The sequence below is a fragment of the Danio aesculapii genome, chromosome 4, assembly GCF_903798145.1.
Source record: "Danio aesculapii chromosome 4, fDanAes4.1, whole genome shotgun sequence".
In the NCBI taxonomy this organism is placed as follows: Eukaryota; Metazoa; Chordata; class Actinopteri; order Cypriniformes; family Danionidae; genus Danio; species Danio aesculapii.
In genome coordinates, this window is record NC_079438.1 from 57,406,481 (window position 1) to 57,478,569 (window position 72,089).

Sequence of the window (72,089 nt, forward strand, 5' to 3'; positions counted from 1 at the left end):
TAGAATAGGGTGGAATGGATGGAATGGAATAGATAGGATAGAATAGGATGGGATGGAATGGAATGGGATGGGATAAAATAGATAGGATGGGATGGAATAGGGTGGAATTGAATAGAATGGAATAAGATGGAATGGAATGGAATATAATAGAATAGATTGGAATATAATAGAATATAGTGGAGTGGAACAGAATGGAATAGAATAGGATGGAATGGAAAGGATGGAAGGAACAGATAGGATGGAATGGAATGGGATTGAATGGATGGAATAGATAAGATGGAAAAAGATGGAATGGACAGGATGGAATGGAATAGACAGGATGGAATGGAATGGAATGGAATGGAATGGATGGAATAGAATAGGGTGGAATGGATGAAATAGAATAGGGTGGAATGGATGGAATGGAATAGATAGGATGGAATGGACTAAAATGGAATGTAATGAAATAGAATAGGGTGGAATAGAATGGAATGGAATAAATGGAATGGAATGAATGGAAGAGAATGGGACAGAATGGAACAAAATATATATTAAAAAAGTCTTCAGATTTTCACCAGATGGCTTGAATAACTCTGTTCGGAAAGACTTGATCATTTTAGAGTGGTTGGGATGATTTGCTTGGGCAGTGCATGAAATATAATATACAAATTGTGACTTTAACTATACATTGACTCGCTGTAGCTTCATCAGTGGAAGTGTTCTTCTGTGTCACTTCATATCTGTCTCTCCTCCGCTTTCTGCTATAGGAATAGAGAGGAAAAGAGTGGGTGAGCCACTAAAAAATGAGGAGATTTCTACAGAAAAGCCTCATTCTGCCTACCACTGACAATATGGCAAGAGAAAGCCACTCTCCATGGGCAGCAGCTCAGTATTGCAGATTCTGCCCACCTAAAACAAAGACCAAACACTCTGAATACATTTATTCTTCAGCATGTTTAAACACTTATGGTTTGTTGTTTAAGTCAGAAGCAGATATGATCATATCAATGACCTCAAATGATCCACAAAAATATGTTCTGCTTTATATTTAACAAACAAGTTTGTGAAGGCAGAGCAGTCCTCCAGTACACGGTGACATTAACATGCTGTGCAGAAAGTGACTATTTGTCCATTAATTAGTCCATAATTAACACAGCACAAATGTCTTCATTCAGGTGCCATATGGACTCTGCAGACTCGGCCTGAATGAATAATTCAGGAGGAATACAAATAAAGGTCTCTAAGTGCAGACACTGATGCTGACTCTTATTTATTTACAATTATTCACTTTTTAAAATTAATTTGATAATTAATTAATTAATTAATTTATTTATTTATTTATTTATTAAATATAAATATTTACACAATTATTTATTTATTTATTTATTATTGCATTTATTTATTTATTAATGCATTTATTTATTTATGCATTCATTTATTTATTTATTAATGCATTTATTTATTTATTAATGCATTTATTTATTTATGGATTTATTTATGGATTTTTTAATGCATTTATTTATGGATTTATTTATTTATTTATATATTTTTATTTATTTGTTTATTTATTTATTTATTTATTTATTTATTTATTTATTTATATATTATTGATTTATTTATGGATTTATTTATTTATTTTTATGCATTCATTTATTTATGCTTTTATGTATGTATGTATGTATGTAATAATTAATTAATTAATTAAATAAATAATTTATAGATTTATTTATGTATGTACAGTATGTATGTATGTATGCATGTAATAATTAATTCATTTATAGATTTATGTATGTATGTATGTATGTATGCATGTATGCATGTATGTATTTATTTATTTATGCATTTATTTATTTATTATTTATGTATGTATGCATTTATTTATTTATTTATTTATGAATTTATGTATGCTTGTATGTATTTATTTATTTATGCATTTATTTATTTATTTTATATTTACTTACTCATTTATTTATTTGTGTATGTATGCATTTATTTTATTTACTTACTATTTATGTATGTAGGTGTGCATGAATGCATTTATTTATGTATTAATTAATTTATTTGCTTATGTATGTATTTGTATGTATTTATTTATTTATTTATTTGTTCATTCATTCATTAACCAACATCTGCACATCTTTTAAAGAAAAATTAGAAAGCGTAATACATTAATTTATTCTTTATCCTATATTATCATTTTATACAGTTGCTACTGAAAAGACAGGAGATGCTTTATTATTTAATTTTTCATCACATTTAGTCTTTTTTATTCTTGTGTTTAACAACACTTTTAATTGATCGTGTATTTGTTTGATCTGTTTCTCCTTCTGTATTTCTGAATGATCGTTTTGGGCAATGATTGACCTGCAGGCGTCATCAGCTCTCATGTCTGCAGTCTGTTGACTCTGATCAGGTGTTTTCTACCTGTTTCTGTCAGTGAAGGGTTAACTGTGTCTCTGTGACTGCATTAATCTTTCAGTACTGTGGTCATCTATATGTCAGCTCCTCTTACTGTCAGCAGGAAACTGAGCAGCTTGAAGTCTCAGCATCATTACAGAGGGTGACACACACACACACACACACACACACACACCATTAGCTGTAATATTCAAGAACAGCCCGTTTATTTCTGCCAGCATTTACTCACTCAAGCACGGTCAGTATGAGAGTGTGCTTGAATGTGAGAGTGTATGGGTGTTTCCCATTACTGGGTTGCAGCTGGAAGGGCATCCGCTGCGTAAAACATATGCTGGAATAGTTGGCGGTTCATTCCACTGTGGCGACCCCTGATAAATAAGAGACTAAGCCGAAGGAAAATGAATGAAGTTTATAACAGTCTCTAAATCACATAAAGGACACACTATGTGACATTAAAACAGAGCTGAAGTCAGTGCACACTTATTTATTCGTTTAATAATGTTGCTTCATTTATGGAGCGCATCTCGTTGGCCTTTTAATCAGCTTATGATATGCAAATGAGATGAATCTTTGAGATTATGATGGAGTCAAAGACGGCTGTCTGAATATCACAGCTTCAAAATGATCTCAATCCGAAGAGAGAGGCATCAAATCTTTTAATAACAAGTGTAATTGCATATAATTATGACTAATATGCACAATCGCAGAGGTATCGGGTTCAAAAATAGAAGGATTTTCAGTGCCTTATGCATATTTAAAGCTGAATAATTGCAAAGGGCATCATTGTTCTGCTCCTTACACCATTTCAGGCAATTTGTTTCTTACATACCCACATAGACAAAATACTATAGTAATTTAGAGTGTTTTTAAATTATACTATAGTATATAGTGTATTATACTATAGTATTTAAAACACTTTGCTAAGGAAGCGCATTAGCATTAACTAGTGAACTGATAAACTGGCAAATACTGTAGTACACTTAGAGTAAACTGTGGAAAATCATATGGTTAGTTTTGATTTCTGCTTAATACCACAGCAGCATTCAATTTAATTCAGTTCATCTTTATTTCTATAGTGCTTTTACAGTGTAGATTGTGTCCAAGCAGCTTCAGAAGTTCTACCAGAAAGACCAGTGAGATAATTATGATATTGAATTACATTTACTGATGAGTATTATTTGATTAGAGTATCATTTAACAAAACATAGGATTTCTTTGGTGGTAGCGCCGTACGAGTGTGTATGGGTGTTTCCCAGTACTGGGTTGCAGCTGGAAGGGCATCCGCTGCGTAATACATATGCTGGAATAGTTGGCGGTTCATTCCACTGTGGCGACCCCTGATAAATAAGAGACTAAGCCGAAGGAAAATGAATTGTTTGGAAGCTTTTAGATCCAGCTACGACTGCCAAGGATGAAGGCAAGGGTGGAGCATTCCCTCCTGGACAGGGCCAACCTGGTGGTGGTGGTAAGGAGGATGGTGGGTGAACGTCTGCATCGGTACCTGCAACCGAATGAATGAAATGAATGAATGGACAGGTTATGTATTCCTTGTGTCTCGTGGCTATTGGTTGGAAATGATTGTGGTGAGTGGCGTGATATTAGGTCTTTCTGTTAAAAGTACCACTAAAAGCTACATTTCTAGTAGATGTAAACTGTGTCAGTCCAGTTGTAGTTCAGTTCAGTGAGGTTTAAGTTTCACTGCTGAAAGTCCAAACACTGAAGCGCAAATCCTCCGATGCGCAGCTACAAGTCCCAAACTAAGCAAGTCAGTGGCGACAGTGGAGGAACAAAAACTTCACCAATTGGCGAAAGTGAAGGAAAACACCTCGAGAGAAACAGGCTCAGTTGGGCACGACCATTTCTCCTCTGACCAAACTTCTTGTGCAGAGCTGCAGTCTAGGCGAAGTAGGCTGGAGAGAGCTGGACGTCCATCGTGGAGAAGCTGCAGGTGTGAGTAGGTCACCGGCGGGTGATCAGGCTGACCCACAGGATCAATACAGAGACTTGTCTGTCACTGGGGTCTTTCAGGAAAACTCCTCCATGACCACCACAGCAGCTGCTCTGGATACGGCCTGGTCCAGGATTATGGATATGTTGGCATCATCTCTTTACAGGTTAAATGTTAATAAATGACATTACATTATCGTAAATTGTTTCCTATTGTGTTTATTTATTTAATCTTTTCATTTGGAGGCTGTTATAAACACAAAATACTGAATAGTTTTTTCACTGTCTGCTTTATATTTGTCTACTTTTGTTTTTTCCATTTCAGTGATCTTTATAAAGGTCAAGTCAGAGGTTACAAAAAATACTGTAGTAATTTATAGTAAATACTACAGTGTTTTCAAACCATACTATTATAAAGTACTTAATCTGTTTGGTGATTCTATAGTTGCTACACTATCAGAAATAAAGGTATAAGAGCTGTTACTGGGGAAGGAACTTTTTAAACAGTCCATATTGGTACCTCAAAGGTACATTTTAGGTGTATTTTGGCTGATATGCACTTTTGAGGTACCACTGTGGACTCTTTATGTACAAATATGAACCTTTTGAAAAGGTACTGCCCCAGTGACAGCTCTTGTACCTTTGTTTGGTCAGTATCATAAACTATGGGGTGTTGTACTACAACACACTGCAGTTTAAGTTTAAAGTGTACTACAGTATTTGTCAGTTTATCATGTTATTAAAGCAACAGCAGCATTAAATAACAGTACGTTCATCATATTATTGTAAATAATTGTTTTTTAGTTTTAGTTTTTTCATTTGGAGGCTGTTATAAACTCAAAATACTGAATAGTTTTTCATTGTCTGCTTTGTATTTGTCTACTTTTGTTTTTTCAGTGGTCTTTATAATTGTCAAGTCAGAGGTTACAAAAAATACTGTAGTAATTTATAGTAAATACTACAGTGTTTTCAAACCATACTATTATAAAGTACTTAATCAGTTTGACGATTCTGTAGTTGCTACACTCTCAGAAATAAAGGTATGAGAGCTGTTACTGGGGAAGTAACTTTTCAAACGGTAAACATTTGTTCCTGAAGGGTCCATGTTGGTACCTCAAAGGTAAATTTAGGTATATTTGGGTACTGATATGCACTTTTGAGGTACCACTATGGACTCTTTATGTACAAATATGAACCTTTTGAAAAGGTACTGCCCCAGTGACAGCTCTCGTACCTTTATTTGGTGAGTAACATAAACTATGGGGTGTTATACTACAACACACTGCAGTTTAAGATTAAAGTGTATCAGTTTATCATGTTATTAAAGCAACAGCAGAATTAAATAACAGTACGTTTATCATATTATTGTAAATATTTGTTTTGTTTTTTCATTTGGAGACTGCTTTAAACTCAAAATACTGAATAGTTTGTCCATTGTCTGCTTTGTTTTGGCTCCTTTTGTTTTTACTTCACTACTTTTTTCCATTTCAGTGGTCTTTATAAAGGGAACAACAATAGACAAGTGTCGGAGATCACCGAGGTCAAGTCAGAGGTTACAGGTTTAATAGAACCTCATTGACACACTTCTGTTTCGAAAGAGCAAGACTTTCTGCTTGCATTTAGTGTGTGTTTGTGTGTGTGAGTGCAGTGAGTTGTAAGCCGAGTAGTTTTTGCAGCAGGTTTCTGGCAAGCCTGATTCTTCCAAGCACACAGAACAATGACTCTGTTTATATTCTTACAAATTTGATAGTGTCCAGGAATGCTTTAACACTCCACACACCACCAAATGTTATGGAACCTTTACAGAATCAGTTTTAACAGTTTGTTTTTGTAGAAATACAGAGGATAATGTGTTTTATTAAAGAAAGACCACATACAGTGACAGAAAATACATGAAAAGGGGAGTTTTTACACACAGAAAACATATTAAATGCAAGTAAAGAGTGTCTATTTGACTACCACACACATACACATACTCAAACACTATGATTTTGGTATCTATCTTTTTGTCCTCCCTCTTTTTAAATGATAACAACAACAGTATATAATAATAATAATAATAACAATAATAATAATATTAATAATAATAAACAGCTAAACTTGGACTTGTCATGGCATCTCTGGCAATTTGATGTGCATTTTTGATCCTCATTTGCAAGTAAAATCTGCTAAATGAAAAATAATACATAATTAAATGCATGATAGCCATTATTTTGATCATAAATATACAGGCAGACAGGTAGGTAGGTGGGTAGGCAGATAGGTAGATAGATAGATAGATAGATAGATAGATAGATAGATAGATAGATAGATAGATAGATAGATAGATAGATAGATGGATGGATGGATGGATGGATGGATGGATGGATGGATGGATGGATGGATGGATGGATATTTTATACTTATTTGCAAGTTATTTTGAATAAATAAATAAATAAATGCTTGATATCAATTATTTTCGCTCACAAAAATACGTCAAAGTATACTAACAGGATCCAGATAGATAGAATGTTCATACTTTTTTTGCAAGCTATTGTTAATAATTAATTAATTAAATAAATAAATACTAGATTTCGCAGTAATGGGTTGCGGCTGGAAGGGCATCCACTGCGTAAAAACGGCTGGATAAGTTGGCGGTTCATTCCGCTGTGGCGACCCCAGATTAATAAAGGGACTAAGCCGAAAAGAAAATGAATGAATGAATACTTGATATCAATTATTTTTATTCACAAAAATAGACTGCATCAAATTATAAACACAGGATCTAGATAGATAGATAGATAGATAGATAGATAGATAGATAGATAGATAGATAGATAGATAGATAGATAGATAGATAGATAGATAGATAGATATTTAATCTACAAATACATATATTTATAATCTTTTTAAAATATATTTGACGCTTTGGCGGGAACCTCCACCCCTGCCCACCCACTCTGGAACAATGGCATTCCCCCTGAACCATTTCCGGCCGCCCCTCCCTTTCCGCCGATGCAAATTCCGAATCCTACTATGGCCAAACCCATCCTCTTGAATATTAATTAGCCACTCTTTGAGGCGCTGGCGAGCAGACGTACGTCTGTCAACCAATAAAAACAGCGCTTCGTGATCGCGTCATTAATATTCATGAGTCAAGCCCTCGATGTAGTAGGATTGGTAGAAGCGCGAGCCGCGTTACGTGCTGACGCCAGATGTATATGAGCGCACGCGGCGGGATCTTATTCCCTTTTAGCGCCATCAGAGCGGGAGTCTCACCGTTTCACCGCCGCCTCACAGACATCCACACATCGGGCTCTCGGTAAGAGCACACCCCGCACAAACACTCTATAAATCTCCGGTTATTCGTTACAATCGATAAAGCGGGTTTTTAAAATGAGATTTAACGGTCATCGAGCGTGATGTGTAGCTGGCGAGCTAATCGTTCAGTTAGCAGCCATTGAGACAGACTCCTCCATGATGGAGATGAAAATGGCTGTTCGCCTTTTAAATATCGACTAAATTTGTGCTAATCCGTTAGATGAGCTAATTATACTGCGTTTTTTAATGTTTGATCGGGTGTTTGAGACGAGATTTGATTGTTTGAAATGTTGTCTTTGACGTATTTCCTTGTGTTGGGAGGATGATGGTGATGATAGTTGGTCTGATCTGGCGGGTAAGTTTTTTTGGGTAGGGAGGGAGGGGGGTTTGTCTGATCACGTTGTCGGAAAAATGCAAATATAACCGGTTTGTTTGACCATTTTGCCTGTTTTAGTGATAAAGTGATGCGGATGTGTCAATGTAGCACGTGTTCAAGCATGATTTGGGGTGTAAATCACAAATAAGTTAAATGTTAAATTATTCTTTACTTTTTACTCTAATAATTTAAATATGAAGTATTGGTTTGGTTAATATACTAGTGTTCTCCTAGTTATGACTACTTGATTAGCATTGGTTATTATTAGGATGGTGTTTTGCTAGCTGTTTTAGCCGGTGGGTCTGTGGAGGAAACACGTGGTGATGTGGCCTGGTGGGAAGTGACCACTGCACTGACCCGTGGATCAAATCCAGCATCATTAACCTAGTTTCGTACTTAAACAACTGTTTTAAATGGTAATTTGCGACATGGTTAGTCTGATGCCTTGTTATTCGTCACATCAGTATGAGATTGTGCTGGTGGGTTGCCAGATTATCTACTATTGCGTATAATGTGCAAAAGTTAGTCAGCGGGATTTGCATATTTAATGCTTTCTAGTTAATGGCGTATTTATGCTTGATCTTTGAATATCTACAATGCATGCATTCTGAAATTTTTATATATAAATTATATATTTAATGCATGCAGAAGTGTATCTAAACTATATTAATATTAATCTGCAAAAGTATACATGTCAAATATTATTACTCAGTTTTATTTAGTGGTCATAAAGGCACTTTTCACAGAAATGGGTAGTTATTTTAGAGTTAAATGATAAACTAATTGTCAGTTTGTAGTTTGCATGGATAAGCAACTATTGCTTCCTATTTAGCATGGGTTAGTGGCCAGATAATTTAACAGAATTTTTAGATCTGTGATATTTTAGATGTAGGAGATCTTGCACGTCTAGTTTACGTTGTAGGATTGACATTGCTTTAGTCTTCATATAAATAGTCATAACTGACTGGTGGTTCATGGCACTGTTGGCTATAAGGTTTGTGGGTTTTACAAAGTGCACTGAACCTTTGTTCCTGACGACTGAGATTTTATACGGTTTAAAGGCTTGCCGGCAGCTTTCACTGCTGAAGAATGGTTATCAGAGTCTGGTGGAAATGTGCCAGGAACTTTGTCCTGGTATTGTGACGTCTTGTTTGGGAAATAAGATCCATTGCTGCCATGGTGTGGGAAATGTATGCGTGTTTGTTTGGGCTTGGTAAAAAAGTGAAATATTGCGAATGTACATGGGTCATCATGCATTTGCTTGCAATAGATAATTGATTTAATGTAATGCCATCGCATCAAATTTCTTAAACATCATATAGTGCTGGTGTGTACTGACAGGCTTCAGCTGTCTGATCTGCTTGGCGCAGGAAGAGATTAACCTTCAGATTTGTCAAGAAAGGTGTCAGGCCTTCATGATTGATCATCTTCAGAGTCTGGCCATCAGCTCTTGAATGAATGTGCTCAGTATTCCAGGTCTGATTGTGGTCGCCTGAGGCTCGTTTTGATCCGTCTCTGCTTCACAATCAAATTTGGAGGTGTTGTGCTTGTATGCAGGTCGGGCCTCTGCAAATGAATGCAGGCTAATGCAGAGCTGGAGATACGGGGTTCACACCTTTGATGTCTGTAGCTAATCTATCCCATAAACCCTAGGGGTTTGTTTTCTGCCTTTTTTCTAACACCAGTATGGCTGCGCGCATGTTTCAATAAGTTTGCATCAGTTGTCAAGACTTTAACCAGTTAGCTAAAAGATAATCGCTCAATTTTTCACTTTTTAGATTCAGATTCCACCATTTATGTGATTTATTGAAGAAAATGAGCAATTCTAAAACCATTTTAAAGATATAGTTCACCCAAAAAAGTCTACTCGCCCCTGTTTTAAACCATTGAGTTATATTGAACATGAGATTCTGAAGAAATCTGTGAAACTTGTCTTGCGTTACATGTGTATCCCTTTTATGAAAGTCGATTACAGGGTTTCAGCTTTCTTAAATATATATATATATATATATATATGTTTTAAGAAACTCAGTGGACAGCAAAAATCAGTTCAAGGCACTTGAGAATGTGGAGATATTAAAAAGCCTTTGACATGGCTATCCTGGATCATTGTTATCCTGATGAAGGCAAGTGTTTTTCCGAAACACACAGGCACAGTTTTAAGGTATAACCATGCCAATAAAGGCTTTTAAATATATTTTTCACATTTTTCGAGTTCCTTGGACTGATTATTCTGAGTTCTTTACCCAAAGAGCACCGACATTATTTAGGCTACCCCTGAGCACTTTTTGTTTTAAACTCTTTGGTTTAAAACCACTTAAGTCAGTAAATAGTAGGTAAACTTTTCATTTTGGCTGAAATTTAGGCAACATGTTTAATTCTGACATTTGACATGTATGTAATGCTTTAATTCAGATTCTACTATTTATGTAGTTTTGAGTGTCTTCTCTCAACCACGCTCCTGAAGGACCACCAGCTGTGCACACTCCATGTCATTACATGTGTATCTCTTATGAAAGTCGATTACAGGGTTTCAGCTTTCTTAAATATATAGATTTTCGTGTTTTAAGAGAAGAAACTCAGTGGACTGCAAAAATCAGTTCAAGGCACTTGAGAATGTGGAGATATTAAAAAGCCTTTGACATGACTATCCTGGATCACTGTTATCCTGATGAAGGCAAGTGTTTGCCGAAACACACAGGCACAGTTTTAAGGTATAACCATGCCAATAAAGGCTTTTAAATATATTTTTCACATTTTTCGAGTTCCTTGGACTGATTATTCTGAGTTCTTTACCCAAAGAGCACTGACACATTATTTAGGCTACCCCTGAGCACTTTTTGTTTTAAACTCTTTGGTTTAAAACCACTTAAGTCAGTAAATAGTAGATAAACTTTTCATTTTGGGCTGAAATTTAGGCAACATGTTTAATTCTGACATTTGACCTGTATGTTATGCTTTTTAATTCAGATTGGGCTATTCTACTATTTATGTAGTTTTGAGTGTCTTCTAAAACTTTCTCAACCACGCTCCTGAAGGACCACCAGCTGTGCACACTCCATGTCTTCTTAACCAAACACCTGATTGAGATCATCAGCTCATTAGCAGAGACTAAAAGGCCTGTAATAGGTGCTACATCCCAAGGAGACATCCAGAACATGCAGTGTTGGTGATCCTCCAGGAACGTGGTTGAGAAACACGAAGACCAATTCACCCCAAAATAACCGTTTTAATAATTTACTCAACCTTGTTTTAAACTATTTAATTGTTGTCTTGAATGTGATAGAAATCTGAATTTAGTATTAGTTTAAATTAGTTTTATTTATTAGTGAACTTAATACCTTAGTATTAGGGTACAGGTTTTAATCTATTTTAAATGTGTTTTCTATCTTCAACAGAAGATATTTAAAGGTTTAAACCACTTACGTGAGAGTAAACACACTTAAGTTAAATGTTTAATCCACAATTTTGACACCTGTATGCTTATATTCTGATAGCAAGTGTATCTAAACAGTTAAACCTGTGCATATATTTTGTGTCTGAAACACTGAGCCGTCACCTGACTGATAAGGCCATGGGTGACCGGATTTGGCTGGAGGCTGCTGAATATAATGAACAACATTAACATTTTCCTTTCTGCGTTTTCCCTGCAGGAAACAACACAAACGGTGAAACATGGCAGATCTTGACAAGTGAGTGCTTGTTTGCCTTTTTAATTCAGACTTTTGTCAGTGTCTGATCACGTCTCATTTGACAGCTTGTGGGATTCCCAGCTTTAATTTGATTTTGGGTGTTTGTGTGTTAAATGGATAACATTTAGGTGTGTGCAGTATTAGTACACGCACACACACAAAAAGTCAGATATTTGTAGGGACTTTTTCTGGAGCTGTAATTGTTTTGTTAGTTCTGTGCTAGCTTAGGCCTGTCATTGATCATGCCATTAGTTTAAAAGAGTGATTCACTGAATCATTCATTCGATTCGATCAAAACGGCTTACCTAGAAATGATGATTGTGATTCAAATGATTTGTTCAGAATTAAATTCATTGAGGAAAGAAGCACTGCATACAACTGTATAGTAGCTTTTCTGTAAATTTAATAGCTTGCATATACTGACCACATGTAAAGAACTTTTGTTTTTACATTTTCATTAACATTTTAAAGCATATACTCCAGTTTACTTATTTATATGGTGGTTTTTCTTTATTACAGAAACATATGCTGAATATTAAGATCTTCTATTATGTTTGGTTGGTTTAGTGCAGTGTTTCCCAACCCTGTTCCTGAAGGCACACCAACATTCCAAATTGTCAACCTCTCTAATCAAACACACCTGAATCATCTTATCATAACATCAGAAGAGACTCCAAAACCTGAAATGAATGGGTCAGATAATGGAGACATCCAAAATATGTACTGTTGGTGTGCCTCCAGGAACAGGGTTGGGAAACACTGGTTTAGTGCATCTAACGTGTGAAGCTCATCCAGCATTAATCTAAATATAAAAATAAAGCACTAGTTGCGCTAAGGTTGTCAAAAATAACACCATTAATACTGGAATATTTGCTGTGGTCTGCTCATAATATTGAGAATGGTATCTAATATCGACATTTTTCTTGGTATTGTATGGAAGTTTGAAGTTCCAGTACTGTGACAACACAATCTTGCACCGCTCTCAGCTGATTTTTTGTTTAGCCATCATCATCATATGACCACATGTTAGACCAGCAATGTGTCTTCATGCTTTCACACTCACTGCAGTATCCCAAGCATCTTTGCAATGCCAAACACATGCTTGCCACTTTTCAGTTTGGGGGTCGATCACTCTGCACTTCTCTGACATGAGAAATACACCTGTTGCTCACCACAGAAACTTCCTGTCTCTGAAGATCAGTTGATATCATGCAGATTTACAAGCACCTGCGTTTTTATGTGGCATAAAGTATGATAAATAAGGGTTCACAAATTCAGTGCGTATTCATAGGATTATGAAATGATAAATCAAATGTCGTTATTCATTTGAATCTTATCCCAACATACATTGCAAAAAAGTTGCTTAAGCAGGTGTAATGGCAAAAAGGTTGCTTTATTGAGATGTTTAAAAGGAGTAATTTTGGAATATTTATCATTGATCAAATTGAAGACTTGTATGGCTTTAATCAGTGTTTGTTTTGTTTCTGTATAATGCATGATTTAAGATTCTTGATTTGTAATTATATAATTGTACATTTGATTATACTTGGTTCAAGTGTTGCCTTGAATATAGCCAATGCTGCTAATATGGCATTACAACATAAATGTGTTTGCTTTTGTAATTAATTTGTAAAAGGATTTAAAGTAAAATGGCTAACTCTACAATATGTTCAATAGTGTTAATGTGTTAATCAGCAATGAGAAATGACCACATACAAGTTTAAAACACTGTTTTGCTATTAACTAGGGCTGCACAATGTTGGAAAAAATTGACATTGCAATATTTTCTTTATACATTACAAATACACTTCAGCAGATGGCTTGAATATCTCTTTTTGTAGAGAATTCAGCATTTCAGAAAGTTTGTGGTAATTTTATAGTGGGAGTGCATGTGAATAAATTATTAAAATCAACTTTTAAACTAGGGCTGGGTGATATGGTGAAATGCAATCTTGATGATTATTTTCCATATTGAACTATTGATGTATATTTCTATATAAGTTGTTAATGCTTCCAGATTTTAGAGTACCCCAACAATGACTGAAGCAACACAAATTAAAGGATCCGTTAAATAGCGTAGCATATTTTCGGCAGAAAATTTGGTACATCTCTATCAACACACTTTTTAGATTCTCGTTGCACATTTCTGCTGTGACTGGCTGTTAGATCAATATAGAGTAAAAAAAAAAGTCCAGCGCTTATCATTATTATTGAGAGAAATCTTTTTGCGATTTGATGCAATATAGTTTAGCAGTCCATTCCTACTTTAATGTAAGAACCTAATTTAAAATGACACCTTCACTATAAAAAAATAATTCAATTGTTTTTTGTGGAAGCAACAAAAGATATTGTTGTGCCTGAATGCGTAAAACTGACTAAAGAAATTAATAACATTTAAATCCACAATAGTTAAACTTTCTATAACAATCATACTTGACATTTGACATTGCAGATCCAGCCATGTGCACATTGCAATATCGATGCTAAACTTGATTTTGAGCATTAAGAAATTAGCATCACCTTACAACTTTTTTTATTGTATAAAGGCTTTTGTAAAATAATTGCTTCATGTTAACAAGTAGAGCCTTAATCATAGGCCTATAAATATTTTTAGTCAATATCTCAGCATGTCGTTGACCAGATAAACGTATGAAAATACTTTTTCAGCATTTGGTAGTGTTATGAACAATCACTGCTGTATTTGGTGGTGTGACAATCATTCAGCAGTCATAAAGGCACTATAAATGTTTAAGTAATATTTCTTTGTGTTTTGCCCATAAAATTATGCATATTCATTATCAATATATTATAATTTTGAAAATCTGCACATCCATTCATCCAATATTCAATGCATAAAAGCTTGAATGCGTGATAATTGTGGGCAGAGAGCAAGAGTTGGTCGAGCTCTTTTAGCTTTTAAAGCTGAAGGAAATGCTGGTTTCCTCATGACCCCTTTAAGACATGTCATGTTGAAGCAGAAGGAAACCCAATTAACACCTGCAGAGTTTGCTGGGTAAATGTTTAATCTCCTGTGATCGTGTGTTTGCAGTAAAGACCAGGCTGAAATGGACCCAGCAGATATGGAGGATGTTGAAGAGGAGGAGGAAGATGCCGGGGAAGACAACAGTAAAGGTATGATTGCTGATTTCTGCATGCATTTCTCTCTAGCTGTAGTTTTTGTGAACTACAATTAAACTAACGTTGGATTTTGCTGATGCTTGACTAAAATGTGTCGATATAGCAGTTAACCAATGCATAACCGCAAAGATGAGCTAGAACTAGATTAACTGGTGTACAACAGTTTGACAGGTACAACAGGTTCTGGAGGAACTCCTATTAGTGAAACTCAATCTTTTCAGTAATGAAAGTGATTTCATTTATTATTTTATTACACCATTTAAGCAATGATTTTACCCTATAAAGACTGATCTGTTTTGAGCTCTGTGGTTAGATTACATAAGCATTTGTTAAACCCCTCCCAGCTGTTTGCATTAAGTTATTTTATTATAATTTTTAATTTAAGGAAAAATACTGGAATTAATCCTGAACTACATTACCCATGATTCTTTACAGGAATTTCACCAATCACAAAGATGCAGTGTACAAAGCAAACTTAAGCACGGCTCCTTCATAATTCACTACAATTTACAGCGTCTTGCTACTTTCAGAATACCATAATATCTATAATAATGGTTTGTTTGGTTCATGGCTTTTATGAGCTTTTTGGAAAATATTTCTGGGGAAAAACAAACATTTTGTAATCTGTAAAGCAAAGTAGATCCCATCGATAGAGAGATGGATGGATGGATGGATTGATTCTTCCATTGGATATAATGGATGGATCGATAAAACAATATAGATAGATAGATACTACTATTGGATATGCTGGATAGATGGATAACAATGTAGATCGGATGGATGGATAAATGGAAAGAGATACCATTGGATATGATGGATGGATGGATAGATAAAACAATGTAGATCCTATAGATGGATGGATGGATGGATAGATAGATAGATACTATTGGATATGATGGATAGATAAAACAATGTAGATCCCATTATAGATAGATGGATGGATAGATTCTACCATTGATATGATGGATGGATAGATAAAACAATATGGATGGATAGATACTACTGTTGGATATGATGGATGGATGGATAAAACAATGTAGATCCTATAGATGGGTGGATGGATAGATAGATAGATAGATAGATAGATAGATAGATAGATAGATAGATAGATAGATACTATTGGATATGATGGATAGATAAAACAATGTAGATCCTATAGATGGGTGGATGGATGGATAGATAGATACTATTGGATATGATGGATAGATAAAACAATGTAGATCCTATTATAGATAGATAGATGGATGGATAGATTCTACCATTGACATGATGGATGGATAGATAAAACAAGATGGATGGATGTATGGATGGATAGATACTACTGTTGGATATGATGGATGGATAGATAAAACAATGTAGATCCTATAGATGGGTAGATAGATGGATACTATTGGATATGATGGATAGATAAAACAATGTAGATTCTATTATAGATAGATAGATTCTACCATTGATATGATGGATGGATAGATAAAACAAGATGGATGGATGTATGGATGGATAGATACTACTGTTGGATATGATGGATGGATAGATAAAACAATGTAGATCCTTCCACATTATCTATCCATTATATCCAACAGATCCTGTTATTAGATTAAGAGTTTGACTATAGATGGATAGATGGATGGATGGATAGATAGATAGATAGATAGATAGATAGATAGATAGATAAAGCAACTCTTGCTGACAGTCACAGTTATTATGAAGAGGTTGTGAATGTTAGCATTGGCACTTTCTGTGTTGGGTAACACGATATCAGTCTGCACCCTCTGTGACCTTAGCTGTGTTTAGCAGCTGGACAGAACCCTCGCCTTTAGTATTAATCCGCTCGCTCCATAAAGATTGCTACAGTTGCGTTGACCGACCTTTTTGTAAAAAAAATTTGGGATGTAAAGGGTATCGGTTTTTGACCCTTGTTGAAGGTGATGCTCTAGATCTGAGAAAGCTATTGGGTGATAGCTTGAGTTGAGGTGTTTATTAATGTTTTCGATAGCACATGCAAACTGAGATCATGGAAAATGGTTAGTCACCTATTGAATGCAGTTTTTAACTTTTAGATTTTTTTTCTTTTTGCATTATTACTCCAGACTTCAGAGTCACAGGATCTTTCATTAATCATTCTGAGGATTTGATGACCAAGAAACATTATTGTTGTTATCAGTGTTGCATCATTTTTCTGAGACGTCAGAAAACATTTCCTCACCCATAAAGCAGTAAAGTTATCAATATTAAAAATAATCATTACTTAACTAATTCTGTAAGAGTATTTGATCCTAATGGAACAGGCAGTCTGATGATGATTGTTGTTTTTGTTTTAGTAATTATTTTAAGCATATAGTTGCACTGAAGACTGGAATAAGTGTAATGTAGTAGTCGTAGCTCTACAGTAATGCATTGTGTTCAATAATATACTGGCACAACTGATAAATAGTAATAAGCAACTAAAATAATAATGATAACCTATGAATAAAAGGTCAACAAGGTGGTTCCATCGCCTGCTAAATAAAGGATGTCATCAAAACAATGAAACCGTTTCCAAATCCCAAATTGAGCCTTTTGGTGTGTGAAAATACTTGAGTTTAATTTTTCACATGACGTAGCTCCATGCTAATCTCACTATTTTTCATCTGTAAAGTGTCAAACTACATGTAAATTGAACAATGAACAAGTGAAGGTTTTTAGATCTACCTCAAGGTTGGATGTTTGACTAAAAGCTGCATTGTAGATGTTATTTCCCAGTATTGAGTAAACTCCTTGTGTATTCATTCAATTCAAGTTTATTTGTATGCACTTTTTTGCTGTTTTTGCGCAGAATTCTGTAAAGAATCTGTGGATTTAAGCGGAATGATTTTGGGAGTATTGTAACTAGACTTAATACATGAATTGAAGTAATAACTTTACCTTAATGTTTACAATGCAAATTCAATTAGATCCACATGTGGTAAACAGCAAGTCATATAATACACATACTAAAATACAGCAGATATTACTCTTAAAAACTGTATTGTAAAAATATCAACATTTTTCTTATTAGTCTATAATATCACTGAAATTAAACTGAATAAATCTTAATTTACACAATAGTCCAATGATGGGCTAAAAATCTGATTCCATGTGTGCCTACTAGTAATAGCTTTTAACAGTTTAAGTTATTGCATATAAACACAGTTGTCCGATATGTGTGTCTATAGGTTTATGTATACATGTTTATTGAAGTGGTCTGTTATGCAGCATAAGTTAATATTTTTTGTTTCAGCACGTCAGCTGACGCGGCAGATGATGCAGAATCCTCAGATTCTGGCGGCGCTGCAGGAGAGGCTGGATGGACTCGTAGGATCTCCCTCAGGATACATGGAGAGGTATGTGTGAAAACACCCACACACAACCTCAAATAGCTCCCCTCCTTCTGATTGGCTGCAGATTCATTCTTCTACTTTGCAAACAGTGACTGAAATTAAATGCTTCTAATTTGGGGCAGATCCTGTTTCTTGCGTCAGGCTCTGAAATGAATGATCGCTTTGAGCCAAAATAAAAAAGGAAAATGCTCAAGATTGGTAGGAAGCTTTAGGTTTTTTGATACTTTAACTACTGATCTTTACTAAAAAAGTAGACAAAATAATGCCTTTTCTTTAAATGCTCTTTAATGGAGTATTTTAGACATTTTTAAACAAATTTCTGTTGTCTTTCTCATGATGACGTTGCATAATGTTTTACTAGATACTTCGCAAGAGGCTTGTATTAAGCTTAGTCTCATTTGGAAAACTTCTAGGTTAATTACAGGGTGTCTGCAGGGTCTTAAAGTTCAAAATCAAAATATTAGGCTTTCAGATATTAAGTCTTAAATTAACTGAAATATTGTGTTGTAGGTCTTAAATCATTTTAAACAGACCTTTTATTTTTATTTATTTAAAGCTACCCAATTGATCCAACACGCATCTCAATAAAACATTTAGCAAAGCTACTTATAACTAATATAATAGTCTGTTGACATTTAGGTTTTAACTTTTTTTTATTTTATTTTTTTTATGTTGAAATATATGTAGATCATTTAAATGTGATTTCCTGCTTTTTATAAAACTGTTTCATAACTGTAACAGGCAATTCAATCATAGCTTAATGTTAAAGCAACTGTCATAACATCATCAATATGTGGCTCTTTAGATTCTCGGAAGCTATAGAAATTAAAAGTGTAAAACAGGAAATATGTTGGGATATTTGTTTACATCCCTCAATGTCTTTTGTTTACATCCCTCAAAATGGTCTAAATATGTGGCTAAGAAATTACTAATTATATATATATATTTTTTTTCTGCTTGGCTATTGAAAAATCCTTAGCGTTTAGCCCTGTAGAAGTCTGAAATTTCATTCTTGCTCTTAAAAAGGTCTTAAATTTGATTAAGTAAAACCTGCAGAAACCCTGAATTAGATGAAGTAGGCAAGTTAATTCATTGGACAAGTGTTTTCTGTAGCCAGATGGAAAATAATTTTAAATTGGTGCTTGATTACTGAATGAATGTGATTTAATACAGGTTTAGTGCCTAATGCCAGTTGAATTTAAATATAAAAGAAAATTGCTCCTATAAAGATGATGATTTTATTTGTTTATATTTAGTTTTATTTATGAACTCCATTTACCAATATGGTTTAATCTTCCTTAGATTAACATTTAAGGTAACCATTATTTATAACTACTGATTTATAACTGATGAGTTAATAGATTTTAATTCTTTTTTATTAAATGTGTGGATAAAAGTCAATTTGAATTAGTTGACCAGATAAAGATCTTTTACAACATTAGTGTTTATACCTAAATAAGTCTGAAATAAAATTCAGTATGGTTTTAAAGTCTTAAATTTGACTTGCTGAAAAGTGCAGAAACACTGAGCATTCAAATGTCATTTTTTTATTATTTATATACATTAATTCACCCATTAATTTGTGTTGAGTCACTGATGAATCATCTGCTTGTTGACCTCATGTTGTGTTCATGTGTTTGCAGTTTACCAAAGGTGGTGAAGAGACGTGTTAATGCACTTAAGAACCTCCAGGTCAAATGTGCCCATATCGAAGCTAAATTCTATGAAGAAGTCCACGAGCTGGAGCGAAAATATGCTGCTCTTTATCAGCCTCTGTTTGACAAGGTGAGCTTTGAGGACCCAGGTTTCTGTATTCCAAAACAAGACACAATACTTTGTTTACCTCCCAAATGCAGTCTGGTAAATTTTTGTATATAAGATCTATATATACGTTATTCATAAATATTATTACTATTTTAATTCATCTTATTTTAAGTTGAAATGTTTTTCTTTTTCTAAAATTCCAATTTCTTTCATTTTAACCTGGAAAAGATGTACAATGTTTAAAAAAAAATATGGGAGTTTAACAAAGTTTTCTCAAATATATACTTTTTACTATTATTTGTTGTTGTTTATTTTAAATCTAAATGCTTTTTTTTTTTTTTTGAAGTTCCAGTTTTTCTCATAACCTGGGACGGATGTATAGTTCTAAAATAAGGGGAAAGTTTCCTCCAAAATATACTAATTCATAATTTCATTTTTATTTATTCATTCATTCACTATTTCAAATCAAAATGCTTTTTTCTTTATGAAATTCCAATTTCTATCATTTTAACCTGGAAAATGTACAATATTTAAAAAAATATGGGAGTTTAACAAAGTTTCCTTGGTATAAATCTTTAATTATTATTATTTATTTATTTTTTTCCATCTGAAATTCCAGTTTCCATTTTAACCTGGCAAATAAGTAATTTTTCTTTTCTAAAATATGGCAATTTTTACAAAAGTTCTCAAGATGTACATTTTATTCCTATTTTTACTATTGTTAATGCGATACTACCTTTTTTTTTACTATTGTTAATTCATTTTATTTAAAATCGAAATGCTTTTTTTTCACATTGTCATAATTTTAACCTGGGAAAGATGTGTGATTTGTCAAATTATCGGAAGATTTTGCAAAAAAAGGCCCTTTTAAAATATGGTCCTGTTATAAATCCCTAACTATATTTATTGTATTAATTTGTTCATTTAATTAAATGTAAATGCTTTTTAATCTGAGTTTATGCAAGTGACATTTTAGTTAGAAAACTGTCAATTGTAACTAATAACTGCGTAGTTAGATTCCATTTGGCTTTTTTTGGCCAATTGTGAATTTAAATTCCATTAATTCCAATGAGAATAGTTATATTGAATGCATAATGAGGGTGAAGATAAAGCGTTGCTGTTGTTCTAGAAGAGCAGTGCTGTACATTAAACCGCTTCTATTGACCTGCTGCTTCAGCATTTCCAACTGCAGCAAACACAAACCTGCTGAAGGCTTATGCTCAATCAAGGACACCAGAGACAAACAACAAAACCTGTTTATATTCTCACTCAAACCTCAGTCATAATGCCTTTATCAGATTTACACCACTCAAACTTAATCTTATGGGACACGAATGTATAGTTTCAGCAGAAAGCGTTGATTCATATTGTGGTTTATTCTGTGTATTAACTTGTGCACAGTTGCTTGATTAGCATTCATTAAGGTTTCATTATACAGTAATAAATTATACAGTAATAATAATACACTAGTAGTAAAAAACTACAGTAAAAATGTACTCTAGTATTATTTTGGTATATTTATCGATCAAATTGAAACTTCTAATGTGTTCTAGACCGCTTTGCCATGTAGTTTGCTGAATCACGAGTGTGTTTGTGTGTTTAGCGGAGTGAGATCGTCAGAGCGGCATACGAACCCACAGATGAAGAGTGTGAGTGGAAGCAAGATGAGGAGGAAGAGCTGACAGTAAGTAAGCAGGTACAGGTGATCCATACCTGCATGCTTTACAAACACTGCTCGGTCTTAAAGGGACAGTTCATCCAAAAAAAACCACCATTGGCATCCTTAGAAAAACAAATACTGTGGAAGTAAATGGTTACAGGTTTCTAGCTTTCGTCAAATTATTTGACTCCGTGTTTAGAATTACAGGAGTTGGAGTAATTTGTTTTAGATTCGGGTGAACTGTTCCTTTTAACACTAGGCATGCTGCTATACATAACCATATATCATAAAGAACATGAGTTATCATGGGCTCTTAAACACAATTGAATTTCAACTTAAGTGCCCTTTATTATTCGCACTGTTTACTTTAGTAATATTCATGCTGGAGGTTTTGATCTTTACAAAATTTAAGAGGCCTGTTTATTTAATACCATAATATTAGGCTACATTTGAAATTAACATTTAATTTAACTAACTTCATGATAAACTATAAAACACATATTTTATCTGATGTTTTAATGGCTAATGCATTTATCAAAAGTAAATGGTTAAATCAGTTTAACTGGCATTAGCTTAACTACAATAACGTTTGTATTAATGCATTGATGTTTATTAATTAGACCATTGTAATGTTATCTGTTGTACTTTATCATCCTTTTGGAGGTGAATATTATTCTGAAACATTCATTTATGCTCAGCATTGAACAAAGTATTTTTATTATTATGCATGTTAATCTCTTGGCTTGGGTCAATGCTGATACCACAATGATAAAAGCTCCAGCATTTAATCAGCTCATGTTGTTGATTTAATACATGAACTAATGTTTATTAATGAGACTATTGTAATGTAATCCTATTGAACTATCATTCTTTTGCAATTGAATATTGTTCTGAAACTTGTTTATACACCGCATTGCACAAAGTATTTTTTTATTATACTTTTTAAAAAAATCTGCAGCTTGGGTCAATACTGATACCACAATAATTAAAGCTTGAGCATTTCATCAGATGTTTTCTTTGTCTAATGCATTAATTCAGAGTTGTAAATGCTTAAATTTTGCTAGCATTAGCATTAACTGCACTAAAAAGCTCACTGTTGATTAATGCATTAACTGTTTAATACTTAGATCATTGTAATGTTATCTATTGTACTTCATCATTCTTTTGCAATTGATTTTTATGATAACATTTGTTTATATACAGTTAAGCAGTATATAAAGTATTTTTATTATTATTATACTACTATTATACTATTATTGTGTATTATTATTATTATTATTATTATTATTATTATGTAAAATAATATACACACAATCTGCAACTTGGGTCAGTACTGATACCCTGATGATAAAAGCTCCAGCATTTAATCAGATGTTGTTTGCCTAATAATGCATTAAACAAAAGTTGTAAATGCTTAATTAGGTAATACATCTTTTAAAAACTAGCATTTAATATAGTAACTGCAATTAAATGCTCACTGTTGATTAATGCATAAATGTGTTAATTAGACCATTGTGATGCTGCTAATTGTACTTTATCATTTTGCAATTGATTATTGTAACGTTTATTATATACAGGGTTTGCCATTTATATGGATACACTTTAATAACCTTAAAAAAACAATGGTGTGCTTGATTTTAACGTAACTATTCTTTCATGAGTTATTTACAAGCCCCTTCACATACTAATGTGCCACAAACAGGACGTTAAAATCACCAACCATTCCCATTTTATTAAGGTGAATCCATATAAATGGCCCACCCTGTACAATAAAGCAGTACACAGTATTTATTATTTATTATTAAAACATGTTAAAATCTGCAGCTTGGGTCAATACTAATACCTCAATAAAAGCTTTAGCATTTCATCAGGTGATATTTTAATGTCTAATAATGCATTAAAATCTAATTGTAAATGGTTAAATTGAGTTAAAATAATTAGTTTTGCTAGCATTAATGTGGTATCTGCAATAAAATGCTCACTGTTGATTTAATGGATTAACTAATGTGTATTAATTAGACCGTTATAATGTTACCTACTGTACTTCCATCCTTTTGTAATTGATGATAATTGTAACATTTGTTTGGTATAGTAGTAGTAGTAAGTAGTAACTTGATTGTCCTTGACAGGAAATTTGTTATGGGCATCGCCATATTGCTGCAGACATTCACTTAAAACAAGCAATAAAAACAATACAAAATACAACAGTTACAAAATATGTAATGATAATTAAGATGGACTCTTATTAATTAAACCCACTGATACAGGTTCAAAAGATTTCTTATAACGGTTTAACCTACACTTTAGGACTCTATCCCAAATATCTATATGGTATGTACAATAAAGCATTACACGCAGTATGTGTTGTTAATCTTTTGGCTTGTCAATACTGATACATTGATCAAAGCTTCAGCATTTAATCAGCTGATATTTTCTTAATGCATTAAAATCTAAAGTTGTAACTGGTTAATAAAATTCAGTTTATTTAACTAGCATTAACAGCAATAACAAGTGCAATAAAAAGATCACGGTTTATTTAAAGCCTTAATGTTTATTAATGAGGCTTATGTAATCTATTGTACTTTATTCAATTGCAGAAGGCTGATTGTTCTCTTTCTCTGTTCAATATTTGTTTATAAATTTATATACAATAAGAAGTTAAATGAGTGTATGGTCTCTGCTGCAGCTTAGGTCAATACTGATACCACATAACGATATAAAGGCTTCATCATTTAATCGGGTAAGTGTGATCCGGTCATAAGTCTAGTCTTTGTTGACTCTGATTGATTATCGTCATCAGGAGGAAATGAAGGAAAAGGCCAAAGTGGAGGAGGAGAAGAAAGACGAGGAGAAGGAAGATCCCAAAGGCATCCCAGAGTTCTGGCTCACAGTTTTCAAGAACGTGGACCTTCTCAGTGAAATGTTGCAGGTAGGATGAGCTCAGTTTAACTAGTTTGAAGTTTACAATGTTGTGAAGCACTTTGGGTCAGTCTTGTGGCTGTTTTAAACGTGCAATATAACTAAAGAGGGATACAGTGATTTAGCATAAATGTTTGTATCCATTTCTCAGTGAATATAGCCAATGTTTTGTGCATTTAAACAAATACATAAACAACTTGGTGCATTGGATACAATAGTTTTATAAAACCTTCATATCCATTAAAATAAGAGTTTGGTCACCAAACATCCTTAGGAATAGAAAAATAATGATTTTTGTCTGAATAAAAATGTTTTTTTGCAACAAATATATAAACTACAAGATTTTAACTTAATTTTGTTTCACTTGATTTAATTTTTTCTTTTTCTTGTGTGCAAATTTAATTAAATATTTCCCCCTGTTGTAAAAAAATAAATGAGTGTCTATAGAAGAAAACCCAGTCCAGGAGACTCGAAACAAGCAGAATTCCTTTGAGACGTGTTGGTTAATCTGCAGTCAAACAGCGTCTTTGAGAAGTCCATGTGTCTGCAGAGCCTACTGGAGGTCTTCAGTCTGCGAGTTTTATCACAAGTCTGAATTAAGACAAAGATGTCCTGTCTATAATGTCTTAAGAGGAGGGGAGATGGCTAAACAAAGCATGCAAATTCAGTTTTGGAGTCAGCAGAGTAAATTGGCTTATAGGTGTAGAAACCGGCCCAGCTACTGACCACACAAGTTAATCAACAAAATGGTTTCTGTAGCATGAAAGCATGACCCGCAAATTATGTTCTGGAGACAGAAACCGCCTGACCAGTTGACCGAAAAGAGAAAACAAGTTACACAACCATGCTGTGAAACTGACACTTTGCATTAATTTGGAATATAAATTTATATTCCCACTCCCCCAACATATTAATTAGGGAGTACCAGTTGGGCAACGATTATATTTTTGTTAGATTAGTTTTTGTCTTTTGGTGCTGACTAATCTAATGTATGTGCACTAATATGTTACTGTAAAGAGTCTTACAGAGATACTCGTGTATAAAGATCTTGTGTGGTTTATTCATTTATGCTGACACTATAATAAAAACATATAAACACAAGATGCATGGCTAAATTAAAATCCTTATTGACCAATGTAAACAAGTGGGCTTTTAAAATGGAGCAGCTAGTGTCCGTTCTGATCTCCTCTGGTATTGTTTGCTCGGAGGGAGCGTTTGTGACTAGTTTAAAAGCAGGTCATGCAGCAGGGGATTTGAGGCTGTGGAGAGTATATGGCTACTGCTTACTGCCATCTACTGGTGTGAGTTCAAATCGGAGGATCAGTAGAAAACACAGAAGTCCTACAGTTGGTGGTGGCAGAATGTAAAATGCCTGTCAGATATCAAACTAGCTTTGTACTTTTAAATGAGAAATGGCAAATGGATTAGGATGTGTATAAACAACAATTGTATGATGTGAATCCATTTGTATAAGGTAGATAATATGAGTGGTCAGTTCCGCTTGTGTAAGAATATTTTGGTGGTGAAACATTTAATAGAATGTGTGTTTTTAAGTAATATTAGAGTGGCTTTTAATCAGGAAATGTTTTAGCGAACTGTTTTTACTGGTACTAATTTGATGTATAACATTTACTTTTCCTCAGGAACATGATGAACCCATCCTGAAGCACTTACAAGACATTAAAGTCAAATTCTCTGACGCCGGACAGCCCATGGTGAGTCTGACTGTCGGAGTCATTCATTTATTGATATTAATCTTACGGTTCACTCACTGTTTTTGTTTATTCTGTTTCTTCAGAGTTTCTCATTAGAGTTTCACTTTGAGCCCAATGATTTCTTCACAAACACAATCCTGACAAAGACCTACAAGATGCGGTCTGAGCCGGACGAGTCGGACCCCTTCTCTTTCGACGGGCCGGAGATCATGGGCTGCACAGGGTACAGATTAACTCCGCTTTTCCTCTGTTTTGGTTGTGCTGTTATGATTTAGATCTAAAACCAACAATGTGTTCATGCGTTAATAACATATCCTGATTTTGTACATATTACTCCACTATTACTGTTTTTATTATCATTTACCTTTCTGTTGGGTGGATCTCGGGCTTTGTTGCTGTGTATTGATCTAAATCTCAAATCAGTTTACAGTAGGGCTAATAATTGTACATCACGATAAACACATTTGGAGTATTTTAATTTGGATGAATTGCTCTGCACTAGTTAAAATTTAAGGTCTTGTAGCATTAGTATAGTATGAGTATAAAGTCTGAGTTGAGTAATTTTGTTTCAGCTGCACGATCGACTGGACTAAGGGCAAGAACGTCACATTGAAAACCATCAAGAAGAAACAGAAACACAAGGGTCGTGGCACAGTGAGGACGGTCACCAAGACAGTTCCCAATGATTCATTCTTCAACTTCTTCTCTCCGCCTGAAGGTACATTTTTACATGCGTTGAAAAATTTAAACCTGTTTACCCTACCCTCGATTTAAGAGACTTTTCTTCTGTGAAGCATTTGATTTTATTTATTTATTTTTATTTTTTTGCTGGCTTCAGCTAGTTTATAGACCACATGTCAGTGGCTGTAGGCACGGAGTTTCAAGACTCAATTTTTTTTGCACTACACTTAAAAAAAAAAAAAAAGTGAATCCTCATATTATTGTGCCGTATTTTACTAGTAGTACCATATATATTTTATATATGTGTATACATGGTGTCATGCAAATAAAAGTAATATAAAATCTCTATACATGAGAAAATAGCTATAAATATGAAGTGCTGATTATTACAGCTGTGTAGTAATTTTAGTGCTGGGCAAATGTTAATTGCATCCACAATGAAAGTTTTTGACAGTGTGTACTGTATTTAAATGAATGTTTGTTTGGATTTAGATATTAAATATACATATATTATGGAAATCTATGCAAAAAGTTTTGCATGGTGGATTATGTATGCGTGTTCCACATATGCATGATAAATATATATAACCCACTTTATTTTTGGGTGTAATTAATTTTTGCCCAGAACTTTATGCTTTTTAAAATTAGATGGTTGATTTTATAAACAGTGCAACTAAAAGTTTGTTGCTTCCAAATTGTATAAAAAATAAGGATGTCAGTAATTCAGGGGGAATGTTGTTAAAGCCAGTGCAAATACTAATGTAAATCACAGGTTTCCACTAATGTAGAGCGAATCTTCCTGATGAGTTTTGTTTCAATTTTGTTTGTTTTTTCATCTTGTGACTTTGTATTTTCTTTTGCAGTTCCAGAAAGCGGTGAACTGGTGAGTGGATATTCCTACTTTTAAACTTTAATATCCAAATGTACAATAAAGCAAACAGTTTAATTGTGACTTGGGGCTTAATTTTAATGTGAAATGGAGCATAAAATGAACTTGTCTAATTTCTTTGATTTGTTTTGTGAAATCGAGAAATGCCGTTGTATATAATGTTATTAAATGATAGATGTCACACAGTAAGATTAAGAGTGAACGTTTGTTTATGCTGTGTTTCAGGATGAAGACTCAGAGGCAGTTTTAGCAGCAGATTTTGAGATTGGTCACTTCATCCGTGAGCGTATTGTTCCCAGAGCTGTGCTGTATTTCACTGGAGAGGCCATTGAAGACGACGATGATGACGTGAGTGAACGAGACCTCAAAATGTTTATTCCTCTAACTTTAAAGACTCCTAGTCAAAATGTTTCTACTGAGAGCACTTAGGTGTACACTTTTGTACTTAATACCCAGTATACCTGGGATGAATTTATGTGTGTATATAATAACTGAAAGAATCAAATTTATGTAAGAATTCTCATTGAGTTATGAAGTTGTAATGTTTGTCTATATTGATTAACCTAAATAGTTTTTAGCAGTGTAAAGCCTTAATCTAGATGTCCAGTATACTTGTTCTCTCCATAAGTGGCCATAGAAGTAGGCATGGTGTTAAATGCAAAAAAAAAAATCAATGAAATCGAATGGCTAAATTGCTGGTGTAGAAAAATAAACACAAATAATCCTCAATCTGAACACTGTTTTTCTCTTTCAGTATGATGAGGAGGGAGAGGAAGCGGATGATGAGGTTTGTGTTTATAATATTATTATTATTATTATTATTATTTTTTGTTTTGTATTTTGTTAAACTATTACAACATAAATTGATCATTTGTAATACACTTCCAACATTGCCTTTTTAAATTTCACCCTTAATTTCTTTCTTTTGGAGGAATTCCTATAATTTAGCATGCATTATAAATAGTGTTGAGCCTGAAATTACTTGCACACTGCTAATTTGATGTTGGGAAATGGCACCGGCTTCTCTCAAAGATAAAATGATGTTCAAAAGGCTTCATAGTTCAGAAATAAACTAATTTATTTATTTTTATTTATTTTTTTACATTTGATCATCTGAAGTCAGAAATTGCCAGTGTATGAATAATTTCTGGCTTAACACTCATTTTAGGACCTCTTTGACCACAATTTTACATTTTATACAGTAGTTAACATTTTCAACTGTAAAATCTTAATTTTTTTTTTTTGGATTGGCTACAGAACAAGCCACTGTCCTCCCAATGACTTGTCCATTTAACCTAGCATGCCTAATTAATCAAAAGCCCTTTAATGAACCCAACTGATGTGTGTTTGTTTTGCAGGAGGGTGAAGAAGAGGCAGATGAAGAGAACGATCCAGACTATGAGCCCAAGGTAAGAGTCTAGACATCCATCAGAGCTGCTCATGAGTGTATGAAACTGAGATCTCAACATACAGAACGCATACGGTCACCTCCACTCATCCAAACACACTCATTACTCAACAATAATGTGAAGACTGCTATGCAAATAAACCTAAGCGCACACATACACACCCCAGATGGCTGTCTTTCCTAGTGTATCCAACTTTTTCTAGACATGCTGATATTCAATACAGTATGTAAGAATGATGATGAATCTACATAACGCTTTAAAATAATAGTTTTTAAATGTTCAGTGTGTTGAATTGCACAAAAAAACAGTGCTGAACTTCATTTAAGACACTTGATTGTTTAGTTTAATGGATATTCCTCCCGTAATTGGTGTAAAACATCGTGACACAGACCAAAGGTGGATGCACTGCCATCTCTGGTACATTAGAGGAAGATGGTGTATATTTCTGCTGCAGTCAGTGGATGAATGAGCGCAGTGTTTGCGGAGTGAACATCTGTTAGTGCAGGAGCGCTCTGACCTTTAACCCTGCTTTATAAATACCACAATGCACTTCTGTGCTTATTTTGGGTTCTCTCCTCTAAAACTGCTCTGAAGCGGCAGTGTTTAATACACACACTGCCCTACAAAGGTCAGTTTTTGATTTTCACACTCCTCTGCCAATTTTTTTCTCTCAATCTGTGCGTGTTGAGAACTGACTGTACTTACTCCGTCAGGTCAAAGGTCAGGATGGGAATCATAATGGATGCTTGTCCTCTGGCTACACTGAGCATCTTTGCTGTACAATTTGATGTTTTATACGTAAAATTAAGTACAAATGAGTGGACTGTTAGTAAAGTTGCACAATTTGGCCAATTTGGTTGTGTAATTCAGTGGCATTTAGATTTATTATTATTATTATTAATTTTTTTTTTACTGACAATGTGTATCATTTATTATTTAATGCGTATGTGAAGTATAATTGTGTAATTAAAATGTATATTTTAGTGATGTAAATATAATTGTGTACTAATTTTATTAGTGTATATTTTAGTGATGTAAATATAATTGTGTACTAATTTTATTAGTGTATATTTTAGTGATGTAAATATAATTGTGTACTAATTTTATTAGTATATTTTTTAGGGATCTGCAATAGTGTACTTATTTAAATACATATTTTGTGATATAATTGTATTTTTAGTTTATAATGTATTCAATAAAATTAGGAAACATTAAGTGTAGTAAAAGGTTATACTTTATTACTTTTTCATGAATACTTTTAGTAAGAACTTGGGTAATTAGAGTAATTCAAAATTACTATCAGTATTTTAATTATTTTACTGAGCTAATCAAGCAATAAATCAGTAATTTAAGCCACACTTGGCTTTTTGCCCCATAGACTTCATTCATTCACATGTGAATGTGACAGACTGGAAACGCAAGCTCGTGTGACAAGTTTCACAGTTCACTGCATTGCAAAGTTAACGTTTGGTGAAATCTTGAGCTGATAAATTGCATCACATCATATCATGACACCAATCGAAGGTCAAAACATGACCTCTCTGGACAGAAATTTAAAATATGGACCAATCGCTCGCTTATTAATATCTAATCAGGTTAATCCCGCCTCTCTTCATAATGCCCCATGACAATTTTGCATGCTCAAACTCAATGACAGCGGCATTATTCAAATATAATTAAATTTTCTCTGAGTATATAAGTAAAATGTGTAAGGTTGCGCAATGTAATAAATGAAGGTGGCTTTTAAAAACTATTACTAGGATAATACATGTAGTTATATTGGACTTTTTTTGTAAAGTAATTTGGTTAAGATAATGTACACTTTTTAATTTGCAGCTGAAATGACTAAAATTGATAAATAGAAGCTAAATTTGTATTATGTAATATTACGATGAATTTCTCACTCTCTGTGGTCAGTCTAAATCCCATGGTACTTCTCGTAAAGAGTAGAGGCAGACATGTATAAAGATCTAGAGACCCAGACTTAAGTAAAAGTACTCTATCAAAAAGGTAGAAGTTGAAGTACTCTTTAAGCACCGTACTTAAGTGAAAGCACGAAAGTATTCAACATTTTTTGTACTTGAGTATTGCAAGTAGTTTTTCTAAAACTTACTAAAGTATTGAAAGTAAAAGTACAAGCATTGTGTAGTGTAGTTATTAAAGCAGTTAAAAGACATCATTGTTGAGTCTTTTTTTGGGGCACGTGATTAAGCAAAAAAAAGAAACATGGCTTACGATACTGTTTCTCTCGCGCTTGAACCACAGATCTGACAGCCTTTACACAAGTAAACCAATTTGATTAATGCTCTAAGAAATTATTCCTTCTGTTTTACATTCCCTGTGGCTTATTCTATATTTACAATTGCACGAAGCAATACTGATCTTTAGCTGTCGCTCGATTCATTTCTATTATTATATTTACTCTGGATCAGTTGTGTGGCTCTTTTTCTGGCTTGACAACACTATACAAGCCGCTTCATTAAAACTCTGCTGTGAAAATGAGCAAAGCATCACTGCTCATTCATCTGCTCTGCATTTCTCCATATTCATCTCCAGCATGTCAAACTTCTGCATCATCATTCTCACAGCATGATCAACTAATCCACATGTAGAGTCTCTTACAGCGCCACACTATAGACACAGTGATTAACATGTTAAATCTTCAAGCACTCTTGTGAGTTCCTCTTTAAATTTCTCCACTAGGTTTAAGTGGTGTCTGTAGTAACCCTGTCCCGGTAGGTAAAGCTCATCTCTGAATGTGACCCTTCCCATGATTCCTGCTCATCCCCACACTAATCACTAACACGTGTGCTTGTTTTTGAGCTCTTAACCAACGTGGGTTGCCATTAGCATCTGTATTGTTTCTGTATGTTGAAGCATCTGGTTTGCTCCTAATGAACGTGTTTGTTTTTTTTGGTTCGACTTCCCTTTTTGCTCGAGTCTTTGTCTTGGAAATGAGAAGGAAGAGCACTCATTCTGTCTTGCCATTGGTCAACTTTGTCATCCACAGGGCCCTATGAAATCTGCCCTATTTTTAACTGTTTATAAATGCTGACTTTTAATATCTTAAGGTAGTCATCAACGTGTTAAGTATGAATTAAATTGTGGTTTATTCCAAATTTTCCAAAATGAAAGATTCTGAATGCTCATTGTGTAAAGCAGGGGTGACCAACACTGTTCCTGAAGATCTAGCTTCCTGCAGATTTCTGTTGCAGGCTATATCAAACACACCTGCCTGTAATTATCAAATGCTGTCAGGTGTTCATTAATTGGTTCATGTGTGTTTGATTAGTGTTGAAGCTGAACACTGTCGGAAGGTAGATCTCCAGGAACAGGGTAAAGCACCTCTGGTGTAAAATGTTGTAAATTCAATATTTGTATGTTTTCTAATGCCATTTTATTTTTAGGCCAGATTAGTGACCTGGTATGGGTCAATTTTATTTTTTTTAAACTTTTACATGCAAACTATTTAGTATTTTATAGAAAAATCAATAGAAAGTCAATACTAGCCAACACGGCCTCCTACCCATTTAAATTTTCTTAGGCATTTTTTTTCTGGCTTGTTATAAGTCTAGATTTTGTAGTCTGATCACATTTGTTGATTTGTACATGAATGGGGACCCTATACACACCTTTATTTTTATTTTTCTTCCCTTTAACAATTCTTTGTTAAAGCATCATGCAAACAAATGTACTGTGCAATGGTACATATTTTTTCCCCTTCTGTTTTAAAAACCACATCTAGATTTTGAAGGATTTTTTTTCCTTCAGCATTTTTATTCCTTTAACATCATTTTAACATCAAAAATAGTGACTTTTTAACACGAATGTAGTTTGATTAGATCATCAACCCTCCTTCCCCTTTCTCTTTTTTCATATTCGCAGAGATTAATTCAAAAGTAACGTACATTTAAAGTGAACTGTTTTGTTAGTCTGAATTTCTTTCCTTTTCCCCCCTTTGACCAGATTTGTTTTACTGGCCTGGTTTATTTCTCCTGTTTTATTTTCTAAACCATTAAATGTAAACTCTTATTTTGTAGAAAATCCATTCCATCCCAATTTGTTGCATTTTTATTCAGACGCTAGTTCCATTACCATTTAAATGTGCATTTAAGTATTTTTGTGGCATTCCAAGTTTGGTTAGTCTGAACTTTTTATTTATTTTATTATTTTTTTTTCCCTTTTTGACCAGGTTTGTGTTATTGGCCTGGTTTGTCCAATTTTATTTTAACTATTAAATGAAAACTATTTATTATTTTGTAGAAAATCAATTCCCTCCCCATTTTTCCCCTTTTCACAGACACTAGCCCATCACTATTTAAATGTACATTCCACTTCCTTTTGAAGTGTTCCGTGACATTCCGAGTTCTGTTAATGTCTGGATTCTGCTGTTCCGTTGGTGTGTCAGAACTCATAGGGCCCTTCATCCCTCAGCTTGTGGCCATGTGATTTGATTGGCTGAGGGCCCTGAAGAGTCAAGATCTGTTGTTCTGGCTGTAATCTGTTTTGTTGTGGTTTTTTTTACCAGAAGGACGCCAATCCCCCAGAGGAGTGCAAACAGCAGTGATGGCGGCGCCGGCTCCTTCAGGATCCCCCTACACTGTAACGGCTTCAACAACAACAACACATAGTTACTTACCGCCTTACAATGTTTTGTATTTTTCTTGGTAGAAATAATTGAATAAATAAAATACAAAGGGTTTTGAGATTTTTGTTACAAAAGAAAAAGATGAAAAAGCACCTCCTAATCATCGGGAGCCACAGCTCATAGTATTTTACTAGACTGGTTTCTCTTCCGTTTCCCTATTATCATTTCTTCCCCCTCTCTGTATAAATAGTTAGACTGCAGTAAATCCCTCGAAGCATGACACTCGTTTCTTCACTGCTAAACTAGTTGGGTTCTCGTGAAGTCTTCTTTTGTATTGCTCTTAGACAACAGCTGTGGAAAGACTGTCCGCTTTACAGGAAAGCAACCAAAGCAGCGATGTTCAGTTTTAAACCCTCACATGCGGTCAGAATCAGCAGACATTCCTCATACCTGTACATTCCTCATCAGTAGGCGCTCCGCTGCATGACTTTCTTTTCCATGAGCACTTTGTATTCATGTATTGGTAGTTTCTTTTCTTTTTTCCCCTACGAGCGCTTGCATTCGTCTTCAGGTGCTGCATGCACTTGATTAGAGTAGGTTTAGAATGTGAGCTCCTGATTGGTTGATTTCGAGCTCCGCCCCGATTGATGCTTAACTCTAGAATGTGAGCTTCTGATTGGTTGATTTCGAGCTCCGCCCCGACTGATGCTTAACTCTAGACTGTGAGCTCCTGATTGGTTGATTGTGAGCTCTGCTCTGAGTGACGTTTTACTCTGGATTGTGAGCTGCTGATTGCAAACTTCGCTCTCAGTAAGATGGAATGGGAGATCCTTATTGGTTAATTGCGAGCTTTGCCCCGAGTGACATTTATCTGCTCTTGGAATGAGAGCTAGCTCCTGATTGGTTGATTGCAAGCTTCATCTTGAAGTTTTGTCAACTCAGGAATTCAATCTCCTGATTGGTTCACTCCGAGCTCCACCCAATTGATTTGACAACGTGAGCTTATTGGTTGACTCTGAGCTTCACCCCGAGTAATGTTTTACTCTGTAAAGCAAGCTTCATATTGGTTGATTTGAGAGCTCAACAACAGCATTGATTTGATTTTGAGTGATTTGTCAACACTGGAATGGGGTCTCCTGATTGGTTTGCAAGCTCCACCTTGAAGTTGTCAACTCAGGAATGTAGTCTCCTGATTGGTTGACTCTGAGCTCTGCCCAATTGATTTGACTACGAATTCTGATTGGTTGATTGAGCTCTACCCTAAATGTTTTACTCTGGAATGCAAGCTTCTGATTGGTTGATTTGCGATCTCCACCCACTGTGACGTCGACACTTAATTCAAGCTTCTGATTGATTGATTTCAAGCTTTGCCCCTGAGTGATGCGTAACTCCGGAATGCAAGCTTCTGATTGGTTGATTGCTGACTCTCCACCCTGTGTGATTCGTCTACTCTGGAATGCAAGCTCCTCATTGGTTGATTTTGAGCTCCGCCCTGAGTGATGTTTGTTGACTCTGTTTGGCAGGCCTATCACTGTGAAGGGGTGTGTCTGACTTTGTGTATGAATGAGTGTGTGTGTGTGTGTGCATTCAGAGGAAGGTCTCTTCTCCTTCTCTCGTAGCGCAGCCCAGCAGGTCTGAAGCAGAAAGAGCAATATTTTCACCTAGAAACCCCCGAGCGCCGCAGTGTCCCGTGTGTGTGTGTCCGGCGCGGTGCACGCGTGTGTATCGCAGGATGTCCGGCTCGTCCATTAGTTGGTCTGGTGAGCGGTTGAAGCAGCAGGGGTCGTTCTGGTTCCCCCTCAGCAGCTGTTGTCAAAGCAAAATGCCATGCTACAAAATACTAATGTACTCAATAACTGTACGTGGATGTATATTCATGAAAATAAATTGGTAAAATGCAAGCCTTTGTCTGTGTGTCTGTGTGTGTGTGTGTGTACTTAATTTACAAACAAACAACTAGGCCTGTACATTCAATGGATTTGCAATGTTCATTTTGGGCTGGGCGATTAATCCAAGTAATCAATCGACATTCAGAACCTATAATCAGTCTAATTTGTTCAGGTCAGTCGGTTTCAATTAAATAAATACTTGATGTTCGCTCTGTTAGGCTGAGGATTATATTTCTGTGGCCACTTTGCAGCCACATCTGATCTCTGGTTGAGGAAGAGGGACCCATTCTTGTGCATTTTACTTTGCCCTACATCAGGGGTGGGCAAACTTCGGTCCTGGAGGGCCAGTGTCCTGCACAGTTTAGCTCCAACACTACTCAAACACACCTGAACAAGCTAATCAGTGTCTTCAAGATCACTAGAAATCTGAGCAGGTGTGTTTGATTAGAGTTGGAGCTAAACTGTGCAGGCCACCGGCCCTCCAGGACCGAGTTTGCCCACCCCTGCCCTACGTTGATGATGACTGGAAGCTGCGTCAGAGATGCCTCAATGGCGTTTTCTGTTGCATTAAAGTTATGGTTTGCGTTAAAATATTTACAGGATATACAAGAGTTATTTTGATTTAGAAGAAAAACTGCTTATTTTCTCAATTCCTATAAGAAAAGTTTAAGGTAAAGTGCTAACTTCAGTTGTTCAGCATTGGTGTTCAATAAATCAGAGACCGTAGATGACGTGTTTCCCTCAATTATTTTAAAATCAAGTAATGCACCCTTTAAATAAAAATCTGACTTGATAAGAGCAAATTTACTGTACAAACTCTGAACTGTGAGGCCTGAAAGAAAATAATCGTTCATTAATAGTAATTGAGCTAAAATGTTCAATTAATCGAGACTTTAATTTAATCAAATCGTGCAGCTCTAATTCTGGATCAATATTTATCATTTGCATGCAATAAGCTCTGAGACTGAAATTTTAAAACCATTCAGGTGTAAGGATTTGCCCGACTAACAACAATTTTACTGAATTTATACAAAGACTGCAGTATTTTACATTTGATCATTCAATTAATCTGAATATTGTTAGGCTCCTCTGAAAATAATAGCCAGTGGTTTTCCTTCATCTCTTTGTATTATTTTATGCTTGTAGAGATTGTTTATTAGACTTTATGCAGATGCACTGACAGGATTATCCCAATCAATCAACTAAAATCAGTTCTTTACTAATAGAATTCATCTGATGAAGTTGCATTCACATGGCAATATACAGGGTGATTCAAACAGAATACCACAACTTTGAATATTGAGAACTGGGCAAAGAAGAAAAGGAGAGCTAAGATCTTACTGTTGTCGATTTATGGAAGCTCTGAAGTTTCACATCGAGTAACTAAAAGAAGGAATAGCTGCAGTTATCCAAACTGTTACGGCCGAGATGCTACAGAGTGTGGAACCAGTTCAAGTATTGGGTTGATGTGACACTTGTGTCTGGAGGGGTCATATTGAACATCTATGAACTTGTTTCGGGTCACACTTTATTTTGATGGTCCGCTTGTTGAATTTAGTTACATTGCATCTACATGCAACTCATTCTCATTAGATAATAAGCAGATTGTTGGGGTTAGTGTTAGTTGACATGTACTTGCAAAGTTTCTTATAGTCAGTTAAATGTCTGTTGAAGGAGCAGTATCAGCAGATATTAAGCAGACAGTCTACTAATACTCAAGTGGACCAACAAAATAAAGTGTTACCTTATTTTATACTGAAACTTTAAATACTCTTCACATGGATTAATATCCCAAGATTCCATGTTTCTTTGATTAAATATATATTGTCAAAGTTACTTTTTTTTTTATCCCCCTGTATATTGCAATAAAACATTTCTGTTAGATTTCTCCACTATAGTGCAACCCTACAAACGACCATCGAGGAGAAATGGAAAGGAAAAAAAATTGAGCATATGAGTATAGGTGCACACTTAGAATCATCAAAAACACAGTACTATTTGTACTACTAAAATGGTAAAGAAATGTGGTAAACCGTTTTAATACTAATAAACATTTTGCTTCAATTACAAAAAACAAGTCTGCCTTTCATGAAACTCAAGGAAAAAATTGTATACTGTGATCTGTTAATATTTTATTCACTGTAATTGGATATTAATATGACAACTTATTTTACACTTATATTTTAACTCAATTCTGAGTGTAATGGGACTAACCCAACTGCTGGTTTAACTACTTTAATTAAACAGGAACACATTCAACCCAATGTTTGGATTAGTCCGTACTTTACCCAATTTGGATTTAAATAACCCAGGGTTTCTGGCTGTAAGCAAAATATGAACAGTTTCATAGCAAAAATTGCCATAGATCAGGAGTGTCCAAACTCAGTCCTGGAGGGCTGGTGTCCGGCAAAGTTTAGTTCCAACTCCAATCAGACACGCCTGGGCTAGCTAATCAAGCTAGGCTTTCTAGAAACATCCTTGCAGGTGTGATGAAGCAAGTTGGAGCTAAAATCTGGCCCTCCAGCAGAGGCGCCCCTAGAAAATGTTCTGAGGGGTGGCCAGATGAGCCCACACCAAATCTTTTTAGACATAAAAATGATTTGTGTAATGTATTTTTGTTTTTGGCAAATGAAATAATGTGGTTTTAATGAATTTCTCCTAAAATATTGCAATTTATTCCTTGAAATAATTCAGAAAGTACACATGTGCAAACCAAATAAAAATCAGTATTTAGTTTGAGACACTTTTCAGGACAGTTATTTTCCACTATATGCCATGTCTCAAAATAATGGAGGATTAATGAATTAAGAGAACAGACAAATAAACGATCTGAACTAAAACGAGATCATGAAAAGCGGATTTCAAAATGCTTTTATTTATGGGATTTGTACTTTTCAATCGGATAAAACACTTGAAATATAATAATGTATTAAAAGTGTACAATCTCATAAACCCAAAAGTTGTGTTTCGCCTCTCATCGTCAAACAATACTAAACAAATGATGTTATAAGAACTTTATAGGGCTTTGAAAAGCGCCCCTGCCCTCCACGACCGAGTGAACACCCCGGCCATAGGGAAATATTTGTAATGTCCAGGTGACTCCACCAGGCGGCGGTGTGGAGTTGGTTATTTCTTATGTGAATGTTACAGCTCATGATCATTTTTCACTGTGTTTTATAGTTAAGTGCATTTTTAAGTGTATTATTGGACATGGAGGTGTGTGTGTGATTGGTTTATTCATTAATCTTGCAAAATATAACCATGGTAGACTTGCCTGACGTAAATGTGTAATTGAAGGGAATAAATAGTGTCCACTTCGTGATTTATGCTAAAAAGAAAGGTGTTTGCTGCTTGCTTAAACTAATTTAAATTAACCTGAGTCAACACTTAATAGTTTTTTGGGTTAAATATGTTGTTTAATCCACTTAAATGTGTAAACATGATTAGGTTAACTTAAATAATCTGTAAATATTTAATTCTAATGCAAATAAGACTTTGTATGTGTGTGTGGGAGAGAGATAGATGGATAGGTAGAGAAGGAACGCGTGTCTGTGTGTCAGTTTGCGCGTCTCTGTTTCTCAGTGTGTGTGTGCGCGCGCGCGCGCTGATGTTGCTGAGTTGAACGCGCGTGTGCAGTGGGCGGTCCGCGCGTGAAAGAAAACCCCCGCGCGCGCTCCGTCCCACTCATCGCAGACCCGGGACATCAGATCATCCGTCCGCACACACACACACACCCAGCACGCACTGCTATCCCCCGTAGCCAGTGTGTGTTTGATGCGCGGTCGCAGGCCATGCTGGAGTCCGGCGTGCTGAAGGAGGGCGCGCTGGAGAAGCGCAGTGACGGACTGCTGCAGCTCTGGAAGAAGAAGCGCTGCGTGCTCACGGAGGACGGACTGATGCTGCACCCGCACAAACACCACCATCAGCACCAACACCAGCACCCCCAGCAGCAGCACGACACCGGCTGCAAGGTGAAGGAGCTGCACTTCGCCAACATGAAGACGGTGGACTGTGTTGAGCGCAAGGGGAAGTATGTGTACTTCACGGTGGTGATGTCCGAGGGCCGCGAGATCGACTTCAGGTGCCTGCAGGACGAGGGCTGGAACGCGGAGATCACGCTGCGGATGGTGCAGTACAAGAACCGGCAGGCGATCCTGGCCGTCAAGTCGAGCCGGCAGAAGCAGCAGCAGTTGCTGGTGGTGTCCGCGCAGAAGATGGTGCGGAGCGCGCAGTAGAAGCCGGGGAGCCTCGCTGGAGACCGGGCTGCAGCTGGAGGACGCGCCGCGGTGTCACCTTGCGCTCCGGGACGCGCACTGACGCTCTTGGATTGAAACACATCGCTGCTCTGTTAACATCATGCACTGAATAACATGATCCGTTTGATTTACTAAAAATAAAATTAAGGGTAAGTGTTCGCAAACAGTTGATGTGGGCTAAATGCGAACAAAGGAGTTAAATCGAGCAATGTCCAACTTAATTCGTTTAAATTCAGCTCATATGAATTGTTTGAAGCCACTTACCTTAAAATTGAGTAAATCCAACGCGTAATTGATTTCAGTGTGCGCTCCGGGACGCGCACAGACGCTCTTCATGCATTGAAGCACACCGCTGCTCTATTAACATCATGTATGAGTGGAGATTTCGGCAGAGGGAGACCGGGGCAAGCTATCGAGGATTTCAGGGAAAAGTCCATTTGCATGCGTTGTCATGTGGCCTGGCATTGGTTATGCGCGATGCACTGAAAAAAAATCAATGAATTGGATTTACTAGTGCTTTTTAAAGGTTAACTTTGTTTAAATTCAGCCAATATAAATTTGCAATCATTTAGTAGATCCAGTTAATAATTTCTGTGTGCTTAAAAGCATTGAAAAATGTCTTAATTTAGGATTTCTCTTGTTTTTTGTATGTTCTTAGAGATTTTTATAATGAGTGTGTTCAGTAAGGTCAGAATAGAATGGGTTGTGGAGTATTTTTGACTTCATGTGGGAGATCTCATGTGATATCCTTTTAATAACTGCAATTTTAAATGAGAGTTCACCCAAAACTGAAAATTCTGTCTCATTTATTAATTGTTTTTGACAAAAAAGCTATATATTGACTTATTTAGTGTTTTTTCTGCTATGAATGTCAGCGGTTACAAGTTCTCAACCTGTTCCTCTAAACATCTTCATTTTGATTCAGCAGAATAAAGAAACTCTGTTTATAGCCACTTGAGGGAGAGTAAATGATGAGTACATGTTCATTTATGGGTGAACTGTGCCTTAAAGATGGATAAATTCTGCATTTCTTTGCATCTGTTTTGTTGCACAATTGTTTTATCTTTTAAAACTGTAAATGGAGAAGGTTTACATGATGATAAAGGGGTATAGGGAATATTTTTACTTTGAAAATGAGTCATTTTGGGTCAGAGGTGTATTTCTATGCACTGCTGTGTTTGGGTTTTGAAGCATAATCTAAAATTAAGCAAAGTCTTGTAATATTATTTTATTGTAGTTCTTGTTCAGTTAAAACGTAGTGGCATATATTAAGATAACATGCAAGTAACATATTTTTCACCAAACAGCCACATTTGGGCAACCTGTCACATGATAATTCCAATCTGCTGTCCAAAATTACCTGAATTTCTACGCTGTTTCTTCAATTTATATATATCATATCCCCTCCCATTGTGACATAACAGAACATAATATATTAAGATCACATGCAAGTATATTTTCCATAGAACAAAACAAACGCCAACTTTGGGCAACCTGTCACGTGATAATTTCAATCCGTTGTCCAAAATGAGCTCAATTTATATGCTGTTTCTTGAATTTCTGTAATTTATTTTGGTCAATCTATTGTTTTTTTTCTCTCCATTGTGACATAATGTAATAGAATATATTAAAACAGCATGCAAGTAGCATATTACCCCTGAAAAAGTCAACTTTGGGCAACCTGTCACGTGATAATTTCAATCAGTTGTCCAAAATGAGCTCAATTTATATGCTGTTTCTTTAATTTATATTATTTATTATGGTTAATCTATCATATCCCCCCCCCCCCCATTGTGACATAACAGAACATAATATATTAAGATCACATGCAAGTAGATTTTCCACAAAACAAAACAAACGCCATCTTTGGGCAACCTGTCACGTGATAATTTCAATCCGTTGTCCAAAATGAGCTCAATTTATATGCTGTTTCTTCAATTTATGTAATTTATTTTGGTCAATCTATTGTTTTTTTTTCTCCATTGTGACAATGTAACAGAATATATTAAAACAACATGCAAGTAGCATATTACCCCTGAAAAAGTCAACTTTGGGCAACCTGTCATGTGATAGTTTCAATCAGTTGTCCAAAATGAGCTCAATTTATATGCTGTTTCTTCAATTTATATGATTTATTTTGGTCAATCTATTGTTTTTTTTCTCTCCATTGTGACATAATGTAACATAGAATATATTAAAACAGTATGCAAGTAGCATATTTCCCCCGAAAAAGTCAAATTTGGGCTATGTCATGTGATAATTTTAATGTACTGCCCAAAATGACCTGAATATCTATGCTGTTTGTTCAATTTATATGATTTATTTTGGTTAAGCTATCGTTGTTTTCTCCATTGTGACATAATGTAACAATATATTAATCCCCCCCCCCCCCCCCCCCACCCCCCACCCCCCAAAGCCAAATTTGGCCAGCCTTCACATGACAATTTCAATCTGCTGTCCAAAATGACCTGAATTTATTCTGTTTCTTCAATTTATATAATTTATTTTTGGTCAATCTGTTGTTTTTTGTCATTGTGACGTAACGTAACAATATATTAAGATAATATGCAAGTATATTTTCCACTAAACAGAAAAAAAGCCAAATTTGGGCTACCTGTCACATGATCATTTCAATCTGCTGTCCAAAATGACCTGAATTTATTCTGTTTCTTCAATTTATATAATTTATTTTTGGTCAATCTGTTGTTTTTTCTTCATTTTGACGTAACGTAACAATATATTACAATAATATGCCAGTATATTTTCCACTAAACTGAAAAAAAGCCAAATTTGGGCTACCTGTCACATGATCATTTCAATTTGCTGTCCAAAATGACCTGAATTTTACATTGTTTCTCTAATTTATATCGTTTATTTTGGTCAATCTATTGTTTTTTTCTCCTCCATTGTGACATAATGTAACATAGAATATATTAAAACAACATGCAAGCAGCATATTCACCTGAAAAAGTCAAATTTGGGCAGCCTGTCACATGATCATTTCAATGTACTGCCCAAAATGACCTGAATATCCATGCTGTTTGGTCAATTTATATGATTTATTTAGGTTAAGCTATCGTTGTTTTCTCCATTGTGACAATGTAATCTACCTGTCACATGATCATTTCAATTTGCTGTCCAAAATGACCTGAATTTTACATTGTTTCTTCAATTTATATTATTTATTTTGGTCAATCTATTGTTTTTTTCCCCTTGTTGTGACATAATACAGCATAATATATTAAGATAACATGCTAGTAGCATATTCCCCTCACAGAAAATCCTAATTTGGGCTACTTCTCAGATGGTAATATCAATCTGCTGTCCAAAGTGAGCTGAGTTTCTACGCTGTTTCTTCAATTTATATGATTTATTTTGGTCAATCTGTTTTTTGCATTCCAACTAGAGTATTTTGAATCCTATTTTCTTGTATAACCATCATTTCACCGTGTATTTTCTGGCTGTAAATGTTGATATGAGTCTTAATAGCAAAGACTGTATTTATAAGAGGTGAAATCTGTGTCAGCCAGCCCCGGTCTCCTCCATAATGTGCTATAAAAGCCTTCAGTGCGTCACTATCGGTCTGTCCCGAACACAAGTGCCACCTCCACTCTATATTTCAGCGCAGCTTCATCCGTCATTTCTTTGCGGCTCCGGACGCGTAATCAATATCTTCCAGGAGAGCCAATTTTTGTTACGGTGCAGGGATTCTAAAGAGTCGCACAACTGGGAAAAAACTGCAGACTCAATCCACCATCAGCCATTCATGGAGGGTCTCTCTCGGACTGCTCTAATCCATGAAGTCTGCGTTTGGTTATATATTTATTTGTACATATATATATTTTGTATCCGCTCATTTCCCGGTTTGAATGTTTTTGAATGTTGGGTTTAAGTACACTTGTAGATGCGTTTCTTGAGCGCTAAATAAGCTTTGATTTCAAGTTTGCCTGTTTAACTGGACGATTCGAGTGGGTTATTAAGTATATTTTTGGTTTTACACTGTAAAAATATGCATAAATTAGCAGTTTTGGGTATTTCTTAATGCTTTTGAATTGCATTATGGGATTTTGATCTTTCTTCCAACAACTTTTAGCCTTGAAAAGCGTGATCAAGTGACTTTCATTAACATTTTTAATAGATTAAAGTCGCTACAAAACCCTTGTAATAAACTGCCATTACATTTTCTGTTGTTTTACATACTTATTTCTCTATATATTAGTATTTCTTATACATTACATTATTTCAAACTACTGAAAAGTCAATAAAAGTCACTTTGTTAAGCTGTAGAGTTGAATTTTCCACATTAAAACTTTACCGAGCAGAGATCAACATCCCATAATGCCATTCACAACTGTAAATGAACTGAAAAATGTTAATTAAGAGAGTTTTTACGGTGTTACTTCATATTCAAACCAAAGTATGTGCTTTATGTTTGTCCGAATGTTAAGTGGATCTTCATCACTGACTTATTTTGTTCTGATTGTGCCATTGATTTCAATGCGGACGCCATGTTTAAACACATCTTGAATGTTGTCTCTTCAGTGTGCACCAAATATGGCCTCCATCTGTGTATTCTGATCAATATCGCTTTGCATAAATCAAACACACGGTGACAGATCTGAATAACGGTTGATTTATCAGAAATGCATCAGTGATCGCCTGTTGTTTGATTTCTGCTGTGTGATGCCGACGTTTGGTTGATGCGACTGCATCGGTCCTTATGCTGATATGAATGACAATTTCATACCTTTAAAATATACATTCCATTTCAAATGAACACTGGATCTTTGTCTTTGCTCTTTGCAGTTTTTCAGAGACTAGTTATATTCGAGACTAAAACTGAATTTTCCAGGTTACAAAATGGAGAAAAGCTTGGAAAATTCTCAGATTTCTTCTCTTTATGCTCTCAGATTTCTTCTCTTAATAATTTATTCTTCAATACTTCAGTTTTCTTTTTTATTTTAATGCACAAAATAGTTTTAGTCTTTTCTTAGTGAACTGTTCTTAAATATTATCATTGTACGGGGGAGCAATCGCAATTCTGACAGATGCTAGTAAAAAGCGTAGATAGCGGTGGATAAAATGTTCCAGTTTCCAATCGTTTGGAAACGACAAACATCTTTTGTTCCTAATTTTCGCTTGATTTATGCTTGTCTTAATTTTTCTTCCAGTCTGACCAATCAGTACAGACAATTATCGATCATTTTCAGCAGCAATAATCAGCAAAATAAGCAAGTTCAGTTGGTTCAGTGGCTTTGTCTACGTTCTGTCCATCCAATATATCCGACAGATGACACATCATAAATACACTATATTAAAATGATGGGTTAAGTTTTTACAATTCAATTCGATCGCTCTTTGCAGCAAAGGAATGTAATTGTGAATGTATTTACTAACATGATCAATACTTGTACAGCATTTATGAATAATAGTTCAACGTTTACCAATGCATTATTAAAATCCAAATTTACTTTTGTTTACATAAATGCAGAGGAGTTGACATGGACTAACAGTGGATAAAAAAAAAAAAAAGAAGACATTTGCTGTTGTACAAACTACTTATTTCAAGAGTTCCCACTTAGATATGCTTGGCGTATAAAGCAGGTTTGGCATGCTGTCCTGGGAGAGAACCCTGAGCTCGGAGATATTTGAGCCCAGGGCTCCCGCCCGGTCGATAAGCATATCAGGAGATCCGAGATCTGGTAGGTCTTGAGAGCTCCCCCTTTAGAAAAGGAGAGGAAAAGGAGGAGATGGGGTGGAAGGGGGGATTCTTCCAAACGAAGATAGAGCAGTAGGAATAAAATGATCCATTTACAGTAAACTAGGATCACTCTGATTGGATTATTACTGATTACAGATGAGCGGCCAGAAGTGCTCAATCATATCACGTGCTCCTTTCGAAATTAGTTTGTGAAACTTCACTTAAAGTTAGTGTAAACACAATTCTTGACTTTTTTTGCAACAACTTATTGGTTTTATGTTCAATCCACTTAAATTGCAAAATGAGTTCAGTGAATTCCTTCATGTTGTCCCTACATAAATGAATTGTGTTGAATCCAACATTTTTTACAGTGTAATATAAATACAAATACTGTCGTTTATGTGTTGTTCATTGTTTGTTCATGTTGGTAAATACATTAACTAATGCAACCCAATTGTAAAGTGTTATCTTAAATGAACATTTCTGTCCCAACATTGGGATTGACCATATTTGATCCAAGTAGTGTTGGGTTAAAACAACCCAGTTCATATTTATTTATTTTTTCGTAAAGTCGCGTAATTGTAGTCATAATTTTATGTTTCCTGTACTGTATGTGTTTCATTTTCTCCTTTTCACTCCGAATAGCCATTGACTTGCATTTTATGAATTGCAACAACCCAAAAATGTAAGTTAATCGAGCCAAATATTTATTTCCAAGTGAACTATACTTTTAAACTAGCTTGCTTTTCAAACAATGCCATCCCATGTATAGCGTACACGCAGAAGGACTTATAATTTTCAGTAAACCAGTCCGAGTGCCTCCAGTGAACTGTTGTACGGTTACAAAATCCCCATGGTTAAGATCTGATTTCTTTAAAAACGTTTCTCCGTTCGCCTGCTGATCCTGACGGCGCTTGTGTTTAAACCATGTTTCATATTGATTTACGCCTGAACTTTTATGCTTAAAGTCTATTTAGCTGATCATATTTTAATTACATTACACCATCGATGCTGTAATAGGAACTGTATAAACTGAAAGTAGTCACATTAACTGTTCAAAAACATTGACATGTGTTATAAATGTTATTTGCACGACATTAACAGCCACATCCTGGTGTTTTTAGACCTCATCACTCACGTTTGCAGTGTGTCTCGTGTCTCCACTCGTCCTCTTCCTGAGCTATAAGTGGAAGCTGTTTCCTAGAATGATCTTTCACTGTCAGAGCTGTCAGTAAGACCAAGTGTTGGCCGTGCATCTATGGCTCTGAACGCCGGCTAACTTAATTAAAGCCCGGACGGCAAATCCGAGCAAGCATCCGATGCAGGAGGACCACCATGAAGGATGCGTGTGTTACTGGATACACACGACCTTTATGGAGGAGGACAGTTCATTACATCACACTGGAGGGTCTCGTGTCATGTAATGCTGTCGATTCAGGATTTGATCAGTGACTGAGATGCATATGGAGTCATGCTGACAGATTCATGTGGGAATTTGCGGGAACATTTTGTATCTTCAAGATAACCCAGCAGGCAATTTGGGGTTTAGCGGTCCTGTTGACTTACTTGTCAAAAAAAAAAGGATCCATGCACAATTTTAACAAGGAGAAAAGAAATGATATCATGTTATTAGTTTAAACAGTTGTGTTATTATGCAAACAATATTGTACATTAATAATAGATTCAGTCTTAGATTTAATGTCAATTACAGGCCCGTAGCCAGCCTATTGAAAGGGTTGGTTCTTTTCTCTCAAAAAGTGGAACTTTTTGCAGTTGTGGTGACCCCAAAAATAATAAATGAGTTATAAATGTAATCAAAGCAGTGTTTATCACCCCAATTTTATCCTCCTTACACTGGCTGCCTTTTAAGTTTCGTATTGATTATAAAATATTGCTTCTTACATATAAAGCTTTAAATAATCTAGCTCCTGTTTATCTAACCTACCTTCTGTCTCGCTACAATCCAACCCGCTCTTTAAGATCTCAAAACTCAGGGCTTCTAGTAGTACCTAGAATAGCAAAGTCAAATAAAGGAGGTCGAGGCTTTTCATTTATAGCTCCTAAACTCTGGAATAGCCTTCCTGATAATGTCCGAGGCTCATACACACTCTCACAGTTCAAAACTAGATTAAAGACCTATCTGTTTAGCAAAACACACACTCAGTGCATCACTTAGCGGTATGATACATGAATTTCCACCTGGGGATACTCACCCCGAGGCCCTTAGACTTTGCAGCGCCACTGATTCGATCCAAGACCAGCGATGAGATGATCCCAAGGTTTCCATAATCCTGGACCAGGCCGTATCCTGAGCAGCTGCTGTGGTGGTCATGGAGGAGTGGAGAGCATGAGACTGATTTCTGTGATGCTCTGGGGACAGACGAGTCTCGCTGACGTCCAACTTCTCCAGCGCCTAGACTGCAGCTCTGCACAAGACTTTTGGCCAGAGGAGAAATGATCGTGCCCAACTGAGCCTGGTTTCTCTCCAGGTTTTTTAATTCTTCACTTTCGCCAATTGGTGAAGTTTTTTCCTTGCTGCTGTCGCCGCTGGCTTGCATGGTTCGGGATCTATAGAGCTGCGCATCGTTGGATTTGCTCTTCAGTGTTTGGACTCTCAGTAGTGATTATTAAACCACACTGAACTGAGCTCAACTGAACTAAACTTAAACACTGAAAACTGAACTACACTGTTTAAGTTCACTATAATCTTCTATGTGAAGCTGCTTTGACACAATCTACATTGTAAAAGCGCTATACAAATAAAGGTGAATTGAATGAATTGAATTGTTTATGTGTTTTTGTAATATTTAATATATATGTTTTAATATTTTAGTTTTAATTGTAACTAGGCTGGATAAGTTGGCGGTTCATTCTGCTGTGGCAACTCCAAGATTAATAATGGGACTCAGCCGAAAAGAAAATAAATGAATGAATGAATGAATGAATAATCCTCGATATTTTTATCAATATTCACTTTTTTTTACACATTTTTTTAGCTAACATTTTTTCAGCTATTGATAGCATTTTATCATCGAGAAACTATTATTAATTTGCACTAACATTTTGAGATATTTTATTATATTTTAATTGCACAGTTTGTTATTGTTAAGTGTATCTACAATGCTTTTATTTCTGTTTTATTTTTAGATTAAATTCTGAGGTTCAAATCCTGCATTTTAGTGACATTTTAAGCACTAATCTCTTCTGTATGGTGATCATAACCACACTTTTTGATGCAACAAAAACATTTAGTAAAAGTGCTCACCATACTATTTTACCACACAGTGCACAAATGTGCATTTAAATTGTAAGTAATTACAGTTTTATAAATAATGTCATGAGATTAGAATGATAAATTTAACAATTTGATTAACGAAAAATGAACAAATACTCATTTTTAAAATACAAATTTATCATCCATCATTAAAAAACAAACAAGCAAAAACTGACTTATGACTTGCGTCAGAAATCTGATGATTTCTGGCATATCTGGAATCCTCTATGGGAGTTTTTGGAGAATGTATCTTGAAAGGCTATTTTATATATCTTTAATTTGAATTTATTTATTTTTTGTTAATCTTACCCTTCACAAAAGACCTGAATTACTAGCCGATGGACGATTGTATAATAGATGGCTATATTATTGTATATCTTGACATGAGACACCTATACCACTGTTCTGTCATTGTCACAATCTTTAAATAATAATAAATTAAAAAATAAAACAAACAAGCAAAAACCAGGAATCTGTTAAAACTTGTTTTAAATGAAAAACAGTGTAGGCAAATAAACTGGCCAGCTCATTTCCTCAGTCAGATTTTGACCATTTGAATAATTTAAAATGAAATTTGTCTTGAAGGCTTCTTCTATTGGTTATTTTATACAATTTATGATGGCATACAGTCAAAAATGGGACAACTGAGCTCATTTAGGGGCCAAATTCTGGATATTGATAGTAGGGGGTTGGTTTTTCAAACCACCTGACCCCCCCCTTGGCTACGGGCCTGAATTATCCATTTGTTGTATGTCATTCCAGTTTAAGGAAAGTGAATGGAAAATGTTTGAAATGAATCCTTAATTCTGGAAAGAGTCGTGGGTGTTTCAGTGTATGTGGTCTGCATTGCTGAGATTGTTCCAAAGGCCTCGCAGGACATTAAATGGCAGGGAGTGTGTAAAAACGGCACACTGACTCATCGGTGTTCACACCCTGTTTGTCTATTTTAAGTGTTGTGCACCTCTGTGTAATGTGAGCGCGTCACTTTTATAGCCGCTGATCTCATATGTGTTTACTGATCACATCCGTTTGACATATAACTACAGTAAGGACATTTCTTTGGCTGGCATGGGCTTAAAAATGAAACATAGGCCTATTACACACACACACAAAACCTCTTATGCTATAATACTTTACAAAATCTTGACACTTTTACAAAAAGCTGTCAGTTGTCTATTATATTTCTTATGTTCAACTTGATGTAATATACTGAAATAACTTAAAGGGCACCTATTATGCAGAAATCACCTTTATAAAGGGTTTAAACACAGTTATGTGTCAGGAGTCTGTGAATGTAATTAGCTTTTAATACTAAACATTTATTAATTCTATTGTTTTAAAATCAGACTTGATGAAAACAGTCTGCAGAAACACTTTGATTGACATTCTCCCATTGTACGTGTCATCAGAGGGGGAAAGCCCCGCCCACTAGTGACCATCTCTCCCTCATTAGCATAGGATGTTACTTTGTTTTTGAATCTGCCACTATGCTGACACTTGTAGCTCCACCCTCTTTTGAAACGAGCACAATCTCATTTGCATTTAAAGCGACAGTCACCAAAATGACACAATTAGGATATGAAGCATTATTAGTGTGATATTTTGAGCTGAAACTTCACACACACACACACACACACAGACACACACACACACAGACACACTCACACTCTAGAGACATCAAAGATTTATTTTACATCTTGTAAAAAGCAGCATAATAGGTCCTTTTTAAAGCCTGTGTGAACCAAACGTTGCTGCAGCCTAGTTTACCTGAAACAGAATGTCGCGTGAGGGGCGGGGTTTCATTTATTGAGCACCGCCTCTCCTATTTAACTTGCAGTAAATCAATGGTTGGAGGGGTGTGGCTAAACATATTCTGCCCATCCATCAAACTGACATCATCAGAGAAGACTTTCCATTCCAGCATGAAAGCAGATGGTTTAATGATTTGTAAATATAGCTTGTGTAATATATTGTTTATACCCACACTGTTAGGTGGTTTCTCCCTTTTATTTCTCTTTGCTTTTATTTGCATGGGTTTTCATTGTTAGGGATAATTGTTATGCTTATTTAATATCGTATGTATATACTTAAATAATATATATATACAGTTTTTTGAGCATTATAATATGAAAGAGTGTAAGCAGATGGCCGGATTTTAATTAAAATAAACATAAATAAAATTAAAATAAATATTAGCAGTAAAAAAAAGTTAAAAATTTTGATTAATGCAGAATTTAAATGTTTAAAAATATCAAAATAAACTATTAATAATTATTATCTGAATAAAAGAAAGGTAGTTATTTTTTGGCGGGAGCTGGAGCAGTGTTTCTGCCACACAATCATTGTAATTGTCTAATTGCCGGTTAATTTGTGTAATCATTTACTCCTTGCAGCAGTGGTGTGGAATTAAACCAAAGCTAATTAGCCGGGAAACACACAGAATCTCCAGCAGAGTTTGGATAGTTTAACTTTAGTATATTAGAAATTGACACAACACCACAACGCAATAGGTATTAGTAATATTAAATCATGTAAAAACACGCTAGCAACATATATAGGAAAGGTTTATGAATATATTCTGTATTATGGCACTATATGTTGTATTAAAACATGCTCAGGTTAATTAATGTTAGAAATATGCTGGAAACAAGCTTATTCAAGATAGCATGTGCTTAGCATATAATGCTAGCCATGTGTCAAAACATGCTAGACATACTTTAGTAATATAATACATGCCAGGTGTGTGTTAAAACATGTAAATGACATGATAAAACACTGTGAGAGACTGCATGCAAATATATTTGTTTCATATATATATATATATATATATATATATATAATTTCTTTTTTTATTATTTTTATTTAAAGAGGGTAATTTCAGGGCCTAGCTATTAGAAATGGGTGTGAATGTCAGCTGATGATAATGATTGTCAGATCGTGAAATGCTCAGCGGTGTAACTAGTTAGAGATTTGCTGTGTAAGGTTATTTGTTATTAACTCCAGAAAGAGCTGACAAAGACACATCAGGTGCCTCACTTCCTGAGTTAATGAACAGTCTGTTATTGGTTTGCCAAAAAACAGACAAGCATGAGGGTTAAAACGTGTCTGACCTGGGTCCTAACATTTTAATGCACTTTTTAAATTAATAAAGCTAATTCTGTAATACAAAAAATACATCAATGATTATTCATTATTAAAAACATTTTAATGTTATTTTATTATTATATTTATATGCTATTAAAATGATCTCTTCAGCACATAAGAAATGCAGTTTTTATTTTATTTGATTTATTTAAATCATATTTGAACTGTTATTGTCCTGGAAAAACATCTAACAGAATCTAAAGCCCTTTGTAATGCATTTTAATGATAATAATGATAATAGTATTTATTTTAATGATTTAAAATCAGTTCATTTAATCATTTTTTCAGGACACTTTTTCAAGAATTTAAATAATTTAATTGTTGTTATTAAAATTGTCTGTTTTATGTAAGAATCAAGTTCATGTGGTCTTTCATAGTGTTCAAATGTTTTCAAGACTTTTAAAATAATTTAATAATTAAAAAAATAATGTAATATCTGAGAATTAAGTTAGCAGAATGAAATGTAGCATAGTGTATGGTAAGATATGGGATCAACACCTCAAAACCTGCTATTTATTTATTAATTATTTTTTAAAATCATATTTGAGCTGTAATTATCTTGGGAAAAACATTGTCAAATGCTCTTTGTAATGCACTTTTAATGCTAATAATAATACAATTTATTTTAAGTATAAAAAATCAATTCAAAAGTGCATTTAATCCTTTTTTCAAGACATTTTCCCAAGACATTTATAATAAATTAAATGTAAAAAATGTGAGAATCAAGTAATCAGAATGTAAATGTAGTCTACATGTTAATAACAGGGTAAGATATCCTATCAACACTAAAACATGCTATTTATTTATTTGTTTATTTACTTTTATGGTAATAATAATACAATATATTTTAATTATTTAAAAAAATCAGGTCAAAAGTGCATTTAATCCTTTTTTCAAGACATTTTTAAAACAAATTAAATGTAAAAATGGTCTATAATATGAGAATCAAGTTAGCAGAATGTAATTGTAGTCTAGCATAGTGTTAAAACCTTAATTACTTGGTAAGATATGCTATCAACACTCTAAAGCGTGCTGTTTATTTATTTATTTAAATCATATTTGAGCTGTAATTGTCTAGAAAAGCATTATAAAATGCTGAAATCTAAAGCTTATTGTAATGCACTTTTATGGTAATAACAATACAATTAATTTTAATTATAAAAAAATCAGTTCAAAAGTGCATTTAATCCTTTTTTCAAGACATTTTTCCAAGACATTTAACATAAATAAAATGTAAAAAATGTCTGTAATGTGAGAATCAAGTAAGCAGAATGTAAATGTAGTCTGTATGTTAATAACAGGGTAAGATATCCTATCAACACTAAAACATGCTATTTATTTATTTATTTATTTATAATTTATTTAACTCATATTTGATCTGTAATTGTCCAGAAAAACATTGTGAAATACAGAAATCTAAAGCTTATTGTAATGCACTTTTATGGTAATAATAATACAATCTATTTTAAATATTAAAAATCAGTTCAAAAGTGCATTTAATCCTTTTTTCAAGACATTTTTCCAACACATTTAACATAAATAAAATGTAAAAAATGTCTGTAATGTGAGAATCAAGTAATCAGAATGTAAATGTAGTCTGTATGTTAATAACAGGGTAAGATATCCTATCAACACTAAAACATGCTATTTATTTATTTATTTATTTACTTTTATAGTAATAATAATACAATATATTTTAATTATAAAATAATCAGTTTAAAACTCCATTTAATCCTTTTTTCAAGACATTTTTAAAACAAATTAAATGTAAAAATGGTCTATAATATGAGAATCAAATTAGCAGAATGTAAATGTAGTCTAGCATAGTGTTAAAACCTTAATGACATGGTAAGATATGCTATCAACACTCTAAAACATGCTGTTTATTTATTTATTTAGCTCATATTTGAGCTGTAATTGTCCAGAAAAACATAGTGAAATACAGAAATCTAAAGCTCTCTATAAAGCACTTTTATAGTAATAATGAGACTTTGTTTTAGTTCTAAAACTTCAGTTCTAAAGTGTGTTTAGTAATGTAAAAACAGCTATTAAAACTGTAATGGTCAAAGCTGTCCCTCGTGAACTCTCCTTTAACGCACTCCCTGTAATTGAAGTTTAATCAAGTGTTCAAGCTGAAGGAAGCATAAAATGTTAAACGTTCTCCATAAATCTCGCTTCAGCAGGGTCAGCCGTCTGCCTGTGTTTTGGGTGAGTGATTTCAGGAACAGAGAGCCCTTTCTCTAGGTTTTCCCAGCATGCACCTGTTCACTCAGCCTGAATGCAGTCTCAGCTGCTGTCGTTTCTCAAGACACAAGTCAGATCACACACACAAAATGTCACCTTATCCAGAATCAGACATCAGTGAGCGAGCAAACACTACGCACACACCTGCTTGAATGAATACACACTCGAACACTTCATGAAGAATCAGTGCAAGATATTCATTATGCACGGTGTATTTAAAATGCATGATATTTGCATATTTTACATCTGAAAGTGAGTGTCATATTTGAATGCATTGGATTTCTGTGTAGTCTAATTGTAATGAATGATTTGCGTGTGGTTGCAATCACTAATGAAAGCATGCACTGCATTAGAAAGCTTAATGAATGCATGAAGTACTCTAATGTGTGTGTATATATTTATGTAAATGAAGTCAGGTTAGATTATTTGAAATTGATTGAAAATTATGGGTGTTTTATTATCATTTTTATTTATATATATATATTTATTTATTTATTTATTTATTTTTTACCATTTTTATTATTATGGGTCTTTTATTATCATGCTTTAAAAATGTAAAAAAAAATTCTGAAATGTTTTATAAATATTACGTGTTACTTTCAAAATGTTTGATGAAATGCACTGTTTTTTTGAACATAAAGCTCTTTAAACCAAAATCTAGATGTCGAACATTCAGAGAATACTCTGATTTTGTTTATGAACACATTTTTTTCTTTCTATTGACAATATAATATTCATTGAGTGTAATTTCATCTTTATTGTTCTTTAAAATCCTGGCACAAAACATTAGTTATACTGAACACAATTCATGGATTGCTTTGCTTACATTATATTATATTATGTTACGTTATGTGTAGGCCCACACGGAATCTGCGGATGTTTTTTGTTATTTTTGTGGAGAATTTTGGTAAAAATCTGCGGATTTCTGCTGAATTATTTTGGGAGTATCAGAACTAAAACCTTAATATTTAATATAAAAAATAATCTCTTTTTAACTTTTATTTAATGTTTAAAATGCAAATCCAATTAGATTCACTTTATTTGGCAAACAAAGCAAGTCTCTCATATAATATCTCTACTAAAAGACAGAAAATATGACTGTACAAACTGCAATGTACATAAATCAGATGAACATTTTCATATTAGTCAATAATATTACTGCAATTAATTTAAAAACTGAATAAATATAAATTTACACACATTTACACAAGTAAATAAACAGAATTAATGATGGGCTAAAAATATGCGGAAATTTGCTGCGCAGATTCCGTGTGGGCCTAAATGTGTTGTGTTATGTTATGTTATGTTATGTTACGTTATGTTTTACGTTATTACGCTATTACGCTATGTGTTATACTATGTTATGTTACTATGTTTTTCTCTTCTTTTTAATTCTTTTATAACACATTTTATCTTTTTTATTTTATTATTATTTTTTCATTATTATTATTTTTTATTATTTGTTTTTATTTCTCTTATACTTGTTTCTTTTATTCCTGTTTATGTAAAGCACTTTGAATTGCCACTGTGTATGAAATGTGCTATATAAATAAAATTGCCTTGCCTTGCCTTGCCTATGTTCTGTTACGTTTTATGTTATTTTACATTACATTGTGTTATGTTATTTGTTATGTTATGTTATACTGTTATGTTGCGTTACGTTATGTATTATTTTATGTTATGTTACGTTTTATGTTATGTTGCGTTACATTATGTTTTATGTTATTACGCTATGTGTTATGTTATACTATGTTATGTTACGTTATGTTATGTTAAGTTTTATGCTATGTTATTACGTTATGTTATGTTACGTTATGTTTTATGTTAAGTTACGCTATATGTTATGTCATGTGTTATGTTATGTTGTACTGATATGTTACATTACGTTTTGTTTCACGTTATGTTAAGTTACGTTACGTAACATTACGCTACGTTATGTTATATTATGTTACGCTATGCTACGCTATGTTACGTTGCATGTTACGTTACGTTATGTTACGTTACTTTATGTTAGATTAGGTTAGGTTACGTTGCGTTACGTTTTATGTTATGTTATTACATTATGCTACGTTACGTTATGTTATGTTACGTTTTATGTTGTTACATTGTTACTTTAAGTGATGTTAAGTTACTTTACATTGTTACTTAGTTATGCTATTTTGTTGTTTATGTAACATGTGTTTTTGTATTATGTTATGTATTATGTTATGTGTCACGTTATTTTATGTTGTAATGTTACCTTACGATGTGTTATTTTGTTGTTATGTTACATTTGTAATTTACATTGTTGTTATGTTACTTTATGCATGTTATGTTATGTTGTTGTCATATTATGCAATGCTATCTCACAGCTTTTCGTAACTTTTTAATTTAATGGCTAATTCGTATGAATTTGTACGATCTCATTCGTACAATTTAGAATGATTTACTTATCTCCCAATGCCGGTTGGGTTTAGGGATGGGGGTTTTTGTGCTAACCTCCTTTTTAAAATCGGACATTTAATACGACTGTACTTTAATACAACTTCATACAACTGAATTAGCCACTAAACAGACAAAATGTAAAATAGTTACATTTCCTCATGAGATCAGGCTGTATTATGTTGTTACGCTGTTATATTTCCTTGAGTTGTGTTATGTAATGCAATGTTGTGTTTTGTTGTTACATTGTTGTTATGTTATGTTATGTTACGTTATGTTGTTATGTCACATTACGTTATGTTATGTTATGTTGTTATGTCACATTACGTTACGTTACGTTACGTTACGTTATGTTATGTTATGTTATGTTATGTTGTTATGTCACATTACGTTATGTTATGTTATGTTATGTTATGTTATGTTATGTTATTTTATGTTGTTATGTTATGTTATGTTATGTTATGTTATGTTATGTTATGTTATGTTATGTTATGTTATGTTATGTTATGTTATGTTATGTTGTTATGTCACATTACGTTACGTTACATTACGTTATGTTATGTTGTTATGTCACATTACGTTATGCTATGTTATGTTATGTTATGTTATGTTATGTTATGTTATGTTATGTTATGTTATGTTACGTTATGTTGTTATGTCACATTACGTTATGTTATGTTATGTTATGTTACGTTACGTTACGTTACGTTACGTTATGTTATGTTATGTTATGTTATGTTATGTTGTTATGTCACATTACGTTACGTTACGTTATGTTATGTTATGTTATGTTATGTTATGTTATGTTATGTTATGTTATGTTATGTTGTTATGTCACATTACGTTACGTTATGTTATGTTGTTATGTCACATTACGTTATGCTATGTTATGTTATGTTATGTTATGTTATGTTATGTTATGTTATGTTATGTTATGTTATGTTATGTTATGTTATGGCATGTTACGTTATGTTGTTATGTCACATTACGTTACGTTATGTTATGTTATGTTGTTATGTCACATTACGTTACGTTACGTTATGTTATGTTGTTATGTCACATTACGTTATGCTATGTTATGTTATGTTATGTTATGTTATGTTATGTTATGTTATGTTATGTTGTTATGTCACATTACGTTACGTTACGTTACGTTATGCTATGTTATGTTATGTTATGTTATGTTATGTTATGTTATGTTATGTTATGTTACGTTACGTTACGTTATGTTATGTTATGTTATGTTATGTTATGTTATGTTGTTATGTCACATTACGTTACGCTATGTTATGTTATGTTATGTTGTTATGTCACATTACGTTATGTTGTTATGTTATGTTATGGTATGTTACGTTATGTTGTTATGTCACATTACGTTACGTTACGTTATGTTATGTTATGTTATGTTACATTATGTTACGTTATGTTACGTTATGTTTTTATGTCACATTACGTTACGTTACGTTATGTTATGCTATGTTATGTTATGTTATGTTATGTTATGTTATGTTACGTTACGTTACGTTATGTTATGTTATGTTATGTTATGTTATGTTATGTTATGTTACGTTACGTTATGGTATGTTACGTTATGTTGTTATGTCACATTACGTTACGTTACGTTATGTTATGTTATGTTATGTTATGTTGTTATGTCACATTACGTTACGTTACGTTACGTTATGTTATGTTGTTATGTCACATTACGTTACGCTATGTTATGTTATGTTATGTTGTTATGTCACATTACGTTACGTTGTTATGTTATGTTATGTTATATTACGTTATGTTGTTATGTCACATTACGTTACGTTATGTTATGTTATGTTATGTTATGTTACATTATGTTACGTTATGTTACGTTATGTTTTTATGTCACATTACGTTACGTTACGTTATGCTATGTTATGTTATGTTATGTTATGTTACGTTACGTTACGTTACGTTACGTTACGTTATGTTATGTTATGTTATGTTGTTATGTCACATTACGTTACGCTATGTTATGTTATGTTATGTTGTTATGTCACATTACGTTACGTTATGTTATGTTATGTTATGTTATGTTACATTATGTTACGTTATGTTACGTTATGTTTTTATGTCACATTACGTTACGTTACGTTATGTTATGCTATGTTATGTTATGTTACGTTACGTTACGTTACGTTACGTTACGTTATGTTATGTTATGTTATGTTATGTTACGTTACGTTACGTTACGTTACGTTACGTTATGTTATGTTATGTTGTGTTATGTCACATTACGTTATGTTATGTTATGTTATGTTGTTATGTCACATTACGTTATGTTATGTTAGGTTATGTTGTTATGTCACATTATGTTATGTTATGTTATGTTATGTTATGTTATGTTATGTTATGTCACATTATGTTATGTTATGTTATGTTATGTTATATTATGTTATGTTGTTATGTCACATTACGTGATGTTATGTTGTGTTATGTTATGTTGTTATGTCACATTACGTTAAGTCATGTTCTGTTGTTATTTTATATTACGTTATTGTGTTATGCTAATTTATGTTGTGTTGTGATGCTATATTGTCAATTTCTGTATTGTGTAATGTTTTTCATGCTCTCTATATTTTCAGGTTGCTTGATTTGCTTGCTATAGAGTTTTGTGAATTGGTGTCCGGTCCTCTAGAAACACTATCCAGTCTTTGTTTTTGACTTCAGTTTCAGCGTTTGTTAGCGGAAGTAAGTTGAAGCCCTTCCTCTTGTGTATGTATGTGCGTGTGTATCTCTCTGTGTGTGTGTTCTGTATCAGTGTTTTCACACACCCACACAGCCCAGGTGTTGCTCACTTCACCAGTTCGTATCCGTATTTCACAGCAAACCACTGAAGGTCAGTGATAAGAGGGAAAGGCCGGAAACCCATCACGTCTCTCTGCAGAAAATCAGCTCTGTCTGCTTTACAATCAAACAAGCACAACATTCAGCAGCCATTTTCTCACATGTCACTCTTTTTCAGAGTGAAATAAGCAATTATGGAAACGCACAGACCAACAAAAGCAGAGTTTGAGCTGAAATGAGTGCTTGACATTTCACAGTATTACTCATGTTCAGCTTCTCTTTACCCATGAGACTTCTGGGTAATTAAATAACTCCCAAACAGACCCATTTAAATTATCTTTTGACATTTAAATCAGGTGAGATTTCCCCATAAAATCATTTGAATAACAGACCGAAGGGAACCTGCCGGGTGAGTATCCTGTACGTTACAATGAATATTCAAATGCAGAAGAAGACTAATATTTTACCACACTCATAATCTGCTCACCAAGCTTGAACTTTGCAAAGCAGCGAATTGCAAAACTCATCGCATGACCTTGCGTTTTCAGTCTATGAATGACAGTGGTGTAAACTTAATAATTACAAATACTCAAACTACTGTAATTGAGTAGTTTTTTGCAGGAATTGTAATTTATTAACTAGTTTTATAAATGTGTGCTTTAACTTTCCCTTGAGTACATTTTTAGTGCTGTATCGGTACTTTTACTCTACTACTTTTCCAACATGCAGTCACTACTTTATTGTTTCTAGTCTATGAAGATTAGAAAAATCAGCCCTGTGTGTCCAATTAAATCACACATATTATGTAAATCGCATCATAATGAACTTCCTCAAGACATGTGCACTTTATATTTACAGCAAACTGTTTGGAAGCATTAAAAATGTCCAAGAAGATGTCCAAAATCTTTACACGCATTGACCCAGAGACTGTTTAGATGCACGTTACTGATGAGAAGATGACGGATGTTTACTGTAGGATGACCGAAATGGCTTTAAACACCCAGCAGACGCAAGACGTCAACATGAAGTCAGATTGACATTGTAGCCCAACGTCATGGGGACGTTACATTTTGTTTAGAAATGAAAAACATCAGAACTCAATGTCCGTCCAACCTAAAATCAACCAAATATCAACGGTCAATGATGTTACAGCTTGACGTTGTGTAGACGTTACCACTATGACGTCGATCAGATGTTGGATTTTGGTTGCCATACCTGACGATGTCATCATCAATATGACATTGGTTTAAGATGTTGGCTCGACGTTGGATTTTGGTCACTTTCCAACACAACCTAAAATCAACTAAATATCAACGTCATTTGACGTCATTATTGGATATTAAAATAACATTGTCTTTAGACGCTGGCTAGACATTAAATTTTGATCACCTGACATCACAACCTAAATCTAACCTAATAGTAACGTCTTATGACGTTGTGTGCCTGCTGCGCAATCTCTAAATGCACTACAGAATGTTACGTTTACACACACATGCACAAATTAGATGTAAATGCATCAGCTTTTACAGCATAATACTCACTACTCACGAGTACTTTTGAAGGGTTTTCTTTTTACTTCTACTTTGAGTAATATTTACAACAGATACTTTTACTCTACTTGCACTACATTTTTAGGCAAGTAATGGTAGTTTTACTTGAGTATGATTTTTCAGTCCTCTTTCCACCACTGATGAATTGAAGACTATGGGGCAAAAAGTGCAGTGTGACCACGGCTTTACTCTTAGTTTGTGATTTAGGGTATGATGCACAAAAATAAAGCCCCGCCCCCTACTCAATATTCCACTTCAGTTCAGGAAATACGCCGACATACTGAAGTAAAAGTCTCAGCTACTTCCAGTTCATGCCGACTTTAAAAGATGTTGTTTGCTGAGTGTTTTTTTTCCGTTTGACAATTAAAGACACCAATAATCATTAATTCATTCATTCATTCATTTTCCTTCAGCTTTGTCCCTTTATTAATCAGGGGTCCCCACAGTGGAATGAACCGCCAACTAATCCAGCATATGTTTTACACAGTGGATGTCGTTCCAAGTGAAACCCAGTACTGGGAAACACCCATACACACTCATTCACACACACACACACTCATACACTACGACCAATTTAGTTAATCAATTCACCTATATAGCGCATTTGTTTGGACTGTGTACAAAACATGTAAGATATTGTGTCATATTTTTATTATTTAAGATATTATGTCATATTTTGTAGCAATTCTAATGTATATTTCAAAATGATTATTATATATGCATTATTATTATTAATATTAGTATACACACTATATCTCAGTGCACTCAAATGTGTTTATTAGCTCAAGCTGGTCTTTGAGGAGCTGGATGTTTGGCTCTGCTGTGTGTGAATGATCTAATTGTCCTTTAGTAGCGTGTGTGTGTGCGCAGCTGGTGGTGTTGAAGTTTTTTTTACAGGTCTTTTGGCTGAGGCACATCATGCCCTCTAATCTCCCAGCATGCACTGGGGTGTTGCCCTCTCATCAGCCTCCACTCCACTTCCTGTGCTCTGGTTGGCAGTGTGTGTGTGTGTGTGTGTCAGTGTCTGAGAGTCAGTCAGCTGCCAGTTCAGTGCACTTCACAGTGTGAGTGTTTTTGATTGGGAAATTCAGCAGCAGCCAATCAGACACACCGCTGAACACACTTCTGGTTCCAAATTCCAAGTCAAGTCACCTTTATTATAAAGCCTAGTTTGAAGTCCACCCTAAATCAAAATCACTTTTTTTGGGGGGGATGTAATATCAATATTTTACTCTGAATGTTATCTATAGGCTGCTGTCCTCCAAAATGTGCACTTTGAAGATATTCAAATCACTTCAGAGACCTTTAAAGTGGAGCTATTATGCAAATATTACTTTTGTAAGGGGGTTAAACACAGTTGTATGTCAGCAGTGTGTGGATATAAGCAGCTTCTAATGGTAAAAATTAATTAATTTGTAATTTTTTATAGTCAAACTTGATAAAAACAGTCTGCAGAAACACTTTGATTGACGTTCTCCCTTTCTACGAGTCGTCAGAGAGGGAAAGCCCCGCCCACTAGTGACCATCTCTCCTTCATTAGCATAGACAGCCCTGAGTGAGAAGCAGCCGTCTACCATTACTTTTACAGTACCAGCCAACACCTGATAAGCATTTGTAGCTCCGCCCTCTTTTGGAAAGAGCACAAGCTCATTTGCATTTAAAGCGACAGTCACCAAAATGTTAGAGTTTGGATAAACGTTTAAATGGGGCAGATTCAAACAGCTATGAAACATTATTTGTGTATTTTTTTTAGCTGAAACTTCACACACACACTGAGAGACTTATCTTTATCTTTATTTTACTTTACTTTATCTTATTTATCTTCTAAAAAAGAGGTATATTAGGTCACCTTTAAAGTGGCACTGTGGATAATTCAATTTTTTAAATAAATAAAAAATAAATAGTTTACATTTATAAGGTTTTTCAAACATCAATGCAAAAAATAAGAACTGGTACAGAGTAACAAAATTGACAATATATACACATCCCTCCCCTGAGAAAAATAAGGAGGGATCATCTCTTTATACAAATATATACAGCATATGGCAGAAATTCTTGTTAACAGCGCCACCGGTGGCCTTTCAGTGAACTGCAGATTTTTGCATCTCTGGGTGCTGCGGTTTCCCCCACATTTTCTTTTCACTTAGTCTATTTAGTCCGTTTATTAATCAGGAATGAACCACCAACTTATCCAGCATATGTTTTACACAGCGGATGCCCTTCCAGCTGCAACCCAGTACTGGGAAACACCCACATACCCATTCACACTCATACACTACGGCCAATTTAGCTTACCCAATTCCCCCTATAGCGCATGTGTTTGGACTGTGGGGGAACACCGAGAGCAAACCCACGCAAACATGGGGAGAACATGCAAACTCCACACAGAAATACCAGCTGACCCAGCCGTGACTCGAACCTGTGACCTTTTTGCTGTGAGGCGCCAGTGCTACCCACTGTGCCACCGCGCTGCTTCTCTTGTGATAATGTTTTAGTTTAAGATGCGATCAGCAGTGTTATTCAGTCCTCCGCTCATGTGTCAGGCTCTCAGTAAAGCTTTGTGTGTGTCTTCATTGTGTTTTCGTCACTCTAATATCACAGTCGCTCCATCAACTGCTTGTCTTTGCTCTTCTTCACCACTCCATCTTTCCCTTGTACTTTTCCACAGGCTGCCGTTTCTATGGAAACACAGAGAGCGGGAGGCCGAATAGGCTTGATGGAGCGCTGTCAGAAACAGAGGAGGAGGTGTGTGTGTGTGTGTGTTGTATATGTGTTTGTGTATGTGAGTATACATGTGTGTGCATGCATTTGTGTGTGTGTGTGTGTGTCTATGTATGTTTGTGAATGTGAATGTGTGTACATGAATTTGTTTGAGTGTGTGTCTACAGTGCATCCGGAAAGTATTGATAGCGCTTCATTTTTCCATGTTTGCTTATGTTACAGCCTTATTTCAAAATGGATTCAATTGATTTATTTCCTCAACATTCTACACACAATCCCCCATAATGACAAAGTGAAAAAATTTATTTAAATTAAAAACCCTGTAAAATCACATGTACATCAGTATTCAGCCTTTGGCGTGAAGCTCTAAATGGAGCTCAGGTTTATTCTGTTTCCACTGATCATTCTTGAGATGTTTCAGCAGCTTCATTGGAGTTCACCAGTGGTCAATTCTGCTGATTGGACATGATTTTAAAAGGCATACACCTGTCTATATAAGGGCCCAGGGTTGACAGTGCATGTCAAAGCTCAAACCAAGCATGAAGACAAAGGAATTGTCTGTAGACCTCCGAGACAGGATTGTCTCGAGGCACAAGGCTGAGGAAGGTTACAGAAACATTTCTGCTGCTCTGAAAGTTCAGATGAGAACAGCGGCCTCCATCATCCGTAAGTGGAAGATGTTTGGAACCACCAGGACTCTTCCCAGAGCTGGCCGGTCATCTAAGCTGAGTGATCGGGGGGAGAAGGGCCTTAGTCAGGGAGGTGATCAATAACCCGATGGTCACTCTGTCTAAGCTCCAGCGTTCTTCTGTGGACAGAGGAGAACCTTACAGAAGGACAACCATCTGTGCAGCAATCCACCAATCAGGCCTGTATGGTGGAGTGGCCAGACAGAAAAAACTCCCAGCCTGGAATTTGCCAAAAGGCATCTCTCAGACCATAAAAAAGTAAATTCTCTGGTCTGAGACTCAAATTGAACTCTGGAGTGAATACCAGGCGTTACATTTGGAGAAAACCAGGCACTGCTTATCACCAGGCTAAAACCATCCCTACAGTGAAGCATGGTGGTGGCAGCATCATGCTGTGGGGATGTTTTTCAGCAGCAGGAACTGGAAGACTAGTCAGGATAGAGGGAAAGATGAATGCAGCGATGTACAGAGACATCCTGAATCAAAACCTGCTTCAGAGTACTCTTGACCTCAGACTGGGGCGACGGTTCATCTTCCAGCAGTACAAAGACCCAAAGCACACCAACAAAATGTCAATGGAGTGGCCTCACAACAACTCAGTGAATGTCCTTGAGTGGCCCAGCCAGAGTCCAGACCTAAATCCTATTGAACTTCTCTGGAAAGATCTGAAAATGGCTGTACACTGTCGCGTCCCATCCAACCTGATATAGCTTGGGAGGTACTGCAAAGAGGGCAAAAATTCTCAAAGCTTGTGGCATCATATTCAAAAAGACTTGAGGCTGTAATTGCTGCCAAAGGTGCATCAACAAAGTACTGAGCAAAGGCTGTGAATACTGATGCACATGTGATTTTTCAGGGTTTTTATTTTTAATAAATTTGCAACGATTTCAAAAACTCTTTATTCACATTGTCATTATGGGGGATTGTGTGTAGTATGTTGAGGAAATAAATCAATTTAATCCATTTCAAAATAAGGCTGTAACATAAACAAATGTGGAAAAAGTGAAGCGCTATCAATACTTTCCGGATGCACTGTATGTATGTTTGTGAATGTGTATGTGTGTACATGAATTTGTATGTGTGTGTTTAAATATTGCTGAAAAGGGCTTATAATATTGACCTTAAAATGGTTTTTAAATATTAAAAACTGCTTTTATTCTAGCCGAAATAAACCAAATAAGACTTTCTCCACAAGAAAAAATATTAGAGGAAATACTGTGAAAATTTTCTGAATCTGTTAACCATCATTTGGGAAATATTGGAAAACATTCACAGAAGGCTGAATCATTTTGACTTCAGCTGTATATTACCATATATCAGATTACTATATGGGTCTTATTGTTGAGTGTCTGTTCAGAAGATCTTAAAGTGGTCTGAAGTGTGTGTGTGTGTGTGTGTGTGTGTGTGTGTGTGTGTGTGTGTGTGTGTGTGTGTGTGTGTGTGTGTGTGTGTGTGTTCATGAGTGTACAGTGCAGCTGATCCGCAGCTGTGGCCGAATGCCATTTAAACGCAGAAACATGTGGCCCTGGAGCCCCGGGCCAAACACACACTGCAGTCTATTAACGCTGAGGAGGAAGTGTGTGATAAATGGACGTCTGTGTAACGTAATTATTGTGCTTTAACTCAATCGCTCTCATGGACCGCTCTCGTGCTCGCTGCTTCAGGCTCCTGCATTACTGTGATGATAGCATGTGATTCAAGAGATGTTTTATTGTTCACGTGTTGCTTTTTCATCAGTCAAGAGGCGTAACAGATCCCTCATTTATCATCTAACTCCATATAAGATCTGTCTTCTGCTGTTATTGAAGCTCCTTGATGAAAATTATGTTAGTAGGGAGAGTTAATCTCATGGGGATCTGGCGGAAGTCGTATTTCGCCCTGAATATACAACAGCATTCATTCATTCACTTTCCTTCGGCTTAGTCCCTTTATTAATCAGGGGTCGCCACAGCGGAATGAACCACCAACTATTCCAGCATATGTTTTACACAGAGTATGCCCTTCCAGACGCAACCCAGTACTGGGAAACATCCAAACACACCCATTCACATACACTACGGCCAATTTAGTTAATCAATTCCCCTATAGCGCATGTGTTTGGACTGTGGAGAAAACCGGAGCACCCAGAGGAAACTAACGCCAACACGGGGAGAACATGCAAACTCCACTCAGAAATACCAACTGACCCAGCTGAGATTCGAATCAGAGATGTTCTTGCTGTGAGACGACAGTGCTAACCACTGAGCCACCATGTTGCACATGTTTGTGATACATACATGTTGTGTGTGCATCATATTATGTGAGAGATGTGAGAGAGCAAGAGCATGTGTGCATGAGTTTGTGTGCATGTCACTGTGTTAGTGTGCGTGTCTCTGTGAGTGTGTTTCTTTGTGTGAATGTGTGTGTGTTTGTGAGTGTGCATGAGTTTGTGTGTGTCTCTTTTTGTGTGTGTGTGTGTCTGTGTGTGTGTTTGTCTTTGTGTGCATATGTGACTGTGAGTGTGTACATGAGTTTGTGTTTAAGTGTGCTTGAATGTACAGTATGTATGCATGTGTGTGTGTGTATGTTTAAGTGTGTAAATCTGCTCTCACACAGTAATCTGACATATGTCAATATGTGTAAGACTTACAAGTTCGTATTTGTATTTCACATATATAAAATTATATATGCATCCTGTATTTTAAAGTGTTGCAACTACTCAGTGGTTAGCCTCACAGCAAGAAGGTCGCTGGTTCGAGTCCCGGCATTCGAGTTGGCATTTCTGTGTAGAGTTCTGTGTAGAGGGGGCATCCGCTGCATAAAACATATCCTGGATAAATTGGCGGTTCATTCCGCTGTGGTGACCCTGATGATCAAAGAGACTAAGCTAAAGGAAATGAGTGAATGTTAAATTCAGACTTATATATATATCAGAAGATCAGAAAGAGCTTTATTGCCAGGTATGTTCACACATACGAGGAATTTGTTTTGGTGACAGAGCTTCTACAGTGCAACAGGATATCAGTGACAGGACAAAAAACAGATAATAAATATATTTAAAAAAATACAAGTAAGTAGTGAGTGCAAATGTACAAACTGACAAGTGTATGTAGAGCTATATTAGTATATACAACGTTATGTGTGCAGCTGTTATATGCAAATTGGCATGTAAAGTGTGTTGTTAAATAAGTGTATATGTGTATAAAAGTGTATGGCAAGTAGTGATGTTGGTTCCGCAATTATTATCATCAAGTGTTCATGAGATGGATTGCCTGAGGGAAGAAACTGTTTCTGTGTCGGGCTGTTCTGGTGCGCAGTGCTCTGTAGCGTCGACCAGAAGGTAAGCATTCAAAGAGGCAGTGTGCTGGGTGTGAGGGGTCCAGAGTGATTTTGGCAGCCCTTCTGCTCGCTCTGGATAAGTACAGTTCTTGGGCTGTAGGAAGGGTTGTGCTAGTGATTCGCTCAGCAGTCCGAACTATTCGACGTAGTCTTTGGAGATCGTATTTAGTACCTGATATATATATTTGCATTTACATATATAAACATATTTTTTTGTTATTTATTTTTCTCAGAACTGTTAAATAAAAACAGAAGAGTGAAGGTAAAAAAAACACAATGACCTCTTTCATTTATTTATCCATTGACAGAAACGGCCCTCTGTTTATTCGTCCTGTGCCGAGTGAGAAACGACTGTTTTTACAGCTGTGTTTCAGTCTGATCACCAGTGCTACGTGTGTGTGTGTGTGTGTGTGTGTGTTTTCTCCACAGGTGAGATGGAAGAGGCGCAGTGGGAGATCTGTAATCATTGATCAGCATCTCTCACTGCTCTGATAGAGACATTTTCAGACTTCAGACACATTCAGACTTTCTTTTTCTGATTAATTTAATTCATTTATTTCAGGTTTATTTGACAGGGACAATGCTGGTTAACAATACAGAGGTGAACAATGTGCCAGAATTAGCACAAAGGCTGTTTTGCATCTGCAGTCCCTGGACTGATGGTGAATTAGTGCATCTAAAAATATTAATCATTCATTCATTTTCTTGTCAGCCTAGTTCCTTTATTATTCTGGGGTCGCCACAGAGGAATGAACCGCCAACTTATCCAGCATATGTTTTACACAGTGGATGCCCTTCCAGCTGCAACCCATCACTGGGAAACATCCATACACACTCATTCACACTTATACATTACACTGTAAAAAATAAAAAACACGGCAGCTGTTGTTTCCAGTATTTTACCGTATACCGTATACAGTTCAAACCGTAAAAGTAATATCTCATTTTTACAGTAAACTACCGTATTTCATTAATTTATAGATGTAATATGTCTGTATTGTGAATCACCAACATCTACACATCTTTTCTTACCCAGATAGACACGTTAACACAGGCATATGCAGGTGGTGATGAGAGAATTACACAAGTAGCAAAGTGTATCAGTGTATAGAAGGTGCTCAGTGTTATTAACACAGCTACTAAACACCAGTATGGTGACACACATAAAATGAAAGTCTTTAAATAAACATTGTTAATCAACATTAGATGTAGCATAAATCTCTGATGTACATCACTGATGGGGAAACAACTAAAAAGATCTATATTAATGTCAACAATAAGCATAATAAGTGATGTGCCATGCAGGGAATTCTGGGAAAGTCAATTCACGGTTATTCGCCGTATATATTAAGGAAACACACTGTTAACCAGGTTACGGATTTGTACTGTAGCATTTTTACAGTTTTTTACCGTTCAAATCACAGCCATTTTTAACAGTGTACGGTCAATTTTAGCATACCCAATTCCCCTATAGCGCATGTGTTTGGACTTGTTTGGGGAAACCAGAGCACCCGGAGGAATCCCACACCAACACGGGGAAAACATGCAAACTCCATACAGAAATGCTAACTGACCCAGCCGGGGCTCGACCTAGCGACCTTCTTGCTGTAAGGCGATTGTGCTACCCACTGCGCGACCATGCTGCTCCTTCTAAAAATATAAAATAATTAATAAATCATGAAAACACATTTCGAAATACATGAATAATGCCAAGAACACTTTAAAAATGCCAAACGATTGAGTGCCAGGAAACCCTGTCCACACCACCAACTGCTGGATTCCTTTACTTAAACTAGCTTTTTTTTGCATTGAAGAAACAAGTTTGACGTTTACACATGCAAAACCTGCCTTGTGTGTGTGTGTGTGTGTGTGTGTGTGTGTGTGTGTGTGTTTTAGCATAGGAGTGGGCGTTTGGAAATGTAATGTGTCTGACTTCTGGTGTCACTTGCTTCTGGTTGTTTTGAGCCTTATAAATCAGCTTGTTATGCTGCTTGATATTGCAAACTGGTATATTATTATTATTATGGTTAATTGTGGCTGCACAGTGGTGCAATTGGTAGCACGATCGACTCACAGCAAGAAGGTCACTGTTTTGAGCCCCGGCTGGGTCAGTTGGCATTTCTGTGTTTCTGTGTTCTGTAAGTTTGCTTGTTCGTGGGTTTCCTCCGGGTGCTCCGGTTTCACCCACAAGTCCAAAGACATGTGCTATAGGGAAATTGGGTAGGCTAAATTGTCCGTAGTCTATGAGTGTAAATGAGTGTGTGGGTGTTTCCCAGTGATGGGTTGCAGCTGGAAGGGCATCCGCTGCATAAAACATGTGCTGGATAAGTTGGTGGTTCATTCCGCTGTGGCGACCCTAGATTTATAAAGGGACTAAGCTGAAAAGAAAATGAATGAATGAATGTTAGCACATTAGTTTGTAGCATTAGTTTGTAATTGGTTAGAGCATTTAGATGGTTGCTAAGGTATTTTAAGTAGTCACTAGGGTGCTTTCTGGTGTTCTTGGATATTTTGACTTGTAGAATGTTTAGGTTGTTGTTTGTGTGTTGCTAAGGTATTTTTGCTATAGAGTTTTGGGTTGTTCTTGAGTATGTAATTGGTTGTTAGAGTATTTGGGTGACTGCTGGTTTTGGTTGCTAGGGTGTTTTGGGTTGCTCTTGGGTGTTTAAATTGTTGTTAGAGTATTTAGGTGACTGCTAAGGGTGTTATAGGTGGTTGCTAGGGTGTTTATGACGTTACTGTGGTTGTTAGGTTACTAGGGTGTTCGGATGTTTTAGAGTGTTATGTGTTGTTCATGCGTGTGCTTAGATGGTTGCTAAGGTGCTCAGGAGGCTGGTGTATTTTGAGCTATTCTTGAGTATTTAACTGGTTGTTAGAGTATTTAAGTGACTGCTAGGGTTTTTAGGTGGTTGCTATGGTATTTTGGGTTGTTCTTGAGAATTTAATTGGTTGTTAGAGTATTTAGGTGACTGCTAGGGTTTTTAGGTGGTTGCTATGGTATTTTGGGTTGTTCTTGAGAATTTAATTGGTTGTTAGAGTATTTAAGTGACTGCTAGGGTTTTTAGGTGGTTGCTATGGTATTTTGGGTTGTTCTTGAGAATTTAATTGGTTGTTAGAGTATTTAGGTGACTGCTAGGGTTTTTAGGTGGTTGCTATGGTATTTTGGGTTGTTCTTGAGAATTTAATTGGTTGTTAGAGTATTTAAGTGACTGCTAGGGTTTTTAGGTGGTTGCTATGGTATTTTAGGTTGTTCTTGAGAATTTAATTGGTTGTTAGAGTATTTAAGTGACTGCTAGGGTTTTTAGGTGGTTGCTATGGTATTTTGGGTTGTTCTTGAGAATTTAATTGGTTGTTAGAGTATTTAAGTGACTGCTAGGGTTTTTAGGTGGTTGCTATGGTATTTTGGGTTGTTCTTGAGAATTTAATTGGTTGTTAGAGTATTTAGGTGACTGCTAGGGTTTTTATGTGGTTGCTATGGTATTTTGGGTTGTTCTTGAGAATTTAATTGGTTGTTAGAGTATTTAGGTGACTGCTAGGGTTTTTAGGTGGTTGCTATGGTATTTTGGGTTGTTCTTGAGAATTTAATTGGTTGTTAGAGTATTTAGGTGACTGCTAGGGTTTTTAGGTGGTTGCTATGGTATTTTGGGTTGTTCTTGAGAATTTAATTGGTTGTTAGAGTATTTAAGTGACTGCTAGGGTTTTTAGGTGGTTGCTATGGTATTTTAGGTTGTTCTTGAGAATTTAATTGGTTGTTAGAGTATTTAAGTGACTGCTAGGGTTTTTAGGTGGTTGCTATGGTATTTTAGGTTGTTCTTGAGAATTTAATTGGTTGTTAGAGTATTTAAGTGACTGCTAGGGTTTTTAGGTGGTTGCTATGGTATTTTGGGTTGTTCTTGAGAATTTAATTGGTTGTTAGAGTATTTAAGTGACTGCTAGGGTTTTTAGGTGGTTGCTATGGTATTTTGGGTTGTTCTTGAGAATTTAATTGGTTGTTAGAGTATTTAGGTAACTGCTAGGGTTTTTAGGTGGTTGCTATGGTATTTTGGGTTGTTCTTGAGAATTTAATTGGTTGTTAGAGTATTTAGGTGACTGCTAGGGTTTTTAGGTGGTTGCTATGGTATTTTGGGTTGTTCTTGAGAATTTAATTGGTTGTTAGAGTATTTAGGTGACTGCTAGGGTTTTTAGGTGGTTGCTATGGTATTTTGGGTTGTTCTTGAGAATTTAATTGGTT

General features: G+C 35.1%; 2 protein-coding genes across 4 annotated transcripts; both read left to right on the forward strand.

The window, feature by feature from the left end:
* Positions 1-7,539: 7,539 nt before the first annotated feature.
* On the forward strand, positions 7,540-35,735 carry nap1l1 (nucleosome assembly protein 1-like 1). Of its 3 annotated transcripts, XM_056456220.1 has the most exons (16): positions 7,540-7,645; positions 11,674-11,712; positions 14,762-14,844; positions 18,110-18,212; positions 19,853-19,994; positions 21,577-21,669; positions 24,434-24,562; positions 26,196-26,267; positions 26,351-26,490; positions 26,840-26,985; positions 27,812-27,831; positions 28,063-28,185; positions 28,592-28,624; positions 29,196-29,246; positions 31,950-31,981; positions 33,775-35,735. In XM_056456220.1, exons 2-15 carry the CDS (start codon positions 11,696-11,698, stop codon positions 31,953-31,955), a joined length of 1,158 nt encoding a protein of 385 aa, XP_056312195.1. In that variant the 5' UTR covers positions 7,540-7,645; positions 11,674-11,695; the 3' UTR covers positions 31,956-31,981; positions 33,775-35,735. The 3 variants fall into 3 exon arrangements, with proteins under 3 accessions (XP_056312195.1, XP_056312192.1, XP_056312193.1); XM_056456217.1 differs by lacking the exon at positions 31,950-31,981; XM_056456218.1 differs by lacking the exon at positions 31,950-31,981 and having other exon boundaries at positions 21,577-21,657.
* A 3,606-nt stretch (positions 35,736-39,341) lies between these two features.
* phlda1 (pleckstrin homology-like domain, family A, member 1) lies at positions 39,342-42,356 on the forward strand. Its single transcript, XM_056456221.1, has one exon. The coding sequence runs from the start codon at positions 39,515-39,517 to the stop codon at positions 39,956-39,958; it is 444 nt and encodes a 147-aa protein (XP_056312196.1). The 5' UTR covers positions 39,342-39,514; the 3' UTR covers positions 39,959-42,356.
* The last annotated feature ends 29,733 nt before the right edge of the window (positions 42,357-72,089 follow it).

Coding starts and splice junctions, on each gene's coding strand:
- nap1l1 (XM_056456217.1), top strand. Junction 14,845..18,109: donor CGGGGAAGACAACAGTAAAG/GTATGATTGCTG, acceptor TTTTTGTTTCAG/CACGTCAGCTGACGCGGCAG. Junction 29,247..33,774: donor ATCCAGACTATGAGCCCAAG/GTAAGAGTCTAG, acceptor TTTTTTTACCAG/AAGGACGCCAATCCCCCAGA.
- phlda1 (XM_056456221.1), top strand. CDS start 39,515: ATGCTGGAGTCCGGCGTGCTGAAGGAGGGCGCGCTGGAGAAGCGCAGT.